Raw genomic sequence first — 72,089 nt, forward strand, 5'->3', positions numbered from 1 at the left:
TTGAATCACATTACCAGGACATACATACTCCACACAATACTCCTCAAAACCACCCTCACCCATAAAACCTCCTTATTTCCTCCGCCATTGGAACCGTTGCTAGCTTGTCGGTATCGTTGTTTTCCTTTTCACTATGTGTTTGTTGAAGCTTTAGATCATTCTCTTTCTTTTTGTGAGTAAATCTTTATATATTATATACTTTTTTATTTTTTATTTTTATTTTTTATATATTACATATATCTCTCTTTTGTTAGTTTATATATAATTTTGGTTAGTTTTATAATATATTTTTGGTTAATTTTCATAATAGACTCTTAGTTTTATATATACTGTCAGATGCTTTTAGTTTCATAATATATACATAATTGTTTTTTTTCAGTTTTGTAAATATATATATTTTTCGATTCTAAGATTAAATATGTATAATGTCTATTTAAAGTTTTATAATGTGTATACTGTTATTGCTTTTATTGTTTTCTCTCAGGGTTGTTTCATATTTTATATATTCATGGAGGCGTTATTCTTACAACTAATTAACTAATCACCCATGGGGGAGTGGTTGAAACATTTTTTTACTTTTCACTAGGCCATGGGTTCAATCCTTGGGGATAATATATTATTTTTATTTTTATACTTGCCATTTTATTTAAATTTTTTATAACTTCTTACTATTTATATTATCATTTTGTACCTTTTTATCTAGTCCTATTTTTTTAATACTTGTTGATTTTATTCTTTTCGATTTAATTTTTAAATGTGTTGTAAATAACTTGTTTATTTATTTATTTCGTTCGGCTTACTTTTGGGGCCTTCTTACAATGAGATTTTAAGCAATATCCATTTAATTTTCATTAATTTCAAACCTTTGTACATTAATCATTTTTAATTTAATTTCAAACCATTTTCTTAATTAAAATCCGAAGAAAAAGACTACCTGGGTGAAAGGTCTAGTCGTAGTCCGGAATGTTAGGCCCAAGTTGTAAGAGCTTGTAAGCCATAAGTGTTCGTCTTCCTTTCAAAAAATTTGTAAACATTCAAACATATTTTCTCAATAAAATATGAAGAAAAAGATTACCCTGGATGGAATATCCATTTGTAATCCCGAATATTAGGCCCAAGTTGTAAGAGCTTGTAAGTCATAAGTGTTCGTCTTCCTTTCAAAAAAATTGTAAGTATTCAAACGTCTTTTCTCAATAAAATTGAAAGAAAAAGATTGCCTGGGTGAAAGGTCCAGACGTAGTCCCGAGTATTAGACCAAAGTTGTAAGAGATTGCAAGTCATAAATATTCGTCTTTCAAGCCTAAAAATACATCCAACCAATCTAACTCTTTTTCGTCGTTGTGCGATTAATCAGAAAACCCTTTTCGTAAATGAAAGACATCTTGTCTTGAGATGATGCAAAGCAATGCTTCGGCCATAATTGTTGAGTTGAGATAAGTGACGTTTTTCCGAATGTTGATTTGTAAATCCATTCGATGTATGGTATACGTCCTCTCCTTATCTGTTTTGGGTAAAACAATGTTTTCGTCGATTAATATAATATAGCTTTCGCTAAAATCGATCAACAAACAAACATTTTCTACCCAGAACTACGTAAGCCTTGAGTTCTCTATTGAGATACGTAGGAGCAGGATTGCGAAATCTTGTCAGGCCCATTAATAAAAAACTTAGGTTTAGTCCCCTTCCTTGCAAAAAAAATCCAAAAACATCTTCTCTTTTCTTTTGATCTTATTATTCTTTCCCTCATAATATCTTGAGAAGCCTAACATTTCAAGCTAACACTAACGCGCACAATTAACCTAATGGTTCCCGTTGAGTACAACGGACGTGAGAGGTGCTAATACCTTCCCCTTGCGTAATCGACTCCCGAACCCTGATTTGGTTGCGACGACCATAATCATTGTCGTTCTTTCTTGGGTTTTATCGATATTTCCCCTTTCCTTTTTAGGGATAAATAAAGTTCGGTGGCGACTCTGTTCAGTCCATCATTGCGAGCGTGCAATTGCGCCTCGCTTAGTCGTGTTCTCATTTTTCGAGGTGCGACAGGCATTTTCAACCTCATTCATCTTTCGAGGGTGCACCTCAAATATAACCCGACCATGTTACTTGCCGCTACATGCTTTTGGGAGTTTACTATCAACACTCTCCACCTCCTTTGTGGGATGTTGAATCCTAATCTTTTTGACCTTGTTGCCATCGCTGGTCTTCGACCAATTGGGAAAGATTACGAACCGTCTCGAACTACATGAACCAATCCAACTTTTGATTTCTCCGACATGGATTTTGATGCTTTTATCATGGCTCACCATGGCTCGACTGAAGATGATGACGCTTACGAGCATATAGTATTCTTAACTTACTAGTTGAACTGCTATAACCTTTTCCCTCATGGGGACCAAATTCTGAAGATGTTTTTGTCTTTGGCTGCTTAATTCCACGAACAACACAAGGTTTGCCTTAGTAAACTATTTATGTGCGGTCTTTACGAGTCGTTGGGGATATCGTCCCAACAAATCCTCAAGCGGCCTTATTTCAACAATCTACCAGTAGGAGGCCCCATTTTGTTGCTGCAATTGTGGCTCAGTGCAACCTTCGTTCTCAACCCGCACTCTGACAATCCTTCTAGCATGGAAGTGGGTGCTAAAGGTGTTGGTCTCGCCAGTATTACTCTTGAGGATGGCAATATCGTGTTACAAGAAACGATCGAGAAGTACGTCTCTATGTTTTACAAAAGTAAAACATTTGTCTCCACCATGGCACCATTCTCCGGTCGACAATGTGGGCCGACATGGTTTCACGAACCTTTTCCCAGTCCTAATATTGAAAAGTAAAAAGATACATTTGGCATCCTAATGGAGTGATTTCGGCCTGGTCCTCTATGGACGATACCCATCATTGGGGTAAGCGGTATATAAGACTGGTTGCATACTAACCCAACCTGATAGCCAGACAGTTTGACCTAAGTCAATTTCTTCCTTAGTCTCTCATCCCCTTAGAAGACTACATGTTTATATCCATGGATGCTGCTTCTGAGGAAAACTTGGCCAAATGCCTCAATATTTTCAAGAGAAAATCGTTATATCTGCCCACTTTTAAGTTTTTGCTCTCCTTCCACTATGCGAAAGAATTAGAGGACTGGTGGTGATCTTACTACCAGTCAGTGGCAGAACCAATGCTTATGGCGTAACGTGTATCATACGTTTTCGCTTTTGACACATGTATATGGTTTATATGTATAGATTGTCGGCCTCCTTCTCCAGTATTAGCAAGTTTCTAAACTCTATTGTTTTTTACCGTAGGTCAGTCTGATCAAGGGGAATTTGATATTTTTGATAAGGATGAAGTCTATAGTTCGCCTCGACTCTTTCCTTCTAAGTCTAAGATACCTAGGGAAATACTTTTGGTGCTGCCTGAAGTGGGGAAATGTTCAGCAGCTCCTGAGGCTGCGCCACCCGAGAACCCTGGTCTTCTAGAGGAGAAGGAGGTAAGGTTTAGGATTGAATATGTGCTTACCTTCGACTTGGACGATGGTGTTAGACGGTGTGGCTAGTGATCGAGAGGGGGGGTGAATAGATCACCTCTTTAAAATAAACGGATTTAAAGATCTTATCAGAGTTATTGAAACTTAGCGGAAAATTACAGTCCCGAATCGACTTCCGTCTATTCTGAACCGCTACTAGAAAACTGGACACGCGAATTTATTGTTGGATTTGAATTAGAACGATAAAGATTATTAACACCAGAATCTAACTAAATCAAATGCACTTATCACTAAATTCTATTTCCAATGAATAAAACTCAGCTAACAGTTTTGTCAAACAATTGGTGTGTATGTGATCAATGATGAACAATAGTGGAGTTTAGTTAAAGAAGTTTTCTTGCCACTATTGTATCACGAAAAGTGCAGTCACAACACGCCAACTGAAATCACAAAACTGTTGAAAACGTAAAGAGAGATAAGGAAAGAATACGATACGCAGAGATTTGGTAAGGAAGTTCCCCACTGTCGTCCTCGCGTGTGGGTACGTCTCCCTCTCAATTTCAAATGAAATTGAGAACTGTAATTATCAATAATGTCGATTCGTTGATACAAGGTTACAATACACAGACAGAATTCTAAATCCCAAGAACTTCTTCTTGTATAAAACCTTCACTTGATCTGAGCTCGATCAAGAATTTCATGCAAGAAATTGCAAACAATTCACCGGTTCCACGACCTGTTTGCGAAATCACCCAATTTCCAAACCCTACGCTACGGCTGAATCTGTTCTGCAAACGTGACTAACAAACCCGCAAGAACACTCCAGTTCTTGAAGGACAAACCGTTTGGTTTTTCCTCGAAACCCCCTTCAACCTTCAACTCAGCTAGACCCTCGATCGTTCCACTGAACACCTCAGCTAGATCCTTGATCGTACCACTGAACGTTATCTCGTTGATCCTTTAATCCAAAGAACAAGAATGATTATGTGTTGATGTTCTTGAAGAAAAGAGATTGAGAAGATGAAGAAGATGAAGTCTCTTTCAGGTTTCTAACTGCTCAAAAACAATTGCTGCTACACACTCCTTTGATCTTGTGTTCAACTATTTTTCTCTTCTGAATTCGTACCTTGCACTGTTGTCACAATACTTCTTATATATGAAAGACAGAAGCTGTTAGTAGACAAAACAGACTTATGTATTGATACAAAAGGTTATGCATCGATACATATTGTAACTTTGATTAATTTTAGAGAATTAATGTAAGCATGTATCGATGCAAAGCTCGTATGTATCGATACATAGAGCATTTTAACTAAGCATGTATTGATACAAGACTCGTATGGATCGATACATAGAGCATTTTAACTGACCATGTATCGATATAAGACTCGTATGGATCGATACATACTGAAGCAAAAACGTTTTGTGATTTACAACAAATTTATGGATCGATGCATATGAACATGTATTGATACATACTGACACAAAATAGTTTTTATGAGTTCTTTTAAGAGATGTATCAATGTGGATCTTTATGTATAGACATGAAACAATAGTATAGGCTAAAAACACAAATGAATCATGTAAAATAATGCACAACCAACAATTAGACAATGATCACACAATTTGCTATCATTCAAAACTTATTCAAAGTAAAGAATTTGCTCACAAACTCCCCCTTTTTGATGATGGCAAATTTTTAGCAAGATGTGTGATTCTCCCCCTGAGTTTGTGCATATCTGTCAACATCTGCATTTCTCCCCCTTTGTCAACATCAAAAAGAAGAAAAAAACAGTTTTATCAAGGCAACATGTTGTAGCAGGACATAGCAAAAATGATAAAGAAGCTAACCATCACAAAGAAGGAAGCTTAAAAAGTAAAGAATCACTCACAAAGAATGACAAATGTGGGCAATAACATCAGAGGTAAACAGAAAGTAATAAGCATTTAAGTAGTAGAAAGTGTTTGAAGATTACATAAGCCAAGACATATATTGTACAACTAATCCAAAAAAAACTTAAGCAATATGCAATGAAATGCAGTGAGATGAAATGATGATGGTTTAATGTGGATTATAGCCACCGCAGGACTCTTCGTCATCTCTATTAGGATCTCTGAAGCTTGGCGGAGGCGGAGGAGGAGGCATTGCATCTGGATTGTGGCCCATGAAGGTGTAGTGCCTGAACCGGTCCTGAACTTCAACACTTCTGAATCTGTTCATAATACCAGGATTGGCACGACAGTCGTCCATAAAACCAGACATTTCATTGTAGAAGACTTGGTGCCACTTAACCAAGTCCGTGTGCCAAGAGTGTTGGTTATGGTACATCCGTGTATGATCGTCATGCCACTCACGATGCTCCTTATGCCACTCACTTTGTTGTACGTGCCAGGACCGTGCCTCTTCATGACGTTCTTGGTTGGCAAACTCCATCTGTTGAAGCATTTGAGTGAGATACGCAGTGGATGTTGAAGATGAAGTACCGCCGGAGAACGGAGGAGCCGTTGGTTCAGGTACATAGTTGGTTGGAGACCACCTTTGTGGCACCCAATCACCCCAACCTGCATTGTCATCAGCTGCAGGCACATCTGCTTCATGCACATCATGCATTTCTTCATCAGGTTGGTCTTCAACTACGTGAATGCGTTCAGAAGGCACATCAAAATTATAGATCCTTGTTTTGGATTTCCTTTCAAAGAAATAGAAGCATTGACGTTCCTTGTCCCACCGATATCCCATATGAGATAAAGTGGAAGAGTCAAACTCTTGAGCAGCAGATGGTGATATGAGAGGAACTAGAGGGATTTCAACATTCCAGAACTTAAGGATTTTCATGATTTGAGACGCATAACCAAGAGCAACATTCTTGGCACTGTTGCGCACGAAAAAGAGGCGCTTCACAAAGTAATTTGCCCAATTCAATGGAACCTTATTTTGAAGAATATGCAAGAGATGAATGCTTGCCCTGTCTAACCTGGAGTGTCCACTGTTTGCTGGACGCAGAATGTGCGAGATAATCCAATGGAGTATACGAGGATTTTTCTTAATCATACCAGACGTAACATGTTCATCCTCACCCAGCGGTCTGTCCAGTTTCAAGATAAATGGAGTAAACTCCTTCAGGTTAAATTCAGTGTCAAACTTCAAGTCATGCCAAGTCTTGAAATTATGCGACGGAAGCGGAATTTGAAACACTGTTTCCCAATCACCAGCTTCAAAATATAGGTTCTGACCCCAATAGAACACTTAAACATATATCCTTTGCCAGATTGTAAGCCAGCATAAAATGCACGGATAAAATCCTCATGGTAATCATCCTTTGTAGACAAAAATGACCCAAGTTTTTGTGCATGAAGGAGTTCAACCACATCATTGAGATGCAGATGAATAACATCATGTTTATCGAAAACATGGGGTTTCATAACTAACCTTGTCTTGAAGGAATCCTCAAACTCAGTAGCAATAGCAGGATGAAGCAAATCTAAGGCATTTGGAGGAATTTCTGGTAACTGCTGGGAAGTGCCAACCGGTTCCTTTCCTTTTCCTTTTCCCTTTGCTCTAGCTGGAATGGTTCTTGGAGGCATGTTGATGAAATATTGAAGAAAAGTGAGATGAATTTAGGGTTTTGGAAAGAATGATGATGAAGGAAATTAGGGTTAGCCGCAGGTTTTGGGAGGTATGGGAACTGCTGATACCAAGTTTGTGAAGAGATGTGATAAGAGTTGCTGATGTGTCGATCCATGAGTGAAAAAAAATGCATTTAATCCAAATATCAATCAGTATGTGTCGATGCAGATGGCCATGGATCGATCCATGTCACGCATTTTTGTTTTTAAAGGGTCTATGTATCGATACAAACGACGGATGGATCGATACATACTGAACCAATTTTGACAGATTTGAAATGAAAAAGACATGGATCGATACATACATGTTTGTATCGATACATACTGATGCCAAACCAAATTTTAATTAATTTTTATGCAGTATGGATATGCATTATGAAGTATGTCATGATAATTATGCCCAAGTATGATTCACAAATCAGATTTTAATGTTCAAACAATATATGCAAAGAAATTCACATAAACGAGAGTGAGTACTTTTGTTCTAACATACACAATCACATAGTTCTAAAAGAGATATAGAAAGGAGTGATATTACCTCTGTTGGTGTAACCTTGTGAGGAATAAGTGAAATCTAAAGCAAATCTCATCAACCAAGGTGAGGCATGATATAAATAAGAACAAACATGCTTAAGACAACAATGGAGAGAGATCTAAGATCCCTAATTCGCGACGAATGTTGAAGAATGGTTCCGTTGCCAAAGGTTTAGTGAAAATATCAGCAAGCTGATTTTTAGAATCAACATGCTCAAATACAACGTCTTCTTTTTCAACATGATCGCGAAGAAAGTGATGTCTAATCTCTATGTGTTTAGTGCGTGAGTGTAAAACAGGATTTTTAGTAAGGTTGATGGCACTAGTGTTGTCACATTTTATTGGAATACGTTTGAGTTGAATGTTAAAGTATTGTAGTTGTTGCTTTAGCCACAAAATCTGAGCGCAACAGCTACCGGCTGCAACGTACTCAGCCTCTACAGTTGACAAAGCCACAGATACCTGCTTTTTGCTATGCCAACTTACCAAGGAGTTTGAAAACAAGTGACATGTACCACTCGTGCTTTTCCTATCTGATTTGCAACCAGCAAAATCAGAATCGGAGTAACCTACTAAGCTACAATCACTTCCTTTGGATTACCAAAGCCCATATTTAGATGTTCCATGAAGATATCTAAATATACGCTTAACAACTTTTAGGTGTGATTCCTTAGGATTTGATTGATATCGTGCACACATACAAACACTAAACATGATGTCAGGTCTAGAAGCAGAAAGATACAGAAGAAACCCGATCATACCTCTAAACTTTTTGACATCTACACTCTTACCATGCTCATCTTTATCTAGATTTTCGTTGGTAGACATAGGGGTGTCAATTGATTTTGAGTCGTTCATTCCAAAGCGCTTGAGTAGTTCTCTGCAGTACTTTGTTTGACATACTGTTGTACCCTCATCAAGTTGCTTTATCTGAAGACCTAGGAAGTAATTCATCTCCCCCATAAGACTCATCTCAAATTCACCCTGCATAACCTTAGAAAATTCTTCGACCAAGTGTATGTTAGTTGAACCAAAAATTATATCGTCTACATAAACTTGAACTAAAAGAATGTGCTTTCCCTTGTGTTTAATAAAGAGAGTATTATCCACTTTACCTCTTGAATATCCATGATCAATTAGAAATTTGCTAAGCCTTTCATACCAAACCCGAGGGGCTTGTTTAAGACCATACAAAGCTCGTTTTAATTTGTAAACATAATCTGGATTTTCAGCATTCTCAAAACCAGGAGGTTGTGAAACGTATACCTCTTCATTTATGACACCATTTAGAAACGCACTCTTTACGTCCATTTGGTAAAACTTAAAATCATTAGAACACGCATAGGCAAGCAAGAGACGTATAGCTTCAAGGCGAGCAACTGGAGCATAAGTTTCCTCATAGTCTATGCCCTCCTCTTGGTTATACCCTTGTGCTACTAAACATGCCTTGTTCCTAGTTATCACTCCGTTTTCATCAAGCTTATTTCTAAAAACCCATTTAGTACCTATGATATGATGATCTCGCGGACGAGGGACAAGTTCCCAAACGTCATTTCTTTTAAATTGATTAAGCTCTTCTTGCATGGCCATTAGCCAACATTCATCAATCAAGGCCTCTTTGGCATTTTTAGGTTCTACTTGGGAAACAAAAGCGAAGTGAGAACAAAAATTACTTATCTTAGAACGAGTCATTACTCCCTTTGAAATATCTCCCAATATGTTGTCAATCGGATGGTCTTTTGAAGATTTCCAAGCTGGTGGAAGGTTATTCACTTCAACTGTCCTTTCTTCCTCATCTTCTTCATGACTAGTATCTTCCTCCTTCTCATGAGCAGCTGTTATGGATTGATCAGTTTCCGTAACAGCTTCCTTGAGTATGTCTTCTGTAGATACACCTGCGTCATCAAAAGAAATACCTTTTCCAACACTTTTCGGATAAGACTCATCAAAAGAAACATGGACAGATTCTTCAACAGTAAGTAAACGCTTATTATATACTCTATATGCTTTACTTGATTGTGAGTATCCAAGAAAGATACCTTCATAGCTTTTGCATCAAACTTCCCAATATTTTCCTTACCATTATTCAAAACAAAACACTTACAACCGAATACGTGAAGATGTGACAAGTTTGGCTTTCTTCCTTTTAAAAGCTCATATGGAGTTTTATTTAAAATAGGACGAATTAAGATCATGTTTAAAACATAACAAGCTGTGCTAACTGCATCATCCCAAAAGTATTTTGGTAATCCACCCTCATTTAGCATTGTTCTTGCCAACTCCTCTAAAACACGATTTTTACGCTCCACAACACCATTTTGTTGTGGAGTTCGAGGAGCTGAAAAGTTATGCTCAATACCATACTTGTCACAGTACTTATCAAAGTGATAGTTTTGAAATTCACCACCATGATCGCTACGAATTGTAACTATTTTGGAATTCATTTTGTTTTGGGACAGATTTGCAAAATTCTTAAAAGCAGAAAAAGTTTCATCTTTGCTATGAAGGAATATAGTCCAAGTAAATCTAGAATAGTCGTCAACAATTACAAAACCATAATAATTTCCACCTAAGCTCTTTGTCCTAGAAGGTCCAAAGAGATCCATATGGAGAAGCTCAAGGGGTCGTGAAGTTGAAATTACACTTTTAGATTTAAAAGAGACCCTCGTTTGCTTTCCCATTTGGCACGCGTCACATAGGTGGTCTTTTGAAAATTTTATTTTTGGAAGACCGACTACTAGATCCTTAGATACAACCTTATTAAGCAAATCAAAATTAACATGCGCTAAACGTCTATGCCAAAGCCAAGAATCATCATTCAAGGTAACTAGACATTTAGTACTTGTTAAAGATACATCAAAAAGGTCAAGCATATAGATATTGTTTACTCTTACTCCCTTAAACACAACATTCTGTTCAGCATGTTCAATTATGCAACAAGTTTTTGTGAAAGAAACTTTATAGCCCTTGTCACACAATTGACTTATGCTTAACAAATTGTGTTTAAGCCCCTCTACTAAATGGACATCAGAAATAGTAGTGGTAGAGGGATTACCTACACTACCTTTGCCGAGTATAGCTCCTTTGTTATTGTCTCCATAAGTAACTGTCATACCCCAAAATTTTCCCGTCGATATTACAAAGCATTCCTCAAGACCCTCCGACTTGTTCTGCAAGGCACTGATATCAAATGGACAAAAGCCCAGCTCACAACAGGCCCAATCCAAAGGCGGCCCAAAATAGCTTGCTCGCTAGGCGAGCAATTCCTTCGCCTAGCGAACATTTCATCATGACACTCGCCCAGCGAAGCATCAGATCCAGAAAAAAGCCCAGAACTAGCTTGCTCGCTAGGCGAGCAATTCCTTCGCCTAGCGAAGCTTGCGAAAATCTGAAGTTTTGGACCTCATTTTAAGCCCATTAGGTCACCACCACTACTACTATAAATACCAGCTCCTCAGCCACGAAAAGGACACACACAGACCCAGAGGGAGAAACACAGAAACACCCAAACAGACGGACGAAGGACGGAAACCCTGGTGCAAAAAACCCTGCTAACCTGAAGGCAGCCCATCCGCGCCGAAGCTACCGCCGCCCAACTCAATCCGGCCTCCAAGCAATCAGTCCCTTTCAATATCGCAATTGCACACAGGCTTCCATATCCTCAATGAAGCGGCCGGCTAGGTACTCCACTTGACGTGTGGGAGGGAGATGGATTCTAAATTACTTCACTTTAATGTGAAGATTCATGTTGATTGCCTAATTAATTTTAACGTATTAATTTTTAATGTATTGATTTTAATGTATTGATTTTAATGTGGAGATTCACCATAATTACCTAATGAACGTTAAAATATGGACTTTAAATAAATAATACCGGACCTCTCTTTGTTACCCCCCGATTACGTAATACGGTCATGTCCCGCGAATGTGGGGATACCTTTAGCAAAGACCCTTCGGTTAAATCATCATGGTCCCTCGGATGTTGCCTTCGGAAATACGATTTTGTCCCTCGATGACCCTTCGGTGTAGCCTACGGTTAAATGATGATAGTCCCTTCGAATGCTAAGGTATCCTCACAACTGTTGCCTTCAATGACCTATCGATGACCCTACGATGACCCTTCTACATCCCAAGGATAAACTACTTACTTCTCAATAGTAAGGACAGTTTTATCCTCACAAGGATAGAAAATGACAGTAAAGACCTCGGACAGGTATAACCCTTAATTGCTCATTCATAACCTAAAATATTTTTCCACCTTACACATTTCAAACATCTTTTGGAAAATCACCACTTAGCATACATCCGTACTAGGATCATTGCTGAGTTATATTTTTCTAAATGACTTTCAAATCTAAATGAGATAACCACTTTGTATACATTCATGCAAGAATCATTACAAAGTTAAATTCTCATTTTCAAAACATTTTTCACCCATTTCTCAACCACCTTTTTCAAACTAGAAAACATAAATGATTGAGCAATTAAGAGCCCATGGATAACCATGGATACAAAGGGTGCTAATACCTTCCCTTTGTATAAAGTACCTCCCGAACCTAAGAATCTAAATCAAGGTCTTTCCTGTTCTTTTCCACCTTTCCTTATGGGATAAAAGAAAAGTCGGTGGCGACTCTTGCTAACCGCGACATTGCGATTAAAAACAAAAAGTCCAGTTCACCGTATGACAGAACTGGCGACTCTGCTGGGGAAATAAAGAGAGGTCATCTTAAAAAAAATCATTTATGTTTTCGGATTGTTCCTTCTGTTAAGGGATTGTTTGAGTGAAAGATCCTACACCCGGATCTAGTGTACCTTAGGTAAGTAGCAATAGATCATCGCGACTATCCGGCGTATACTGGAATGGTTAAAATGATGGCTATGGTTAATGTGACACTTTGGATGTCCTGATGTTCCTCATGTTCATTTGAGGAAAAATTTGGCATTCGCGTGGTGTCATCAAAGCGTTAACCAGACCTTTAGAACCCTAATTGACTCATCCTAGCCATTAGAAAGTAGTGAGATAACTGGCTTCGGTTCCGACTGAGGTTGGTTGATACTCGATACTACACTCTTTGAGATTGGACTTTAGGGAAGCTTCGGTCAACCACTTGGTGTTGCACTGAAGTGGACTTAAAAGAAGGTCAATGATTGGAGATCCTTCTAGAACCCGGTTACTATTCTAGGACAGGTTGAACCAACCAAACTTTAGTGGGGAGGGTACTTACCTATGGAATTCATGCAAGCCTTAAAACCTGGGGATGATTGTTGTGTGACTTGTTTATACTTGTTTAACATCATAACATCATAACATCATAACATTGTACTAACCATTTCAAGGACTTAGGGATTTAACTTTGCTCTGTTTTGTTCAAAAAAAAAAAAAAAGTTTCCCTTTTTGGTAGTTTATGCAAAGTTAAATTCCAAAAGGCCTTGAAAACATTTCATGCATTGCATAGCATAACATAGCATAACAGGTACTCTAAAGGGATCAGTGTTCTCACGGTTTTCCTCCACACAGAAAAATGGATCTCGAACAAACTGTCAAAGATCTCCAGACTCAGAATGCTCAATTCAAGGAGATGATGCTAAGCTTATCCAAGGGGCAGGAGGAACTGAAGGCTCTTTTGGTCGAAAAGAAGAAAGACAAGAAAGCTGTGAGTTTCATTAACCCGGGAAGAAGGCGTAAAGGACAGGCTACGGGAATCAAATTTGGAATCCCGAATGGTCCAGAAGAGGGGGCGGAGAATGATTCAGAGGAAGAGAATGCTGATTTTTCCAACCCTGAGGATGACGATGAAGAGTATGAAAATGAACAGTACTCTCCAAGGGATGATAAGTATAAATTGCTGGAAGAACGCATGCTAGCCATGGAGGGTCAGAAGGCACCTGGTCTGGATTTCGAAAGTTTGGGTCTGGTCTCCGATGTGACCATTCCTCGCAAATTCAAAATCCCCACTTTCACTAAGTACGATGGTGCGTCCTGTCCTCAGATGCATCTAAGGGCTTATGTGAGAAAGATTCAGCCGCATACCACTGATCGGAAGCTGTGGATTCATTTCTTCCAAGAGAGCCTGTCTGGCACACAGTTGGAATGGTATTATCAGCTCGAGAGTTCTGACATCCGCACCTGGACTGATCTAGCAACAGCTTTCTATAAACAGTACCAATATAATTCTGAGCTAGCGCCTACTCGGCTACAGCTGCAGAATATGGCTATGGGATCTAAAGAAAGCTTCAAAGAGTATGCCCAGAAATGGAGAGATTCGGCTGGCAGGGTCAAACCCCCTATGACTGACCGAGAATTAGTAGACCTGTTCATGGGTACCCTGACTGGCCCATTCTACAGCCACCTACTGGGGAGTTCTTCATCAGGTTTCACTGAACTTATACTGACGGGTGAACGGGTGGAGAGCGGCATTCGAAGTGGAAAGTTATAGGCAGCTACTTCTACAAGCAGTAAAAAGTCCTACCATGGGAAGAATGAATCGAATGCTGTGTATGGTCAAAAGAATCATAATAAGAAAAATGGTGACCACGCCGTTGGGGCAGTGACGATCGCAGCCCCGCCAGCTCAAAACTTCCAGCAAAGACAAGACAGACCAAGAAGGCAGTTTACCAAGCTCAATATGACTTTAGCACAAGCACTGCAAAGCATGCTGAAGGTAAATTTAATCACTCTCAGAGGTCCTCCTGCAAATGTCAACACTGCTTCGCCTCGTTATAATCCCAATGCCAGGTGTGCATATCACTCCGATAGCCCCGGGCATGATACAAACGACTGTTGGTTGTTGAAGAACAAAATTCAGGATATAATCGACGCTGGAGAAATTGAATTCGAGCCTCCGGAGATTCCTAATGTCATCACTGCTCCTATGCCTAATCATGACAAGGATGTTAATGCTCTCGATGACGATTCTCTCATTACTACTGTAGCGGACTTAACATCTCCTCTCCCGATCGTAAAGAGGAATTTATTGCAAGCTGGTTTATTTCCAGGTTGTACTGAAGATTGCAATCTCTGCATACTCTGGCCCGAGGACTGTTTGAAATTGAAGAATGGTGTTCAACGGCTGATGGACGATCGTACAATTCTCTTTGAAAGGGTTTCTAAGACGGAAAACCCTATTGAAGAAGTATCTATGATTGCAAGGTCCAAGGTTCCAGTGAAGATTACTGCTCCCAGAATACCTGTGAAGATTATGGCTGAGCCCAGGGTAGCCCCCCTAATCATTACTGCGCCTGGCCCAGTACCGTATGCTTCAAGCAAAGCCATTCTGTGGAATTATGGAGGTGATGTTTATATCCATGGCGTAAAGCAAGTTGGTGATTCTGCTAATCCTAATGACATTGTTGGGACTAGTAAAGTTACTCGAAGCGGAAGGATCTTCTCTCCAGAGATCTCACCTCCAGTTCCCGAAAACCGAGGAAAGGAACCAGTCAACCCTTCTCAGTCAGAGGCACCGATCGAAGCTACTACTGAAGACGTTGCCAAACGAGAAATGGCAGAGGTGCTGAAAATCATCCGCAAGAGTGATTTTGATGTGGTAGAGCAGTTGGGGCATACCCCGTCTAAGATCTCGATGTTGTCCTTGTTGTTATCTTCTGAATCTCATGCCAATGCCTTGATAAAATTCCTGAAGACTACCCATGTACCTCAGGAGACCTCCGTCGATCAGTTTGAAAACTATGTTGCTAACCTGACTATTGACGATGGCCTAGGTTTTTCCAATGCTGGCCTGACACCAGCAGGGAAGAATCACAATAAGGCCCTGCATATTTCTATTGAGTGTAAGGGAATCACCCTGTCTCATGTGTTGATCGATAATGGCTCTTCTTTGAATGTGCTACCGAAAGCCGTGCTCGACAAACTTGACTGTAAAGGCATTGAATTGACGCCTAGTGACATTGTGGTACGTGCTTACGATGGTGCGAAGAGTGTTGTCTATGGCGAAGTGGTTCTCCCTATCAAGATAGGGCCTCAAGTCTTCAATACTACCTTTCATGTAATGAACATTCGCCCCGCCTATTCCTGCTTGCTGGGACGCCCTTGGATTCACAAGGCAGGTGTTGTAGCTTCGTCTCTCCATCAAAAGCTGAGATATCCAATAGAGGGAAAGATTATCACTGTGTGTGGGGAAGAAGAATACATTGTCAGTAGTGTGCATACCTTCAGATACATCGAGATGGATGGTGAAATCTTCGAGACTCCGTCTCAGTCATTTGAAGTGGTCCCTCCGCCCCGTCCTGTCCTTAAGCCAACTCCCCTTGTGCCCGAGGTTATTCGAGCTCCTCCTGCCATGGTTTCCCTGAAGGACGCTCAAGCTGTGGTTGAAGATGGTGGCTGTACTGGCTGGGGTCAACTGATCAACATACCCTACAAGTCTGATAAATCTGGTCTAGGATTTAGCTCTGAAAAGATGGTCAAAGATCAAATCAATGCTGTAGAAGATGCTGACAGTGATTGCGACCTGGATAGTTGGATTTTCCCAACAATTGGTGACGGACTCAATAATTGGAAGGCTGAAGACACTATCCCGATCTCCTTTAGTCAGGAGTAATTGTTATTGTCCATTTAGTATTGCAAATTTTTAATTTTTCAGTTGAACTTCTCCAAGCATTGTGTCTATGCCCGGGGCACAATAGCTAATTTGTTAAGGGTTTTGTCATTTCATAAGCATATTCATATTCAATAAATCAATGGACCTTGTTGCATTCAAATATTGCGCTCTTTATCTTTCCTGTCGTCTTTCAAACAAGCTATGCTTTCTTACACACACTCACGTAACGAATTGCAGATCCGTATCCACTCTGGATCCTATTGATAATAATTCCGCTACTGTTCATTATGACTTTGAAAATCCAATCTACCAAGCCGAAGATGGAAGTGAGGAAGATTGTGAAGTACCTGGAGAGCTTTCCAGACTATTACTGCAAGAGGAAAGGACTATACAGCCGCATGAAGAGTCACTCGAAGTCGTAAATCTAGGTACTGAAGTGGACAGAAAAGAAGTCAGAATAGGAGCAGGATTGGAAAACAGTGTCAAAGAAAGATTGATTCGGATGTTACATGACTATGTAGAGGTTTTCGCTTGGTCTTACGAAGACATGCCAGGATTGGATACTGACATAGTAGTGCATCGTCTGCCAATGAAGGAGGACTGTCGGCCTGTCAAGCAAAAGGTTCGCCGCATGCGTCCTGAAATGTCTGAGAAAATCAAAGCCGAGGTTATGAAACAATTCAATGCCGGTTTTCTATCCGTTACTTCTTATCCTCAATGGGTTGCTAATGTGGTGTCAGTGCCAAAGAAGGATGGTAAGGTGCGAATGTGCGTAGATTACCGAGACCTGAATAAAGCAAGTCCCAAAGACGACTTTCCACTCCCGCACATTGATGTTCTGGTGGATAACACCGCTCAACACAAAATATTCTCCTTCATGGATGGGTTCTCGGGTTATAATCAGATTAAGATGGCACCTGAGGACATGGAGAAAACTACGTTCGTGACACAATGGAGCACTTTCTGTTACAAAGTAATGCCCTTTGGTTTAAAGAACGCCGGGGCAACGTACCAGCGTGCTATGGTGGTTTTGTTCCATGATATGATTCATCATGAAATAGAAGTATACGTGGATGACATGATAGCCAGATCTCATACTGAAAAAGAACATCTCGATCATTTATACAAACTGTTCGAGAGGTTGAAGAAGTACAAGTTGAGATTGAATCCGAACAAATGCACCTTTGGAGTAAGATCCGGTAAACTCTTGGGCTTTATTGTCAGTGGTAAAGGAATTGAGGTTGACCCGGCTAAAGCGAGAGCTATTCAAGAAATGCCAGTTCCCCGTACGGAGAAAGAAGTCAGAGGTTTCTTGGGACGCTTGAACTACATTGCCCGATTTATCTCCCACTTGACCGCTACCTGCAAACCCATCTTCAAATTACTGGGGAAGAATCAAGAGATGATATGGAATGACGAATGCCAAGAAGCTTTTGACAAAATCAAGAAATATCTCCAGGAACCTCCAATTCTGATACCACCAGTTGAAGGAAGACCTCTAATCATGTATTTGACCGTGTTAGAAAGTTCAATGGGGTGCGTGTTGGGGCAACATGACGAGTCTGGTCGAAAAGAGCATGCCATATACTACCTGAGCAAAAAGTTTACCGACTGTGAAACAAGATACTCACTGCTCGAGAGAACTTGCTGTGCTTTGGCCTGGGCTGCTCGCCGACTAAGACAGTATATGTTGAATCATACCACTTTGTTGATTTCTAGGATGGATCCCATCAAATACATGTTCGAGAAGCCTGCCCTCTCCGGAAGAATAGCGAGATGGCAGATGATCTTAACGGAGTACGATATCCAGTATACTACCCAGAAAGCCATCAAAGGAAGCGTGCTCGCTGATCATTTGGCTTATCAAGCGGTGGACGATTATCAATCTATGAATTTTGAGTTCCCAGATGAGGATGTCATGCTTGTTACTGATGAGGAAAAACCTAAACCGGATGAAGGACCCGAATGGGGATCCCGATGGACTATGGTCTTTGATGGATCTTCCAATGCATTGGGCCATGGTGTTGGTGTTGTAATCATTTCTCCCGAGGGTTACCATACGCCTTTCACTGCTAGACTATGTTTTCATTGTACCAATAATATGGCTGAGTATGAAGCATGTATTTTGGGACTCAAGGCTGCTATAGATTGGCGAATCAAGTTTTTGAGTGTGTACGGAGATTCAGCATTGGTAATCAGTCAGATCAAAGGAGAATGGGACACCAAACATCCGAATCTCATCCCTTATCGAGAGCGGGTAATGACCTTAATCCCATACTTTGAAGAGATTACATTTGAACATATTCCACGAGAAGAGAATCAGTTGGCAGACGCATTAGCCACCATGTCATCTATGTTCAGAGTCAGATGGGACGGCAAAGCTCCCAGGATTACCATTGAATGATTGGATGAACCAGCACATTGTTATGAACTTCGCACTGAGAGGGTACAGGGGAAACCTTGGTTCCACGACGTGAAAAGATATTTAGGAGCTCAGGAATACCCTGAAGGGGCATCCATCAATGACAGAAAATTCCTGAGGAAGTTCTCCGCTAAATTCTTTCTGAGTAATGGAGTATTATACAAACGTAATCATGATTCGACTCTGCTTCGCTGTGTGGATAGAAGGGAAGCATAAAGGATTATGGAAGACATGCATGACAGTATTTTTGGGACTCATTCTAATGGACATACAATGGCTAAGAAGATTCTGAGATCAGGGTATTATTGGTCTACCATGGAAGCTGATTGCCATCATCACTCCAGAACCTGTCACAAGTGTCAGATCTACGCGGACAAAGTACATGTGCCTCCTGCTCCATTGAACGTGTTGACAGCCCCTTGGCCCTTTGCAATGTGGGGCATCGATATGATTGGAGAGGTTAAACCCACGGCTTCTAATGGACATCGCTTCATTCTCGTCGCTATTGATTACTTTACGAAGTGGGTAGAGGCAGCCTCATTCGCTTTTGTCACCAAGAATGTGGTGGCACGGTTCATCAAGAATAGCCTTATTTGTCGATACGGCATCCCTGAAAGAATTATCACTGACAATGGTACTAATTTGAACAACAAGATGATTACTGAACTCTGCACGCAGTTCAAAGTTAAACACCATAACTCTGCCCCGTACCGGCCAAAGATGAATGGCGCCGTAGAGGCTGCTAATAAGAACATCAAGAAGATCATACAAAAGATGACAGTAACGTACAAAGACTGGCATGAGATGTTACCATTTGCTCTCCATGGTTATCGCACTTCAGTACGCACTTCGACAGGGGCAACTCCTTTCTCTTTAGTCTACGGAACGGAAGCTGTTTTACCAGTGGAAGTCCAGATTCCCTCTCTAAGAATCATGAAAGAGGCGGGCTTAGATGAAGATGAATGGATTCAGACTCGACTCGATCAGATAAATTTGATTGATGAGAAGAGACTTGCGGCTGTTTGTCACGGGCAGATATATCAGAAGCGCATGACCCAAGCATTTAACAAAAGAGTCAAGAGACAGGTGTATCAAGTTGGCGACTTGGTGATCAAGCGTATCATTCTACCACAAGGGGATCCCAGAGGCAAGTGGACTCCCACATACGAAGGGCCATTTGTGGTTAAGAAGGTATTCTCCGGTGGAGCCATGATACTCGCTACAATGGATGGCGAAGACTTCCCGCATCCTGTGAACGCGGACATAGTTAAAAAATACTACGCATAACAGAGACCCGCTAGGTCGACGTACCTAGGCAAAAGTAAGGGCATCCCGGCGAACCAAAAGGGTTCGGGCAAAGATTAGGGATAAACATATAAAAATGTACACCCGGCAAGTCGAAAACCTGAAAAGGCGGCTTGGGCAAAAATGGGTATCCTGGTGGACTGAAAACCTGAAAAGGCGGTCCAGGCAAAAATTAGGGATTAAAGCGTATGACTATGTCCCGTTCTCTGTCAGCTTCAACCAAGTTCAAGGGACTGAACAAGCCAATCACCTCTATCCGACAGCAGGAGATGAGATGCTTGAAGACATGATGACAGTAGTGGAATTAAAATCAATAGGACTTTTTCTGCATAGCTTTCTCTTTGTTTTCTTGACAATTTCCTCTTACTAGGATTTCTGTCTCCTTGTACACAAATTGCCTATTTATAGGCCCTCTTTCAGAATCAATGCAATTTCATTTTGAAAAAATGTTGTTGTTTTATTTCCTCTGTTTTGTTTGCGTAAACGTCCATTGATTTAATTTGAACTGATATATGCATTTGAACATGATCAATGTTTATCAAAAATACATGCCTAAAATGGAAATTGCAATTACTACGAGACTTCAGGACCAAGGAGAAGGTCTAACCATGCTTTCCAATGAATCCGTTGCTAATTCGATTCCCCGGCAACGCCAATTATTCTCCAGAAGAGGTCGGCACCACCATACCGACAGGTCATCTCTTCCATCCCCAGCCAGGCTCTGTTGAGTGTTTTCATCGTCAGACAGAAATCAAGTATCCCCCAGCTAAGAAAGGATCATCAATACAAATATCTCCGACCAGAAGACTGGGATTTATTTCCCCAGTAGAGTCCCTGGAAGAACGTTTCAGACGCATAGTGCATTCATTACATCATTTCACATCACATACCGCATCATATACATTACATCATTTCGTAACATATACATGCATACAATGCTCGCATTTATTCCAGACGCATAATTCACTCATCACATCATTTCACAGCACACGCATGCATACAACATTTGCATCTCATGCATCATGACATTGCATGAAACTAACTTTATTTTTCAGGCTGATTATCCTCCTGATCGCATTCAAGATTCGAATACAGCTCTCAGATATAATCCATTTGACGAACGTTCTGTCATCTTCCCAATGGTGGCATCTCTAAGCCCACCCCAGATATTCATTGCAAATACAACAAAGATTATCAGATACAGCCTAACGTATGGTTCATTCTGATTCAGCCCAACATATGACTCTTTCAGCTCAGATACGGTCTAACGTACGATCCATTCTGACTTTCAACTGACTCCAATACGGTCTAACGTACGACCCATTTGGATGCTCATCTCCTCAGATGCTACCTTCGTACAGGTACATTTCTGAATGGTAGTCTAGTATACGACTACTCCCTTTTCAGCAGATTCAGCCTAACGGACGGCTCATTCTGCTCAGATATGGTTTAATGTATGACCAAGTTAGACCTTCATCTCCTCAGATGCTACCTTCGGACAGGTACATTTCTGAATGGTAGTCTAGTATACGACTACTCCCTTTAAAGCAGATTCAGCCTAACGGACGGCTCATTCTGTTACTCAGATGCTACCTTCGGACAGGTACATTTCTGAATGGTAGTCTAGTATACGACTACTCCCTTTTCAGCAGATTCAGCCTAACGGACGGCTCATTCTGCTCAGATATGGTTTAATGTACGACCAAGTTAGACCTTCATCTCCTCAGATGCTACCTTCGGACAGGTACATTTCTGAATGGTAGTCTAGTATACGACTACTCCCTTTTCAGCAGATTCAGCCTAACGGACGGCTCATTCTGCTCAGATATGGTTTAATGTACGACCAAGTTAGACCTTCATCCCCTCAGATGCTACCTTCGGACAGGTACATTTCTGAATGGTAGTCTAGTATACGACTACTCCCTTTAAAGCAGATTCAGCCTAACGGACGGCTCATTCTGTTACTCAGATGCTACCTTCGGACAGGTACATTTCTGAATTGTAGTCTAGCGTACGACTACCCCCTTTCATCATCAGACACAGCCTAACGGACGACTCCTCCTGCAACTCCAATACAGTCTATCATAAGACCCATTTGGATCTTCAACTCAGAGACGATCTAGCGTATGATCTGTTCTGATTTTTCATCCTCGGCAAAGTCATCCGCTTAACGAACAGCTCACTCTGATATTCAGATACGGTCCAGTGTATGATCCATTCTGATCCCTTATCCTCAGCAGTATATAGCATACTCTGACTCCCCAGCGAAGTCAACAGCATGATGGATGACTCACTACACGGTCTAGCGTATGACCCGGTATGACACCCATGTCTCCAGGTATCGTCTAACGTACGACGCAATCCGGGGCCCTCATCATTCAACTACCTGGATGGCATCTTTAAGCCCATCCCCATCAAGACTAATGGACAAGCGCAAATTTTCGGGGCATTCTAGTGTTCAATAATCTTTCACCTCCAGACCACGAACGGCACATACCATTCTACTCTCTCGGTTCAAGAATATTGAACAGGGGCAGCTGTCATACCCCAAAATTTGCCCGTCGATATTACAAAGCATTCCTCAAGACCCTCCGACTTGTTCTGCAAGGCACTGATATCAAATGGACAAAAGCCCAGCTCACAACAGGCCCAATCCAAAGGCGGCCCAAAATAGCTTGCTCGCTAGGCGAGCAATTCCTTCGCCTAGCGAACATTTCATCATGACACTCGCCCAGCGAAGCATCAGATCCAGAAAAAAGCCCAGAACTAGCTTGCTCGCTAGGCGAGCAATTCCTTCGCCTAGCGAAGCTTGCGAAAATCTGAAGTTTTGGACCTCATTTTAAGCCCATTAGGTCACCACCACTACTACTATAAATACCAGCTCCTCAGCCACGAAAAGGACACACACAGACCCAGAGGGAGAAACACAGAAACACCCAAACAGACGGACGAAGGACGGAAACCCTGGTGCAAAAAACCCTGCTAACCTGAAGGCAGCCCATCCGCGCCGAAGCTACCGCCGCCCAACTCAATCCGGCCTCCAAGCAATCAGTCCCTTTCAATATCGCAATTGCACACAGGCTTCCATATCCTCAATGAAGCGGCCGGCTAGGTACTCCACTTGACGTGTGGGAGGGAGATGGATTCTAAATTACTTCACTTTAATGTGAAGATTCATGTTGATTGCCTAATTAATTTTAACGTATTAATTTTTAATGTATTGATTTTAATGTATTGATTTTAATGTGGAGATTCACCATAATTACCTAATGAACGTTAAAATATGGACTTTAAATAAATAATACCGGACCTCTCTTTGTTACCCCCCGATTACGTAATACGGTCATGTCCCGCGAATGTGGGGATACCTTTAGCAAAGACCCTTCGGTTAAATCATCATGGTCCCTCGGATGTTGCCTTCGGAAATACGATTTTGTCCCTCGATGACCCTTCGGTGTAGCCTACGGTTAAATGATGATAGTCCCTTCGAATGCTAAGGTATCCTCACAACTGTTGCCTTCAATGACCTATCGATGACCCTACGATGACCCTTCTACATCCCAAGGATAAACTACTTACTTCTCAATAGTAAGGACAGTTTTATCCTCACAAGGATAGAAAATGACAGTAAAGACCTCGGACAGGTATAACCCTTAATTGCTCATTCATAACCTAAAATATTTTTCCACCTTACACATTTCAAACATCCTTTTGGAAAATCACCACTTAGCATACATCCGTACTAGGATCATTGCTGAGTTATATTTTTCTAAATGACTTTCAAATCTAAATGAGATAACCACTTTGTATACATTCATGCAAGAATCATTACAAAGTTAAATTCTCATTTTCAAAACATTTTTCACCCATTTCTCAACCACCTTTTTCAAACTAGAAAACATAAATGATTGAGCAATTAAGAGCCCATGGATAACCATGGATACAAAGGGTGCTAATACCTTCCCTTTGTATAAAGTACCTCCCGAACCTAAGAATCTAAATCAAGGTCTTTCCTGTTCTTTTCCACCTTTCCTTATGGGATAAAAGAAAAGTCGGTGGCGACTCTTGCTAACCGCGACATTGCGATTAAAAACTAAAAGTCCAGTTCACCGTATGACAGTAACATATCCCTTCTTTTTAGCTTTGAAGTCTATAAAAAGCGATATGTCACCGGTCATGTGCCTTGAGCAACCGCTGTCAAGAAACCATCTCCTATCTACGGAAGCAAGGCACTCATCCTACAATATCAAAAGAGAGAAGTTGGTACCCAATTTTCATTGGGTCCAAGTGGGTAAGTGCTAACATGGTTGCCTTTTGGCTTCCATTGATAAATACCTTTAGGAACAAGAAATCTCCTAAACTTGCATTTCTCGATGGTATGGCCAGCATGACAACAATAATGACATAAACCATGATGATGTGTTTGTTTATTCTTGTTCATTAAATCCTTTGGAATAAAAGAGTATTTTGCATATGGTGGATTTAATGACTTCTTAAACAACCTAGAGTCAACGGCATAAGTAACCTTAGGTTGTAAAGCTTTTTCCAATTTGACCTTGAGAGTGTTTACCTCTTTTTGCCAAATATGACAAGCTTCACAATACCTAACTTTACTACATCCATCAATGTCAATATTTTTTGAATTTTCTGCAATACTAGCTTTTAACCATTCTAAATCTTTTTCAGCTTTGTATACTTTACCTTCCAAAAATGAAAAAAATTGTTTATCGGAAGATAATCTTTTAAAAGCATCTAGCTTCGTTATGCAGTTTTTCAAAAGCTATTTTCAGTTCAGAAAAAGACATAGAAGAGAAATTATTATAATAGGATTGTTTTACCTTTTTATCACTGATTTTCTTCTTGTGGTAGGACATATTTTTGGTGTGAGCCATAAGGCACAGATTTGCGGTTTCATCACTATCACTTGAACTTTGTGTGCTTGATGAATCACTATCACTTTCCAATGCAATATAAGCTCTTCTTTGTTTGCTGTACCCTTTTGTTGGAGCTTTTCCTTGATCCTTATACTTCATAGGACAATCTGTTTTATAATGTCCAGATTTACCACAATTAAAACAAGATCCTCTTCCTCTACTCTTCTTATTCTCTTCCTGTTTTGAATCTGTAGATTGTCTTCGAAACTTCATGAGGTTTTTGTCGGAATGCTTGACTCCATTCTTTCGAATGAATCTATTATATCTCCTTACAAACAGTCCCATTTCCTCATCATCCGAATCTTTGTCACTACTAGAATCATTGTCACTTTGCTCTTTTCGTGAGGACTTAGAGCTAGAGGCCACAAGAGCTATTGGCTTCTTCTCTCCCTCTTTGTCTCTCTTCTTCTCCTTTTCCTTCTTACTTTTGTTCTCAAATTTTTCAAGACTTTCTAATGCTTGCTGATGTTCTTCCAGCTTTCCAAACAGAGTTGTAATCGTAAGTGTCGTTAGATCGTTGGCTTCCTTAATAGCTGTTACTTTAGGTTGCCATTCCCTGCTAAGACACCTCAGAATTTTATTAGTAGCTATTTCATTGGAAACAGGTTTTCCAAGTGCATTCAACCTATTAGTGAGATGAGTGAATCTCTTTTGCATGTCGGAGATAGATTCTCCTTGTTTCATGCGAAAGAGCTCAAACTCTTGATTGAGTGTGTTAATACGGGACTGTTTTACTTTAGTAGTACTCTCATGGGCAACTTCTAAAGCATCCCACATTTCTTTAGCTGTCGTGCAATGGGATACCCGATAATACTCATCAACACCAAGTGTTGAAATTAGCATATTTCGAGCTCTCCAATCACACGACCACTTTTTCTCATCTTTCTCATTCCAATCAGCTTCTGGTTTAGGAACTATGGCGCTAGCCGCATTTGTCATAGTAATTTGAAAAGGACCATTTTCAATGGCAGCCCATACTAGCCTATCAACAGAATTTATATGAACTCGCATGCAGTCTTTCCAGTAGCCGTAATTTTCACCGTTGAAAATCGGTGCTCTATTGTACGCCCCCTTTGGTTCAGAATCCATATCGTTACAGGCAGCCACAGAGCACCAGCGAACCGACGCTCTGATACCACTTGTTAGACAGTGTGGCTAGTGATTGAGAGGGGGGGTGAATAGATCACCTCTTTAAAATAAACGGATTTAAATATCTTATCAGAGTTATTGAAACTTAGCGGAAAATTACAGTCCCGAATCGACTTCCGTCTATTCTGAACCGCTACTAGAAAACCGGACACGCGAATTTATTGCTGGATTTGAATTAGAACGATAAAGATTATTAACACTAGAATCTAGCTAAATCAAATGCACTTATCACTAAATTCTATTTCCAATGAATAAAACTCAGCTAACAGTTTTGTCAAACAATTGGTGTGTATGTGATCAATGATGAACAATGGTGGAGTTTAGTTAAAGAAGTTTTCTTGCCACTATTGTATCACGAAAAGTGCAGTCACAACACGCCAATTGAAATCACAAAACTGTTGAAAACGTAAAGAGAGATAAGGAAAGAATACGATACGCAGAGATTTGGTAAGGAAGTTCCCCATTGTCGTCCTCGCGTGTGGGTACGTCTCCCTCTCAATTTCAAATGAAATTGAGAACTGTAATTATCAATAATGCCGAATTCGTTGATACAAGGTTACAATACACAGACAAAATTCTAAATCCCAAAAACTTCTTCTTGTATAAAACCTTCACTTGATTTGAGCTCGATCAAGAATTTCCTGCAAGAAATTGCAAACAATTCACCGGTTCCACGACCTGTTTGCGAAATCACCCAATTTCCAAACCCTACGCTACGGCTGAATCTGTTCTGCAAACGTGACTAACAAACCCGCAAGAACACTCCAGTTCTTGAAGGACAAACCGTTTGGTTTTTCCTCGAAACCCCCTTCAACCTTCAACTCATCTAGACCCTCGATCGTTCCACTGAACACCTCAGCTAGATCCTTGATCGTACCACTGAACGTTATCTCGTTGATCCTTTAATCCAAATAACAAGAATGATTATGTGTTGATGTTCTTGAAGAAAAGAGATTGAGAAGATGAAGAAGATGAAGTCTCTTTCAGGTTTCTAACTGCTCAAAAACAATTGCTGCTACACACTCCTTTGATCTCGTGTTCAACTATTTTTCTCTTCTGAATTCGTACCTTGCACTGCTGTCACAATACTTCTTATATATGAAAGACAGAAGCTATTAGTAGACAAAACAGACTTATGTATTGATACAAAAGGTTATGCATCGATACATACTGTAACTTTGATTAATTTTAGAGAATTAATGTAAGCATGTATCGATGCAAAGCTCGTATGTATCGATACATAGAGCATTTTAACTAAGCATGTATCGATACAAGACTCGTATGGATCGATACATAAAGCATTTTAACTGACCATGTATCGATACAAGACTCGTATGGATCGATACATACTGAAGCAAAAACGTTTTGTGATTTACAACAAATTTATGGATCGATGCATATGAACATGTATTGATACATACTGACACAAAATAGTTTTTATGAGTTCTTTTAAGAGATGTATCAATGTGGATCTTTATGTATAGACATGAAACAATAGTATAGGCTAAAAACACAAATGAATCATGTAAAATAATGCACAACCAACAATTAGACAATGATCACACAATTTGTTATCATTCAAAACTTATTCAAAGTAAAGAATTCGCTCACAGATGGGATGGAGGCTGAAGCATTCTGGCATAACTATTTCATTCTTTAAACACTTAAATCAACTTCAAAAAATAAGGGTCGTTGGGATCAAGCATTATGGCGTAACTCTTTGAACAATTGATTCTTATCAAACGTTCATTGCCCATCAAACATTTTATTAAAAGTAATCTTGAATGAAAAATGACATTGGAATCTAGCATTCATGTGGAACTCTGGTTGATTGATCCCGAGACTTAGGTCTCGTTCTCATCAAACGTTCTTCAAAATATTTTCATAAATGAAAGACATCTTCTCTTATAATGATGCAAAACAATGCTTCATCCATAGTTGTTAAGTTGAGATAAGTGGCGTTTTTTCGAATATTGATTTGTAAATTCATTCGATATGATGCAAACGTCCGCTCCTCACCTGTTTTGGGTAAATCAATGTTTCCTGTCGATTAATACAATATAGCTTTTGTTAAAATCGACCAACAAATAAACACTTTCTACCCATAACTACGTAAGTCTTGAATTCTCTATTGCACCCGGAGATACGCAGGAGCAGGATTGCGAAATCTTGTTAGGCCCATTAATAAAAAAGTTAGGTTTAGTTCCTTTCTGCCCCTAATAATAAAAACTTCTTTTAGGTCCTTTCTCATTAATAAAAATTCAAAAACCTTTCTCTTATCTCTTTTTCTATCCCAAATAAGTAGAGGATTAGAAACTAACATAAGCTAACATTAAAATTGTCGACATACTATATGATCCTCAAATGGGCACCATATGACATCAATAAGTGTCAGATCGTCTGTTAGTTCTATGTTTTTATGATTGATAGAAATTTTATTAAAACTTGTATCACAACAAGATGTTGAGCAAGATGTCGTGACATGTTGATAAGACATTTTTGTATGTTTTGTTTTACTTCTTGGAAGACTTATTTTATTATGAGATATCTGAAGATTCTCTGAATATTTAGCTATCATATTTGACTGTCCAAGAAGGTTTATTTTAGGAACTCTTATTTCGTTTCCAACTGTGCACTTGTTTCATAAAAAGGGATGTTAGGACATTTTAAGGAAACATTAGATCGGATTTGATTTGATTCTGCAGAAGATTATGCATAATAGATGTCGAGGCATTTAAGGAAACATTTGATTTGATTCTGCAGATAAATGTCAAAACATTTAAGGAGACGTCAGATTTGATTTGATTTGTTTTGTTTTGGATCTACTGATTTTTATGCCTAAACCCATGCTTACCAAAGGCTATTGAAAGAGAACGTTACTAAACCTAATGTACAGAAGAGAGAGATGCGCTGGAATTTGTTATTGTTAGGGTTTAGTTGTCGTTGTTATTTGTGAGACATTCTAGTATCTCTCTTGATACTTGAATTGGATTGAGTTTATTGAGTTGTAATTGTGAATCACTCATGAGCTTTTAAGCAAGAGTGCATTCTGTTTCATTTGAAGTGTGTCTTTTGTTCTTTGATTGTTTTTCAGTTGTTATCACTATTGTGTGATTAAAGGGAAGTGAGAAGGGTCTCATATCTAAGAGAGTCTTAGATAAAAATTCCACAGGTAGTGGTTATGTGAGAAGTTTGTAAAACCATAGATTGTTTAGAACTTCAAACTAATATTTCATAGTGGATTTCCTTCCTAGCTTGGATGCCCCCAGATGTAGGTGATGTTGCACCGAACTGGGTTAACAATTGACCTGTGTTATTTTCTTCCTGTTTTTTACACTTTTATTGTTTCTGGTGTGACATGTCCTGAACCTGGTGTTTATTGTGTGAAGTCCTGATATTAGTGTCGTGATATTGCATACAACATATGATATTTGTGTACCAGAACTTTCATCGTCCAAAATAGGTCTCAACTCATCCATCTTTAGGACTTATTACCTATACGACCATCTCATAGTTCAAGGAAGTCCGAAATTATCATATGATTTTCAATTCTCTCCTCTTTTTTCAAGAGTTGAAAAATACGCATGATTCTGACACTATTACATAACTAAACTATTAATGAAATAAAAATAAATACTATTAATAATATATACTATTAATAAAACTAATACTATTAAAAATTAATACTATAATAAATAAATATTGTTAAAAATAAATGATTAATAAAATAAAAATAAATACTATTAAAATCAATACATGTAGCAGAATAGGATATCCACCAAACTACTTGTAACTGAACATGAAAGCATCTCTGAGATATCTGTAGAGGGTGATCAACGCAGTTGCTCCCCAATTGTATGTCCTACATCCCTCCAAGTCCGCAAATGATAACAAATATTGTGCCTCGAAAAGTGTAAAAGTCTTGTCGACAAAAATAGTGAAATCCATCAACATCAAAAAATATGCGTTGGTCGCACAATCCCATCTACCAGCAGATCGATGATGTTTGAATAAGTCATGCAACCAGCCCAACCTATAATAAGCATTGTTGCATGAACGGACATGAGGTGTTGCCTCACTACGTGACACTCTTAAGTAATCAACAACAAGAGCAACAACCACCTCTTCAATGTCATCTCGAGGGGTCCAGAAGACAATCCTTATGGGCAGGTGAAGCAGACAAGATACTTCATCCAGTGTTATGCTCATCTCACTGAATGACATGTAAAATGAAGATGTCTTTGGATGTCACCTCTCTACAAATGTTGATACCATGTCTGTGTCTATCTTCGTCAAACTGATTCTTTGAAGTGAAGATAGACCAGACAGAGTCATCTTGGTGATAGACAGTGATGAACCCTTCTTGTAAATTTGAGACCATGACTAGCAACCTTCAACTCTTTCTTCAAACCTGTTTCCCGAAAACAATTAAAAGTATACATATTATAAAACATAAAATTAAATATTAAATATTATTCAAAATAAAATAAATGTCATTTACTTACCTCACTGAACCATAAATGGCGAACAACATGATATTCATACTTTACCAGCAGATACGTATTGTATGACCCTCCTGAAAAGCCATCGGTTATGAAGTGGATGTAGATGCACCAATATGCTCATCCTCACATACCAACGTCGATGGAGTGCCCCGTCCTAAACCACATTCGAGAACCCAACCATCATTGTCTCGTGTTCGCGTCACTACCATAATAACAAAAAACACATTAGAAAAAAATCGGAACACTTGTTACAAGAATTCCGATGCATTAACTTTTCACAATACCAAACCACTTTGCAAAGGAGTTCCGACGATGATTTTAACAAACTGGAAGACATTACAAATGAGTTCCGGTGTTTAGTACAAGAATAATAAATAATATCCTAAGAGTTGTTATGACATTATAAGATCGGAAGACTTACGATTAATTGAGTTCTTGTTTGTAATTTGTGTATTAGAAAAGTTCCGGGAAAAAAATTCAGCTTGATTGGACCATTTGAGATAGAGAGTGAGAAAAAGTGAATTTTTTTAAAATTAAATTGTTTATGCGAAAATATTTTGGTTAAATAAAAGTATAAAGTTGGGGTAAGAGGATAAATAATGAAAATATAGAATATAATTTTCCTGGTGTTAAAGTGGTAACGTATGAAGCCAGTAATTCTCTTTCTATTACTCCATAGTAACATCGATGATTACGATTTCTCCACACACACAAAATTATCATTGTAATCTTTTTCAAATCTAATGGTTTCATTAATGAATTAGATTAGAGTAAATAATTTAATTATTATTCATTCAAACTACTATAGGGTAAAAAAATCCCCAAATTGGAGGCAACGCAAATTTCGCAGAAAACACCACACAGCAGCAACAACATCAGTGGCCCAGTAGCTTTTTCGGAACCCACACACACAACACTCACTACTTTGCATCGTAAAAGCTCGTATCGAATCTTGTCCCACACACTTTCTCTGCTCTCTTCAGTAACCAGGTTTGTGTCTCTAACCCTTTTTTTCTTCCCTTTTTTATGCCTGCTTCAGTTTAGATTAGATCTCATCATTGTTCTTGATTTGTGTTTTTTATTTATTTTATATTTTAGATCCGTGATTTTAAACCTATTGATGGGTTAATGGATGGTTATGTTTCTATATTTGGGTAAAAGTTTAGTTGAAAATATTTGTGTCAGGACTTTTTTTGAGTGAATACTAAGTGGGGCTATAGATATGATTTAGACAGTGTAAAGAAAAAGATCAAAAGAATTAGTAATAAAGATTAATTGATATAATTGATTACTTCATTTTGCTAACTTTTTTAGTTTTGAAGTAATTGATTTTTGGTTTACTGTGTTTGTTATTGAATTCTAATCTGTTTTTGTTTGAGAATGATTAGCCTTTTTCCACTTTTCTTTCAACCTTCTTTTATTGTTCAAACCGATTTGATTTGAATGTAACCTATACGTGTATCTGCGAGGGATGTTGTTGCACATTCAAGTTTCAGTTGTTTGTGATTGAAGTTCTCTAAAAGGCTCATTTTTTAATAGCGGAAACAAAATTTATTCTTTAGTGATATATGTAGAAAGGCTAGGAAGAGGAAAATTATAGGAAAGTTTGTGGTTCTTTCTAGTTGTCCTACAAAAACTGTCATGCAAAAACAGCATGCTGTTATATGAATCAATGATTGATTATAACGAGTTTTGATAGAGTTGCTATGCTCTTCAATGTAGATCTTGTTTAGGGTATAAGTATTTGGTTAATAATAGAGAAGTTAGATGTAGGGTTTCTGCAAAAGTAATTGGGAGCATATCTAAACTGATTTCAACTTTTAAGAAAAAATGTTAGTTAAACCACTTATAAGTTATAACCATTGTAGGATTGTTTCATTTTTTCTTTTCCTATACCTATTGTTCCTCCCATGTAACACATTAATGATAACCTGGGCTGGTGATGCATCTCCTCTTCTCGTATACTCCTTGATCTTTCTCCAGTGTGACGGGGTGGGGTAGTACCTGACTCTTCAATGCCAAAATAAGGCAGATTAGAAAGCATGGTTTAGCAAAGTGTAGAATAGGTGAGTATACGTAAGAGTGCATCCCCTATTTATAGTAGTTTTAGCCTCCGAGCTGTGTTACGCCCCTCACTTTATTGATCAGTCGTTAGATTCTTATCTTAACTTTAGAGTTGTTATGGCTTAATCTGGATAAGGACTAAACCCTATGAAGCACAGACACCTCTAGAAGTAGGCGTGTCGCAGTGTCCGACACTTGTATGACACTCGTACGACCCATGTCGTAAAAGTCAAACAAGTGTCGGAAAAGTCAGACAAGTGTCCCTAAAAAATTGGTTTTTTCTTTGCATCCACGCATTTTGAATCGGTGTCCAATACCCATATGACACTCATACAACACGTGTTCGATAATTCAGACAAGTTTTCTTTAAAAAAATTGTGTTTTCCTTTTCCTCAACACACTTTATACATTTTCTAGACAAATCTCATGCACGATTAGAAGGGTTAAACATGTAGTGAAGCAATGTTATCAATGAAAAACTAAATGACATTAATTTTGATTAGAATATTTTTAACTCTTTTGATATCAGATGAATATATGAAACTCAAATACTATGACATATATATATATATATATATATATATATATATATATATATATATATATATATATATATATATATATATATATATATATATATATATCGGTGTCGGTGTCCTAGATTAATGACCCGTGTCCGTGTCGTGTCGCGGTGTCCTTGTTGGAGTCCGTGCTTCATAGACTAAACCTTTGCCCCATGATATTAGTAAATGCAGTTAAATGCCCAGCATATCAGTTACGACTTTGAATGATGAGTTCTTATCGCATCATTTGACCTCATGTGGTTGATCTCATTTACAAGGTTAGCTATTTGGGCCTGATCTCCCGGCTACTGCTATTGGATCTTTAGTACCAATATCTGATACGCCTTTAGGTCGGGCTTCATAAATCCATATCGTTATACATTTGAAACATGTGGCTGGCTTAAAACGAATAATAGATAAGTAGCGGTTACAAGGTTCCAATTTTTTAGTAATGTGGAATTTGCAATGATCACGCCAGTATGCTTATAAAAGATGCAATGTTTGGGGTCATATGCTAAGGTAATTTTGTCTATAGATCAGATGTCTAATATCCAATTTATAGAATGACCACAAGAACTAGATGAGTTGTGCTATAAGAAAGCTGCACATTGTTGTGTCCTTTTGATTTCTTATATTCAATTTAGCTTAGCAAAATTACCGTTCAGCAAGATGGTTGAATGTTGTCTTGATTTGTATTATCCTTCCCATACTTTATATGCTACCTCCCACAGTTTGTGTCAGATTCAACAGCAAATGATGGGAAAATCAAGGCTAATTTTTTGTAAAATAATTCATCAAAACTTTTTTGAAGAAATCTAATTTGTTACAAAAATTGCAGGAGAAGAAGACTGAGAACCACAATGAGTCTAGCATGTCTTGTGTGCCATAGTGTGGAAAATCCATCACCATCTCACTCTTTCAGAAGATCGGTTTCAAATTCAGAAAGCGAAGGAAGATGTTACGCTATTACAAACTGCTTAACAAGGAAATTACATGTTCACCCCCCTACAATACACTCTTTCGCAGCACCATCATCTTCCAAAGTCACCCCTCAACCTACTATCTCAAGTAACGGGGAGATAACCGGTCCTCCACGGCTTGTAAGAAGTCGTGCTGTGAGAAGAGACATAGTACAAGATTGGAATTTTGATGAACTTGTATCTGCTTAGTCAACAACATGCTAGAGAAAGGCCAATGACTCCTCTTATGCAATAGTTTCTCTCTTTTAAAATTTGGGGGAAGTTTCTTGTGACATAGTTTAGACTTTAGGCATGACATGACATTTACTATCTTGCTGCCTTAAATTTTGTTATGAGTTCAACTGAACTCTCTAGTTTTCCTGTATACAAACAAACTTAATGCATGACAGTGTTTATGTTTTCTTTGGTATTGTTCTTTTGGTTCACAGCCTCCCATTTTAAAATCTCGATTTTTCGTCTAGAAGGTAATATCTAGTTATCTACCAAAGGTTAATCATGTATAGAAGAATTGAATCTGAGACATTATTGATGCTATTATTTCCAACTGTACTCCATAGTTCTCTTTCATGTTATCATCATGTTAGAGAAGTTATATTTCTACTGTACTTCATAGTACTATTCCATGTTAACAACATAAAGGAAAGTAGCAACTGACAATTTCAGTTATACTATAATAACCATCCATGTTGCCTTGGTTTTATTTTATTGTATTTCATGTTGAGCTTTAACTTATTATGCAAGCAATTATACCATGTTTGTGTTTTGATTCTTCCACTTTACTTTGAACATTACTTGCACAAACATAAAATAATGCAAATTGGGTTTACTCAAGCTCTAATAATGCAAGTTTTAGACTTCAATGATCCAATCTTTGATGAGTTTCCAAGTAGCATCACACCATTATAAATACCTGTGTGCAATCTCATTTTGATTGCTTGATTTCTTCGAATATTTGAACGTTGGATATATTTATTAAACTTCATTCTATCTTTTTGTTTTAGCTGTAATCCAATTTTCGTATATTTTTTTAATGGTAAAATAATATATTAATAAAAAAAGGTGAAAATTACAAAAATAGAATAATTTTAAAGTAGAACAAGTGTATATAGAACTATAAAAAATACAAATAAAAAAATCAACAAGAAAAAAACACAACAACCAACATAACAAACTAAACTAAACATAAGCAAAAGTGTCAAAGTAGCTAAAGACCAACCCTTTAGAATTCAAGTTAAAACTCATACCGCCAAAACCACCATGAATAGATCATAATCCAACAAGAAAAAAACAAAACCACATACTATAGCCTACCTCAGAAATAAGGAAAACACTCTATCCATTATTGATTAAGGTAGATGATAGGGTTTTAAAGCCAATCAGAGTATGTGCATGAGTTCACCCATGGTCTCCCTAGAAACTATTTTCATATCAAAAAAAAATATTCTCCTCTTCCACCTCTTTCACGGTTGTTTTAACACCATTTAAGATAACATAACCAAACCAGATCATAACTAAAACCAAACCACCCTTATACTTGACCCTGTCATTTAAAGAAAAGAAAGCCTAAAAAAGAAACATATGGTCACTAGGAAGAACTACCATCCAACCTAACAATCAGAAGATCCTATATCACAAACAAAATTAACTAACAAATGACAAAAAGATGAGAAACTGACTCAACCTAATTAAAAAAGGACAAGAGATCCTACTAGGATCAGTAATCACCCCCTTTTAAATAGGTTCTCTCTAAAAGTGAACCTATCTTACAAACATTCACAAGAGAAGACCAACATTTTAGGAGGAACCCATCTATTCAAGATAAAGAGAAAGGTTAAATTCTTAGCCATAAGAGACGAAAAAGAACTAACAAATTGAACATGATAAGTAGAGGCAACAAGGAAAAAAATACTTATCTCTCTCTTGAGAGAGAATAACATTTTATAACATAGAGAAGATTTTAAACACATGGAATTCTCTAAGAAAGAAGAGTCTCATTCAATTGAGATTTCAAACCAGGTCCTTGTTATCCACCCCACCAATCCCTTCCACCAACCCATTTGATTGGATGAAATTAGAAAATAGATTAGGGAACTTGAACTTTAGGGGAACGTGTCCTAACCAAGTGTCTTTTTAGAAGGAAGTTTAGAGGTCAGACTCTACTTTCCTAAGGATACCATCAACAAACCAATCAGAAGGACTTATCTATTTTAACTCAAGAAAAGACACATCTTTCCACCGATATGAAGTAGATCGGAATCCAAATGTTCTTCTCCCTCGAAAAGAGGAAAAAGAGTGAAACATCATTATCTAACTATAAAAATATTAAACCCCATGCCTGAAACACCTCTATAACAACTTTCATCTCCACTTAGTCAAAATGGCTAGATTAACTAGTTGAAGGTTCCTAACTAGTAACCCCCAATTTACTCCCGGCTTACAAACATTCTTCCATTTAATTCCGGAAATCTTAAATTCCCTTTCACGCTTTTCCATTGAAACATTCTATGTAACTTAATGAGTTTATTTCACGCCTATACTGGAATCATCAGAAAGGACAAAAGGATAACATTAAACATACAATTAAGAAGAACCACTCCACTTTGGGTGCTAAACTATTGAGTTGGACACCCATTAACCAACACCACATGGTTACCATTGAACATACTAACTCTTTTACATGCAATCCACTTCTCATTAAAACCAAATTTGATAAACATATAATCTAGAAAACTCGAACTAACTGAATCATACATTTTTTCAAAATCCACCTTAAAAATAAGACAAACTTTCTCAAAATTCACCTTAAAATTTTTTTTTCTTTATATTTTAAATTTAAATTATTTAAAAATAAGATAAAAATTAATTTAACATTTGAAAATAAAAAAAGAATTAATGTGGTCGTCTATGTAATTTAATTTTTTTTTACTAAAAATACACGTGCTATAAATAATACACATAGCAGCTTAATTAGAATTAAAAAAAAACTTAATAAAATATTATTAAAAAGGCTAATATATTCCAGTTAAATTTTGTAACAAATTAAATAATTTTTTTTCTTCTAAAAGATTAAATTAGCTGTGAGGGCATTATTGATCTTCACTCATTTTGGTCTCCTCTATTAAAAAAAAATTAAAGCGATGTTTAGAAGAAAATAACATTTATCTGAAACTGCCCATCCATCCATTGTTCCAGAATTTGAATTACTGAAAAACAATCGCAACATACACAATCCAATTCCGTTTCTAAATAACAATGCCTCCAATTCCCAAGAACAACAACAACAACGCCCCTTTCTCCATTTCCACACTTTTCCTTTTCTTCGCCGTCATCTCCATTTTCTCTCTCGCATTCTTCTTCTCTTCCTCCACCACCACCACAACCATCTCACACCGTTCTCTCACTCTTCAACCCCTCACCTCTTCCGCCATCAACGTCTACGTCGCCGATCTTCCCAAATCCCTCAACTACGCCCTCCTTAACCGCTACTGGTCCTTCGATGCCGATTCCCGGCTCGGCAGTGAGGCAGACGGTGAAATTCGATCCACCAATCTGGGCAAAACCCTAGAAATTCCACCGTATCCGGAGAACCCAATTATTAAACAGTATAGTGCGGAGTACTGGATCATGGGGGATCTTATGACACCTCCTCAGTTACGATCTGGGTCATTCGCTAAACGGGTTCTCGACGCACGTGAAGCTGATGTGGTCTTTGTTCCCTTTTTTGCCACTCTCAGCGCTGAATTGCAACTCGGTACGGCTAAAGGAGTCTTCAGGAAGAAGGTTGGGAACGAGGATTACCAGAGGCAGAGGGAGGTTATTGATTTTGTGAAGAATACTCAAGCTTGGAACCGTTCTGGCGGTCGAGATCATGTGTTTGTTCTCACTGGTATGTTTTCTCTTCTTGAAATTTGCAACCTTGTTTGTTGTTGTTAAAGTTATGAATTTTAGGCCCTATTTGGTAACACAAGCTCTCATCGTGTACTAGTAAGTGCTTATGCAGTAGATACTTAAAATAATTTCAAATTGTCTTCATATAAGTTATCTTATATAAATTGATATCATTAGATAAACTGTTTTCATAAGCTATTAGGTTAATGCATGTATAGAAATAAATCTAAAAGAGAAAATTAAGTGGAGTGCTGTTACCTGCTTATGAGTTAGTCTTTGGAATTGTCAGGTTATGTTAAAACTGAAGCATTGTTTGGCAGACCCAGTTGCAATGTGGCATGTTAAAGATGAGATTGCCCCGGCTGTTCTCCTTGTTGTGGATTTTGGTGGGTGGTATAGACTTGACTCAAAGTCATCCAACTGTAGCTCATCTGAAATGATCCAACACACTCAAGTTTCTGTAATTAAAGACGTGATTGTTCCGTACACACATCTGCTTCCGACTTTGCACTTGTCAGAAAACCAGAAGCGCCACAACCTTCTTTATTTTAAAGGAGCCAAACATAGGCACCGGGTTAGTATTGTCTCTTTTTGGAGTTGGACTAGCCTTGCATGCTTTTTCTTTTGGAACTTTACTCTAGCATCTTTCATGATTTATTTTGGGACTCTTTAACTACTCTTTGGTTTTAAGTCATCAAATTTGTTGGGTGTTGTGCTTTCTGTCTCATGATACTTATTTTATGTGGATTTTTCATGTCATGCACTTCTGTTGTGAAATTTGTTGTGTGTTGTTGTCTGTCTCATGATACTTGTTTTATGTGAATTTTTCATGTCATGCACTTCTGTTGTGAAATTTGCTGGGTCTTGTTCTTTCTGTCTCATGATACTTGTTTTATGTGGACTTTTCATGACTTGCACTTCGATATCAGATATTCTTAGCTGTGAGATGTAGTTGCAGCAATAGCAATAGCAATTTATTAATTATATGCTGTTTTATGTTAAGTGTTATGACTTAAATTTGTATTGAAATTGCCCTTAGTGTTGGCATCCCCAAAACAAAAGCGTTATTATTCAATTATTCTTGTGCCTCTTACTTGAAAAATGGATAGTACCTGTGAAATCACTCTTTACCTGTCTTCTCAAAAGAAGTTGGATATGCCTCTAGATGAAGACCATCACTTGCTAGTTTTTCAATGTAGTGTTTTTCTTTTAAAGCTTCATAGCAATATGAGCTGTTGTGATTGTATTTTTGTGTGTCAAATATGATCACACATGCTGTATATTTATATGCAAATATGATTATACACAATAGGTAATAATATAATTTACACTTATGATTAATTTAATGTTAATCAATACTAATTAATTGATAACGGATTCTCGCCGGATCGTATATATTGTATGATCCGAGCTTGTTAAAAATATAATTCATTCGAGAACCCTTGAGAGACTTGGTAAACATATTAGTCAATTGATCTTCAGATTTGACAAATTATGTGGTTATTTCTCCTGACAGGACTTTGTCTCTTACATAGTGACAGTCTATTTCTATGTGCTTGATCCGTTCATGAAACCGGATTGGATGCAATATGGAGTGTCGTTTGATTGTCGCATATGGGTTTTGTGGCATGAAGGTCTCCCAACCTAAGTTCTTTGAGCAAATTCTTAAGCCATGCAAATTCCTTTGAGGCTGCTGCCATAACACGATATTCAACTTCAGCACTAGATAGTGCAATTGTGTTTTGTTTCTTGCTCCTCCATGAGATCATATTTCCTTCAATAAAAACACAATATCCAGAAGTGGATTTCCTATCAGACGGTGATCCTGTCCCGTCTACATCTGAATAACAAGTGATTCTAGCATCACCCTTGTCTTCATATAATAGGCCTCTTCCTGGTGCATTCTTTATATATCTGAGAATCTGAATAATTGCACTCCAATGAGTATCATATGGAGCGTTCGGGAATTGACTCACAATGCTCATTGCAAAAGTAATATCTAGATTGGTGGCGGTAAGATAATTGAGTTTACCAACTAGACGTCGATATCTTTCCAGGTCTTTCAACAGATCCCCTTGACCCGAAAGAAGCTTGACGTTGGGATCCATAGGAGTATCAATCGGACGACAGTCAAGCAAACCAGTTTCAGTTAGGATGTCTAATGCATACTTACATTGGTTAATTAATTGCAATGCATGATGAGGACTTCACAACTTCAATAACTAAGAAGTATCTAAGTGAATCCAAAATCTTTTGTCTGAAAGTTTTTGAAAAGACGAGTTTTGAGTCGCTGGATACCCTCTGTATCGTCTCCAGTGATAACAATGTCATGAACATAGACCACAAGAAATACACGTTGACCAGTGGAGGAATGAAGGAAGAAAACAGTGATTTGCTTCACATCTAGTCATACCAAACTGTATTAAGACAGAGCTGAAGTGACCAAACCAAACACGTGGACACTGTTTCAGTCCATAAAGAGGCGATGAAGCTGACAAACAAGTCTTGAATTACCGGGAACAATAAAACTTGGAGGTTGATCCATATATACTTCCTCCTCCAATTCTCCGTATAAAAAAGTATTTTTAATGTCCAACTGATCAAGTGACCAATGATTAATAACAACCATTGCAAGGAAGAGACGGACTGAACTAATCTTGGCCACTGGAGAACAAATGTCACCATAATCAAGGTCAAATATTTGTGTATCCCTTGGCTATCAAACGAGCTTTGAAATGATCAATCTGACCATCTGGTCCAACTTTCACTGTATAAATCCAATGACATCCCACTGTAGTTTTGTCTGAAGGTAAAGTAACAATGTCCCAGGTGTTATTCGAATGCAATGCAGCCATTTCTTCCACCATCGCCTGATGCCAATTGGGATCAGTCAGAATTTCACCTGTAGACTTAGAAATAGACACAAAATCTAAAGTAGACACAAAAGAAACATATGAAGTAGAGGGACACTCATAACTTAAAACACAAATATATTTAGGATTTGGATTATGAGATCGAATACCTTTTCATAATGCTATTGGAAGGTCAAGTTCAGGTGATGTAGCTGGAGGAACAGTTGGAGCAGGAGATGGTGCTGGTGGATCAATATCATCTCTAACTTTCGATGGACGGGATCCCCTTCGCTGGTAGACCTGCAATGAAGGTTTAATGAGTGTGGGGATGATAGAAGGGATATCTCGACCATCTAAATTACAAATCTCATCAAGTGACACAAAGGTAGAGAAAAAAAGAGAACCTTCAAAGAATGTAACATCGGAGGAAACAATGTATCGTTGAAGTTGAGAACAAAAACAACGATATCTCTTTTGTATACGTGAGTAGCCTAGAAAAATACATTTGAGAGATTTGACGGAAAGTTTGTCATTATCTGAAATAAGATAATGAACAAAGCATGTGCAACCAAAAACGCAAAGAAGAATGAGGTAGAGATCATATTGCAGATTCAAAATAGAGTATGAAATTTGATCTTGAAGGACCGATGAAGGCATTCGGTTGATAAGGTGACATGCTGTGAGGAGAGCATCACCCCAAAAACGAGAAGGTACATTGTGGTGAAGTAAAAGAGTCTGTGCGGTTTCAACTAAATGATGATTCTTCCGTTTAGCAACACCGTTCTGTTGTGGTGTATGAGCACATGATGGTTGGTGAGTAATTTCTTGTGATGTTAAAAAAGATTGAAACTGGGATGACATATATTCACGAGCATTATCAGTGTGTACAATTTTAATAGAAATGTTAAACTGATTTTTAATCTCAACATAAAACTCTTGGAATATATGAAAAACATCTGAACGATTTTTCATTATAAATAACCAAGTGCATTGTGAGAAATCATCCATGTAATAATATCCTAAAGTAGACTTCACACGACTAGGACCCAAATATCAGAGTGAATTAAAGCAAAAGGTGATGCAACACTCTTATGTACTCGTTGACAATAAATACTACGAGTATGTTTGCCTAATTGACAGGACTGACACTTAAAAGATGAAAGCTTAGAAAAACTAGGAACTAAAAGACACATTTTATTAAGACTAGGCTGACCTAAACATTGATGTGTAAGGTCTTGAGAAGCAATAGAAGCACATGCCACCGATGGAGATAGATGATATAATCCTCCAGATTCATTCCCTGCTCCAATCGTCCGTCCTATACGTCGATCTTGAACATAAACAAAATTATCATTAAAAAGGACTGAACAATCAAGAGTACGATTAAGCTTGTGAACATATATTAGATTAAAAAGACAACCAGGAATTTAAATGACAGACTCTAAAGACAAGTTTGGAAGTGGATGTGCCTGACCAAGGCCTTGAACTTTGATTTTAGAGCCATCCGCCACAGGGATAGTAGACAAAGAATCAAAATAAGACAAGTGAGATAAAAGTGATTTATTACCAGTCATCTGATCAGAGGCACCAGAGTCAAGGACCAAGAGAAGATGTAGAGACAAAAGTTACAGGATTACCCGACTGAACAACAACGACAGATGATGATGGTTGATGGGCTGCTTTGAATTGAAGGAAATCATTGTAATCAGTGGCGGGAATAGTAACGTCTTTAGTGATATCCGGTTGAGCAACGACAACGACTCGTGGTTGTTGTTGTTGTTCTCTTGCCTTTGTACGACAATCAGCTTCAATGTGACTGTAACGATTGCAATAGTTACAACCAATACCATGACCATGTTCACCCGGTCCTCCAGTTCGTCCACCACGACCATGATAGCGGGAAGCAATAGCAAATGATTCAGTGGGAGATGGAGTAGAAACCAGTCAAAAAGCATGAGGTGTAACCAAGCGCAACAGTTGTTCACTAACTGCTTCATAGTTAGGAACATTGGATCATGATAAAATCTGGTTCCGAACGGAATCAAGTTCTGATTGTAGTCCGACAAGTGTCCCAATCATGAAATATTTACTTTGTTGTTGAACATAAGTTGTTGCATCTTTTGTAAAAGGCATTAGGGTTGTGAAATTAGTCTTTCACGCATCAAGTTTACTCAGATAGGCTTGCATATCCATATTCTCCAATTTCAACGAGTTAAGTTTGGTGATGACACCATAAAGATTATGGACATCATTAGAGAAGACTTTCTTAGTCTTTTCCCAAACCTCATAGCAAGTGGTAAATGTTTGATACTGTGCTTGGAGATTAGTTGCTATGGAAAACCATAACACAGTGCATAGAGAAGCAATCGGTTTGTTTCCACTTATCGTGTTTGGCGGAGGGAATACTGTCGGATTTTGTAGTTAAGTGATGCTCACATCCTTGACCGGGAAACCACATTTTGAAAGCACCAACCCATATGTTGTAGTTGGCTGTTCCGATTAGTTTCTCACACGGGATAAGTGAAACCTTAGTGAATATGACGAAATTGGTATTTCCCATGATATTTGATGGGTTGAAACAAAAAACCGAGAGCAGATCTGGAAAGAGTGGAAAGAGTGCAGGGAGGCGTTGTTGGCGACGAAAACGGCGATGGGAGGGGCGGCGGGATGGGCTGCCACGCACGGCTGGTAGGGAGGCGCGTGAGATTCATGCGTAGGCAGAGTGAGGGCGCGTAGACCAGCGGGAGGCGTCGCGGTTTTTGGATTCCGGCCGATCGGAAGGAGATGAATCCGACAGTATGATTATCTTGCCGGAAGGTCTTTAGGAGCGGCGGCGGCGTTCGTGGTAGTGCCGTGGCTGATAGGAAATTTGTGGAGAAGGAAAAAGAAATTGTGAAGACAATAGGTCAACCAGCTCTAAATACCATGATCACACATGTTGTATATTGATATGCAATTATGGTTATATACAATAGGTAATAATATAATTTACACTTCTGACTAATTGAATATCAATCAATACTAATTGATTGATAATGGATTCTCAACCTGAGCATTATGATTTCACTTTTTGTAGATATTTATCCAATAGATTTTTTATTACGCTAGTCTTTCTAATCCTGAAAAGCCTATGCTTTATCTGTTCTGTGCTAATCTCATTGACAAATTGTTCAAATTACAGGGAGGCCTGGTTAGAGAGAAGTTGTGGGATCTATTGATCAATGAGCCTGGTGTTATAATGGAGGAAGGCTTCCCTAATGCGACCGGGCGAGAGCAATCAATACAAGGGATGAGAACATCGGAGTTTTGCCTGCATCCAGCTGGGGATACACCCACTTCATGCCGACTTTTTGATGCCATACAAAGTCTTTGCATACCTGTTATTGTCAGCGACAACATTGAGCTCCCATTTGAAGGTATGGTGGACTATACAGAATTTTCAGTTTTTGTAGCAGTTGGTGATGCACTTAAACCAAGCTGGCTAGTCAATCATATTCAAAGCTTTTCAAAACAACAGAAAGACATGTTCCGCCAAAACATGGCTCGGGCACAGCCCATGTTTGTCTATGATAATGGTCATCCAGGTGGTATTGGCCCTGTACCTTTGGATGGTGCAGTGAATAATATATGGAAGAAAGTTCATCAAAAGCTGCCAATTATAAAAGAAGCCATAATTCGAGAGAAAAGAAAACCACCTGGTGTATTGGTTCCACGACGATGTCAATGTACTTAGGTAGTTCTTTATGTTTCCTTTCTATCAATGCGAATATGTGTCAATATCTAGTTCGAGTTTGCATCAAAATGTTTTTTTTTTGGTTTGACGTGGAATAGGAGAAATTAGTAACCATTGACATTGAGTAGTGTTACTTTGTATTTCATTTTCGTTACATTCTCGTTGCACCTGAATTGATCTATTTTTATCATTTGTATTGTAAGAATCAAATTTATTAAATGAAAAAATATTTTACAAGATTGCTACTGTTTTCTGTTTTTTTTCTCATCAATCTGTCTCCACAAAGACTTTTTCCCAATTCATAGCGATGTTTTGTTCAATCTGTATGATTAGCTTATAATACAAGTTGTCACAAATCTCAGAGCAGAGGTGAAATTCAGGTCTCTGATTCTGCTTGGTCTATGCAGAAACAAAAATATGTTTCAATGTCTAGAGTACATAGGATCTGATTGCAGCAAAAATGGATAGCCAATCCCTCTCCTCTTAGAAGGAAACACTACAAAAAGGATGCTCACTACAAAACCAACCACAAGGGGAAGAGTGTTGGTCACCTTCCTAGGCATTCCAGGATAATAACATTTCACAACATCATAGTGCAAACCTGCAAAAACAAGAAAAGAGAGCAAGGACAGTAATGCATGGAAAAAATCAGACCAAGTAAGCCTGTAATCTGATGGCACGCAGGGTTTCTTCCTGCCACTGCAAAAAGTCCATATCCCTCTAAATGTTGCCACTCCCTGCCAGTGGCCGTTTTGAAGCTGTCGGTGAAGGTGAAGAAGACACAGGACACTGCCAACATAAATAGGAAGATGCCCGTCAACCAGCGATTCAAAATGCTGCATTCGCCATCGTTGGTTAAGATAGGTGCAAAAATGCTGAAGGCAAGAGTTGTCACTGTTGGTAAGAGAATATTGAGCCTAGCTGTCCCACTCAATATTGCATTTATAACATAGAAGTAGTGAGATTCATCCATGTCATAATCTTCAAGATCATAATAATCATCCTCACTATGCTCAGAGTGAACATCCATATCTTGGTTGGTTGAGTTCATTTCCACAAAACAGCTATGAGCTAGCAGAATTCCAAAAAAGTGAGACTTCAGGATGTTTGTGATAGTCCTTAGGTTCAAGTGTTTTCTAGACCTTGTTTTTTCTTTATGTTTCTTTCTACCTTTGGAATGGAAATTCTTGTTCTCAGTTGTAGGAATATACTTTTCCTTCTACATAAACAACTTCTCACCATACTTTGCTTTCAACTTGGGCAATTTTAATGCTTTAAGGTGTTTAAAAAGGAATTTTCAACTTAAGTAGTTAAGCATCAATAAATGCGTTTGGTGCAAGACAGTGGTTTTATGTACAATTATGGGCCATTTATTTGAAGTGTGTGAAGAGCATTTCCTTTATAATTTTATGGATTAAGTCAGCAAAATGTCTCTTCATTATGAGTCGCATTGATTTTAGTCTATAGAAAAATATCTTTCAATTTAAAGCACTTTTAATTTAGTGGACATAAAATGAAGACGTGTGATGTGTGATTAGGTTTAATTTGTGTGATTTAATTTAGGTTGATTAAAGAATATTATTAATTACTCATTTTTTTTCTATTAGATGTTTTATTTGAGATTTTCGTACTTTTATAATAATGATTAATTAAATTGAGACCAGCGTAATGTGCGGTTGTTGATTAATTTATATTTTTATGTTGAATTTTAATTATTTAATTTTTTTTATAGATATAGTTAATATTTATATATTATAATAATATATTGTGAATTTTTTTGTTGACAAATATCATCAATATATATTTTTTGAACATTTGAATTAATGACAAATAAAAAGGAAAATATAAGTTGGTAAGTTGAGAATGACATATTATTTTCTTTTTACAAATTTGAATAATTAAAAAAAGATATAATCGATGATTTTATTTTCACTCATTTATTTGTTATACATGTATCTTATTTAAATATTTATTTTAAATTGTTTACATATATATCATATAATGTACACTATTTTATATTCTAGTCGTTAAGTATTGAAATTGTTAAAGTAAAACTTTGATTTTTTATATAAAACTACAATAAAAAAATTGAGTTTTATTTTTACATTGAGTTTTAAATTTTTTATCAATAAAGTTAATACATTTATAATATAATAATGTATTATAAATTTCGTTTGACAAATATAATCAATTATTTTTTGAACAACAATATAAACTAATGAAAAATGAAAAGGAAAACATATGCCAATAAATTGAGAGTAAAATATATTTTTACAAATTTAAATAACTATAAAAGATATATTTGGTGGTTTATTTTTTATTTTCATTCTCATTTATTTTTTATACATGTATCTTATTTAGATATTTATTTTAAATTGTTTACGTCATGTGATGCATAGTATTTTTATATTTTAGTTGTTATAAAAGATATAATCGGTGATTTATTTTTTATTTTCATTCTAATTTATTTTTTAAAATACATGTATTTTATTTAAATATTTATTTTAAGTTGTTTATATATGTTTCATGTGATGCATTATATTTTATATTTTAGTTGTTAAATTTTGAAATTGTTAAAGGAAAACTTTAATTTTTTTTTATATATAACTATAATAAAAAAAATTGAGTTTTATTTTTACATTGAGTTTTAATTATATTAATTTTTTTTACAGATATAGTTAATACATTTAAATTAGAATTCGAATCAATGGCCTTTCATATAGAATAAGTAGATTTTTTTTTTCAAAATAACCATTTTTTTCAAAAAAATTACCAAAATAACCGGGTTTTGAAGAGGATGCGTCAGATGAATTGGTGCATCCCCAATGCATGAAGAGGAGGCGCCAATAGCATTGACGCATGCATTGGGCTCCTCATGAGAAGGCGCCAATGCTAGTGGCGTCTGTGTGTTGTGTGGACGCCAATTATCTGGCGCCTATGTATGCTTGGTTGTGTGGACGCCGATCCCTCAGACGCCCACGTGTTTTGTACCATTGATGTTCCGTCTCTATAAATACCACGCATTGGATATAATATTTTTCACTCAAACTCATCTCCTAATACCATAATTTGTCTAGTTCAACCACCATCAATTTCAATTTTCTCTATTTCAACAATGTCTGCATACATTCAGAAACGAAATGTTGATGTAATATTTTCCGCCGTTGCGGCTCCAATACAGATTCAACTTTGGAAAACAGATACGTTTGAACGTCTTAAACTGACGTTGTATAGTTGGTTAGAGGGAGAAATTGGAGAGGGTGAATGGATTAGAAGAATACAATGGCTTGTGTCCACGTTCAACCAAAACGGAGAAGTGCGCGAATGGGTGGATATTAAGACCGACCAAGACGCTCGTAGAATGATGCATTACATGTTCAAAATTGTTTTGATGGTTGTAATTGCATAGTTCTTGTATTGTATTTGTTATAATTATTTGTTTTACTGTTTATGTAATGGTACTTTCGTCACAGACGTCTAATATGAAATAAATTTAGTTTTTCATATATTGCAATAGAGGTACATGTAAATTTATCTGGTTGTGCTCGTTCCAACACTAGGACAGTTATTACGATTTTGATCTGGCTGACGGCATGAACTACATAGTCTAACCATTTTGTTCGCCGTATCCATTTCGGTTCAAATCCTGGTGCTGTTTGGGCGACCCTTTTTCTTCCTTCGCATGACTTTGTTGTGACAGACGATGTCCCCTTGATATTCTGGCCAATAATCCTCTTTTGCCACTACGGAAAAACTAATTTTATAAACATTTGAAAGGCTGGCGACTTTGTAAACTTCAGATAGCAAGTAGGATGGATCTCTTCGAACCTTTGAGCATGCCGCAATTACATGGGAGCAGGGGGTACGAAAGGCTTGGAACTTTCCACAGTCGCACCAACCTCTATCTAGTTCGACTCTGTACTGTCCCATCGGCATGCCTTCATTGTGATCCATGGACTCGGCAACACTAAACCAACCTTTAGTTCGGTCAAAGACCGTAACCACGTGTGTGTTTGCTTTGGCAGCTTCATGTTTGATGAATTTCATTGAAGCATCACTAAACAACTGTCCATATTGCAACACTGAACTCCATTTTGAGCGTCTGGTTTCAAACAACGCCCCTAGCCTGAAATATATAGCCTGCACCAAAGCGGTTATTGGTAGGTTACAAATGCCTTTGAAGACAAAGTTCATTGATTCCACAAGATTTATTGTCATGTGGCCCCAACTTTGATCGTTGTCGCATGCCCTAGTCCACTTCTCTAATGGAATACTATCGATCCACCGTACCGCATATTCGTTTGACAATCTTATTTCCTCGCGGTACTGTTTGAAAGAAGGTTCTGATAATGCGTAACCTGCATTGACAACCTTCTTCCGCAACTTCTTATCTTTGATTTCCCGCATGAAATTCTGAGAAATATGTCTAATATAAAACACATGCATTGAAGGAGGATTTTGCGAGCCATTATCAATGTTATTATATGCACTGATGATTGAAGGGTGTCTGTCGGAGATCAAACATAAGTTAGGTTGAGGTGCAACATGCAATCAGAGATTTCTTAGGAAAAAACTCCATCCCTCAGCAGTCTCCCCTTCAACTAGGGCAAAGGCGATTGGAAAAATATTGATGTTCCCATCTTGTGCCACTGCCATCAGTAACATTCCTTTGTATTTTCCGTACAACCATGTACCATCAATTTGTACAATTGGTTTACAGAAAGAAAAACCTATGATACATGGTTGATACGCCCAAAATAGACGGTGAAATATTCTATTTCCAACAACACACATACCATCTGGTGTATAGGCAGGCAATGTTTCCATCTTGACAATTGTCCCAGAAGCATATTCTTTTAGAGCCAACATGTATTTTGGAAGTTGTTTGTAAGATTCCTCCCAATTGCCAAACACTTTTTCAACAGCTTTTGTCCTAGCTATCCATGTCTTCCTATATGATGGAGTGTACTCGTACTTTGCCCTAATATGCGAGATTATTGTACTCACCTTTAACGATGGATTGTCGCCAATGACAGACAATATTTCTTCGCATATTAGCTGAGATCTTAATTTACGATGATCCTGCATTGGATTTGTCAGCATGCATGTGTGATTTGGACCCATTGATCCAATCTCCCAAGACTCACTCCTCTTCCGGTACGAAGCTGACAACCTAAAAAGGCAGTGCTCATTCAGACAATAAACTTTATACCTTGATGCGTCAGTTCTGTCAACTCTGAAATCAGCTGATAGTTCCATGTGGAATTTCTTAATGGATTTTACACATTCCTCTTTTGTGCAAAATGTGTCTCCTTGTTTCAAAGATCCTTGCATCTGCACGTAAGGATTGTACCATACATCTGCTGAAGGTTCATCTGACCCAAATTCAACCTTGTCATGTGTTGGGGTGGGCAGTATACATGACTTGCTGGTATTGGCTCCTCTTCCTCTTCAGCATTCACCATCGAATCAACCATGATCTCAGCTTCTTTTTCTTCGTCATCTGGAACATTCACCTCAGCTTGTTCGTCATGAGTCTCACAAAACACTTGTGACTGATCAATGAACTGAGACACCTGTTGTTGATGTGATAATATATACAACTCTATATCGTTGTAACCGGATTGTTCGTGACTGACAAATATATGCTGAACATCGTCATCATCTCGAATATTCTTCTGATAAAATTTTACCTGGTTTTCTGAAAACCAAACCGAATTTTTATAGATGATTTGGCCCACATTATTGCACTACAATTTCTTTTCTATTCTTTGTTTTAAATGTGAAAATTTTGATCGTCGATTTATTATAAACCGAGTTACCTTTGTGTTTCGAAAACAAAAATCGAACAACTGATGATCAAATATTTCACCTTCGACATGGGCACTGATCATGTAATATTGTGTGGAAGATATTTTGTTCAAATATTAAATATGTATATAGATTTAATGGAATTGAATGCATTGCTAAGTTGTTCATCTGCACAACATAAATAGCGTTGCATTGCTAACTTGGTCGTTGCATTGATAACTTGGTGATTGTGTGTACAGACTGAAGGAGAAGTGTGATCCAAAACGCAGCGGAATTTAAAATTTCTCCTTTAATGATCCTTACGAATGGGCATGATCAGTGATAGAATCGTTACCTCTTGTGGTGATTGTAACCTTTGATGTAGATCTACGGAGCGATCACGAACATTGAACAATGACAACGCCTCTACTCAGTCCACACGAACGGATTCCTTCAATCTCAGTGCTAGCTGCTACAAATGAAGGCTTTGAGAGAGAGAGAGAGAGAGAGAGAGAGAGAGAGAGAGAGAGAGAGAGAGAGAGAGAGAGAGAGAGAGAGAGAGAGAGAGAGAGAGAGAGAGAGAGAGAGAGAGAAAAGAGAGAGAGAGAGAGAGAGAGAGAGAGAGAGAGAGAGACTGAGAGAGAGAAATGAAATTGCAACTGCACTAATACTTCTGCACAAGGGTTCTATTTATAGAACCACTTGTGTGGGCTATAAGCTAAAAAGCCCACTTAAGTGTATGTGGCCCATATCTTATAATATGCCAAAATCACTTAAGCGCGTGGTACCTTACCATATTTTGTGTTCTACTTAAGTACACCGTACCTTACGATGTTCTACAATTCACTTAAGTGTACTGTACCTTACGATGTTCCTTAGATACTCTATCTCTCATCAATCCGTCCTTTGTGTGTGACCCTGTAGGTTTTCGTGGCATTGGCAATTATATTAAATCACGCATTTAACATAATAAACAGTGAGCGGTATCTAGCAACACATCACTGCTACCCAAGACACGAAAATGTCATGTGATCTGACAAATCCTTCTGTGATAATACTTATGTGTATAATTACCCTTTTTCCCTTATGTCTATATTGAACACAAGGCATAGACCGTGTCATCCTTGTCCTGTTCAATATTGGGCCCATAGACATTTATCCTGTTACACAGGATGGGCAAATTCCATCTAGGTCACTCATGTCCCTTAGCATGCTTCGTGGAGTACCCATCAACTATCTTTATGGTCATCCAGTTACGGATAACGTTTGATCAGCAATAAGGCACTCGACTCTACATCTAGGGTCCATAGTGGTTTCAGGTCGAAGGGTGGTATACACCATTATCACCATGAGAATAACTTATGACATTTTGCATAACATTCTATATAGTATTCTCATAGCGGGTCAATCCAGTATAAATATTACTCTTAATATTCATACCTATGTTTAAGACTTGATAACTCCTTATCCATGATCCATGAGATGTGATCATCAGTCTATAAAAATAATAGTCTTCATGCTTTAATGTTATCCCACTTCACAATAAAGCTCGACTACAGATAATTTAAGAATAGTGTCCTTATGTTTAATGTGATCTCATGATTAAGTCACACATGATACATTAAACGGACTATCTATTCTAGGGACTTTATTAAACAAACATAATAAAGAAAAAGCCTTTTATTATTAATAAATAATTCGATACAAGTACCAAAAGTATTGGCCTCTAGGGCTTACACCAACACAGACTTGACCATGCATGCAGTAGAAAGAATCAAACATGCAGAGAAAAGAGTGACAAGAACACACATGCGCCAGGGAATCAAGGAATCTCTGAACCCTGAGCCATAATATTCCCTCCTAGGCGCCCATTCCCTAGGCACCATAAAGTAACTGAGGCGCCAAAAGGAAGGGCGCCCCTTCATAAAATTTGGACTTAGGCGCCACTAGGAAGGGCGCCCCTTCCCATTGCCCTACACTAATGCGCCAAGAGGAAGGGCGCCTCTTCCTTGCATGTGAAGAATCACATGCAGACGCCAAGAGGAAGGACGCATCTTCCCTTGCATGTGGATTCTTCACATGCGCCTAGAAGAGAGATTCCTCACATGTTTTCTGAAGTTTGTCATTCCCTTGTCTTTTCTTGCCAATGCATGCAACCAATCCTGTAACACCCCGATAATAATATGGTAATTATTTAAATTAAGTTAATAATATATTTATTAATTTAATTAGATAATTGGATTATTATTATTATTATTTTGGATTTATTGAATTATTATTTTATTGGGATAATAAAATAAATTGGAAAATATATAACTGTGAAATAAAGAAAAAGAGCCCATATGGTAAAGAAAAGGTTTTCACGTGAAACAGAGAAGCGATTGAGAAAGAGGAGAAAGGGCAAAGAGGCAGAGCAAGAGGAAGAAGATTGGAGAAGAGAAGAGCTTGGAGCTTAGAGATTTCCGGATTAACTCAGGTAAGGGGGTTTATCGTCGTTTAATGGGTATTATGGGTTAGCATGTAATGGGTAGTGATAAACCTTGAATTGACCCTAATTGGGATTGTGAATGCTGAAAATGATGTTGGATAAACTGTGTTAAAAACTGTAATTGAATCGATAATGGTGTGTGTCGTAATCTACTGGACGTATAGCTTTTTACGGAATTGGAATCGGAGGTCCGGAAGTCCTCTAACGGCGGAAAATGCGGAGAATTCTGCATTCTGCTTTGTGTTAGCGCAGGAACTGCTGTTTTGTCTGCGTTAACCGGTTAACCCAGGGTGTTAACCGGTTAACACTGTTACGAATTGAGAATTAGTGGTGTTTTGCCTGCGTTAACCGGTTAACCCAGGGCGTTAACCGGTTAACACTGTTAAGTTTTGGGCAGTAAGCGTGTTTTGCCTGCGTTAACCGGTTAACCCAGGGCGTTAACCGATTAACGCTGTTGCAGAGTGGAAAATTTTTTAGTTTAAATGTTGTGTGCCTAATTGGTGGTTGCCTATATCAGTGTGTGATATGGTAGGGATTATTTCCCGCTGTTTTGAGCAGTATAGGTATTAGTAGAGTGTGCTAATACTGTGTTTAATTATTTGACATGATATGATGTGTTGATACATGTGTTGATGATGTATGATGATATGCATAATGCTGTGAATGTATATATTATGCATGTATTTGTGAATGGACTGTTGTATGGCTTAGAGTGTGAGCATATGTCCATTGTGGATTGTTGTTGATGTTGCATTGCTAGATGATTAGCGTGCATAGCATAGCCTTCGGGGCTGTAGCTAATTCCCATGGTGAGGAATTAGTGAGTGAATTATTGTAGATTTGTTGTTGATGTCTGCATGCTAGATGATTAGTGTGCATAGCATAGCCTTTGGGGCTGTAGCTAATTCCCATGGTGAGGAATTAGTGAGTGAGTCACTAGGTCTCAAATGAGTGGGACTAGTGAGCTTAGTAGCCGTATCTGGATTTGATCGGTGAGCTTGAACTATATGTTCAAGAATAGTCGGTACCGCATGTGTGGAGTCTCATTGCATAATGTATGTATGGCGTATAATATGAATGGATGTATTCCAATATTATACGTGTCGTTGTGTTGGCATTGAGTATGAGTACGATTGAGTTGATATTGCCGTTGCTGAATGTGTAATCTGATTTGGGTGATGAAATGTGTTATTTACTTAACATGACATGATAATTTATAATATTTATTATATCGATTGAGGAACTCACCCTTACAACTATTTTTCAGGTAACGAGCAATGAGTTGAGTAGAAGCTAATACTTGGAGTCTAGTGTGGTCTCCTTAGTGGGTCATGCTCTGATAGATGTAACATCGGGATGGGATGTTTTGAATATTTTATTGATTGGTTGTAAACCATTTTACATGTAATATGTTACATGTTTTGAATGATAATTTGATTTCTATCCGCTGCGTATTATGCAACTGTTTTATTTGATAAATAAATGAGCATGACAGGCTACTTTGATGAGTAGTGTGAAATGTTGTGTGACACCCTTGGATGCATAATTACTCTGATTTATATATGTTGTTATTTTAATTAAATATTTGGGGTATTTTAGAAGGGTGTTACATTAGTGGTATCAGAGCATAGTCGGTCGAGTCGAGTCGTAATTATTCTGTTTCCCTGTACGGGATAGGTGTTGTGTAACCCTATCAGTACTTATTGTTTGGCTTGTTGGGTTTTCAGAATAGAGATGGCTGGAAGAGGTAGAGACGATGCTGCGATTGCTGAGGCTCTGGGTATGCTAGCTGGAGTACTTGGAGGGAATCCGAATGTTGTGGGAATGGGAGTTGCTCGTCAATTGAGTGAGTTCCAGAAGAACAATCCTCCAATGTTCAAGGGAGCATACGATCCAGATGGCGCTCAGAAGTGGTTGAAGGAGATCGAGAGGATCTTCCGAGTAACTGAGTGTGCCGATAACCAGAAGGTCAGGTTCGGTACGCATATGCTGTCAGAAGAAGCTGATGATTGGTGGGTTGCTACCCGCACTGAGTTGGAATCTGCTGGAAATGCTGAGATCACTTGGGCTGTGTTCAGAGAGAGATTCCTGAGGAAGTACTTTCCAGAAGATGTCAGAGGAAAGAAAGAGATAGAGTTCTTAGAGTTGAAGCAGGGTAACAAGTCTGTTACGGAGTATGCTGCTAAGTTCACAGAGCTGTCGAAGTATTACACTCCCTATAATGAGGCTGCTGGAGAATTTTCGAAATGTGTGAAGTTTGAGAACGGGTTACGTCCCGAGATCAAGCAGGCTATTGGATATCAACGGATCAGAGTGTTTTCTGACTTGGTGGACTGTTGCAGGATTTTTGAACAGGATTCCAAAGCCAGAGCTGAGAGCTATCAGCAAAGGGTTGATAGGAAAGGCAAGAATCAGAATGATCGTGGAAAACCGTATGCAGCTGGAAAAGGTTTTCAGAAGCAGAGTGGGATGAAGAGGCCTAGTGGGGGAGACTCCAGTGCCCCTGCTAAATGTTATAGATGTGGTCGGGCTGGACATCGTGTCCATGAGTGTACCAGTGCTGAGATGAAGTGTTTCAAGTGTGGCAAAGGTGGTCATTTGGCTGCAGAGTGCCGGTTGAAGACTGTAACTTGTTTCAACTGTGGAGAGGTGGGTCATATCAGTCCACAGTGTCCTAAGCCGAAGAAAGAGAATCAGTCAGGAGGCAAGGTCTTTGCCTTATCGGGTTCTGAGACTTCTGCAGATGATCGCTTGATCAGAGGTACGTGTTATATTAATGGCTTTCCTCTTGTAGCTATTATCGACACAGGTGCTACTCATTCCTTTATATCTTTGGATTGTGCTGTGAAACTTAAGTTAGAGATATCTGAGATGCATGGTAGTATGGTGATTGATACTCCTGCAAAGGGTTCAGTGACTACTACTTCAGTTTGTTTGAGTTGTCCTTTGAGTATTTTTGGTAGAGACTTTGGAATGGACCTTGTGTGTCTTCCACTAGTACAGGTTGAGGTTATCCTGGGTATGAACTGGTTGGTGTTTAACCGAGTTTCTATCAATTGTTTTGATAAGACTGTGATATTTCCTGAGGTTGAGGAAGGAAAGGATTTGTTTCTATCAGCGAGACAAGTGGATGAGGCAGTAGCAGACGGGGCAGAGTTGTTTATGCTGTTAGCGACTTTGGAGGCTAAAGATAAACTGGTGATTTGTGATCTAGCCGTGGTGTGTGATTTTCCTGATGTGTTTCCTGAAGAAGTGAATGAATTGCCGCCAGAGCGTGAAGTTGAGTTCTCGATTGATTTGGTACCTGGTACTAGACCGATATCGATGGCTCTGTACCGTATGTCTGCTGTTGAGTTAACTGAATTGAAGAGTCAGTTGGAAGATCTGTTGGATAAGAAATTTATTCGTCCGAGTGTGTCACCGTGGGGTGCACCAGTGTTATTGGTTAAGAAGAAAGAAGGTACTATGAGGTTGTGTGTGGACTACAGGCAACTGAATAAAGTGACGATCAAGAATCGGTATCCTTTGCCGAGGATTGATGATTTGATGGATCAGTTGGTTGGTGCGAGTGTGTTCAGCAAAATAGATTTGAGATCGGGATATCATCAGATACGTGTGAAAGTTGAGGATATTCAGAAGACTGCTTTCAGAACGAGGTATGGACATTATGAGTATTCTGTAATGCCTTTTGGTGTGACTAATGCGCCTGGAGTATTTATGGAGTACATGAATAGGATTTTCCATCCGTACCTAGATAAGTTTGTTGTGGTGTTTATTGATGACATTTTGGTGTATTCGAAATCTGAAGAAGAGCATGCTGAGCAATTGAGAGTGGTTTTAGAAGTTCTCCGAGAAAAGAAGTTATTTGCTAAACTGTCTAAGTGTGAATTTTGGTTAGAGGAGGTTAGTTTTCTTGGTCATGTGATTTCAAGAGGTGGTGTTGCTGTTGATCCTTCTAAGATAGAAGCGGTGTCTAAGTGGGGAGCTCCGAAGTCTGTTGCTGAGATTCGAAGTTTTCTTGGCTTGGCTGGTTATTATAGGAAGTTCATTGAGGGATTTTCTAAGTTGGCGTTACCGTTGACGATGTTGACTAGAAAGGGGCAAGCGTTTGTTTGGGATTTAAATGTGAAGAAGGTTTCCAAGAGTTAAAGAGAAGGTTGACTACTGCTCCTATTCTGATATTACCGAGTTCGTCGGAATCATTTGAGGTTTACTGTGATGCTTCATTGTTGGGTTTGGGTGGTGTGTTGATGCAGAATAAGCAGGTTATAGCTTATGCTTCGAGACAACTGAGAGTTCATGAGAGGAACTATCCGACGCACGATTTAGAGTTGGCAGCTGTGGTATTTGTTCTGAAGTTGTGGAGACACTATTTGTACGGGTCAAGATTTGAAGTTTTCAGTGACCATAAAAGTTTGAAGTATTTGTTTGATCAGAAAGAGCTGAATATGAGACAGAGGAGATGGTTAGAATTTCTGAAGGATTATGACTTTGGTTTGAATTACCATCCGGGTAAAGCAAACGTAGTAGCTGATGCATTGAGTCGGAAATCATTGCATATGTCTATGTTAATGGTTAAAGAATTGGATTTAATTGAGCAGTTTAGAGATTTGAGTTTGGTGTGTGAGAGTACTCACAATAGTGTTAAATTGGGAATGTTGAAGTTAACGAGTGGTATTCTGGATGAGATTAGAGAGGGTCAGAAATCCGATGTGCTTTTGGTTGATAAGTTGACTTTAGTGAATCAAGGTCAAGGTGGTGAATTCAGAGTTGATGAGAATGGTGTTTTGAAATTTGGTAATCGGGTGTGTATTCCAGACGTTACCGAACTTAAGAAGAGTATTCTAGAGGAAGGACATCGTAGTGGCCTGAGTATTCATCCGGGAGCTACGAAGATGTATCATGATTTGAAAAAGTTATTTTGGTGGCCGGGAATGAAAAGAGACATTGCGAGTTTTGTTTATTCCTGTTTGACTTGTCAGAAGTCAAAGATTGAGCATCAGAAGCCGTCTGGGCTAATGCAACCGTTGGCTATTCCAGAGTGGAAGTGGGATAGTATCAGTATGGATTTTGTTTCTGGTTTACCGAGAACAATTAAGAATTTTGAAGCTATTTGGGTGATTGTTGACAGATTGACGAAATCGGCTCATTTCATTCCGATCAGAATGGATTATCCGTTAGAGAGATTAGCCAAGTTGTATATTGAGAAGATTGTAAGTTTGCATGGTATTCCGTCTAGTATTGTTTCGGACAGAGATCCTAGATTTACATCGAAGTTCTGGGAAGGTTTGCAGAGGGCTTTGGGAACTAAGCTGAGATTGAGTTCTGCATATCATCCGCAGACTGATGGTCAGACTGAGAGGACGATTCAGTCACTAGAGGATCTTTTGAGGGCTTGTGTTTTGGAAAAAGGAGGTGCTTGGGATTGTTATTTACCTTTGATTGAGTTTACCTACAACAATAGTTTTCATTCGAGTATTGGTATGGCACCGTTTGAAGCTTTGTATGGTAGGAGATGTCGGACACCTTTATGTTGGTATGAGTCCGGTGAGAGTGCTGTGGTTGGACCGGAGATTGTTCAACAGACTACGGAAAAGATTAAGATGATTCAGGAGAAGATGAGAATTGCTCAGAGTCGTCAGAAGAGTTATCATGACAAGAGGAGGAAGTCACTTGAATTTCAAGAGGGAGATCATGTGTTTCTTCGTGTTACTCTGATAACTGGGGTTGGTCGAGCTTTGAAGTCGAAAAAGTTGACACCTCGATTTATTGGTCCTTATCAGATTTTGGAGAGGATAGGAGAGGTAGCCTATCGTATCGCTTTACCGCCGTCGCTTGCGAATTTGCATGAGGTTTTTCATGTGTCTCAGCTGAGGAGGTACATTCATGATCCGTCGCATGTAGTCCAAATAGATGATGTACAGGTGAGAGATAACCTGACTGTTGAAACATCACCTATGAGGATTGAGGATCGAGAGTTGAAGTAGTTGCGGGGTAAAGAGATTGCCTTGGTGAAGGTAGCTTGGGGAGGACCAGCAGGTGGCAATGTGACTTGGGAACTGGAGAGTAAGATGAAGGAGTCTTACCCAGAGTTGTTCGCTTGAGGTATGTTTTCGAGGACGAAAACTCTTTTAGTGGGGGAGAGTTGTAACACCCCGATAATAATATGGTAATTATTTAAATTAAGTTAATAATATATTTATTAATTTAATTAGATAATTGAATTATTATTATTATTATTTTGGAATTATTGAATTATTATTTTATTGGGATAATAAAATAAATTGGAAAATATATAAGTGTGAAATAAAGAAAAAGAGCCCATATGGTAAAGAAAAGGTTTTCACGTGAAACAGAGAAGCGATTGAGAAAGAGGAGAAAGGGCAAAGAGGCAGAGCAAGAGGAAGAAGATTGGAGAAGAGAAGAGCTTGGAGCTTAGAGATTTCCGGATTAACTCAGGTAAGGGGGGTTTATCGTCGTTTAATGGGTATTATGGGTTAGCATGTAATGGGTAGTGATAAACCTTGAATTGACCCTAATTGGGATTGTGAATGCTGAAAATGATGTTGGATAAACTGTGTTAAAAACTGTAATTGAATCGATAATGGTGTGTGTCGTAATCTACTGGACGTATAGCTTTTTACGGAATTGGAATCGGAGGTCCGGAAGTCCTCTAACGGCGGAAAATGCGGAGAATTCTGCATTCTGCTTTGTGTTAGCGCAGGAACTGCTGTTTTGTCTGCGTTAACCGGTTAACCCAGGGTGTTAACCGGTTAACACTGTTACGAATTGAGAATTAGTGGTGTTTTGCCTGCATTAACCGGTTAACCCAGGGCGTTAACCGGTTAACACTGTTAAGTTTTGGGCAGTAAGCGTGTTTTGCCTGCGTTAACCGGTTAACCCAGGGCGTTAACCGGTTAACGCTGTTGCAGAGTGGAAAAAATTTTAGTTTAAATGTTGTGTGCCTAATTGGTGGTTGCCTATATCAGTGTGTGATATGGTAGGGATTATTTCCCGCTGTTTTGAGCAGTATAGGTATTAGTAGAGTGTGCTAATACTGTGTTTAATTATTTGACATGATATGATGTGTTGATACATGTGTTGATGATGTATGATGATATGCATAATGCTGTGAATGTATATATTATGCATGTATTTGTGAATGGACTGTTGTATGGCTTAGAGTGTGAGCATATGTCCATTGTGGATTGTTGTTGATGTTGCATTGCTAGATGATTAGCGTGCATAGCATAGCCTTCGGGGCTGTAGCTAATTCCCATGGTGAGGAATTAGTGAGTGAATTATTGTAGATTTGTTGTTGATGTCTGCATGCTAGATGATTAGTGTGCATAGCATAGCCTTGGGGCTGTAGCTAATTCCCATGGTGAGGAATTAGTGAGTGAGTCACTAGGTCTCAAATGAGTGGGACTAGTGAGCTTAGTAGCCGTATCTGGATTTGATCGGTGAGCTTGAACTATATGTTCAAGAATAGTCGGTACCGCATGTGTGGAGTCTCATTGCATAATGTATGTATGGCGTATAATATGAATGGATGTATTCCAATATTATACGTGTGGTTGTGTTGGCATTGAGTATGAGTACGATTGAGTTGATATTGCCGTTGCTGAATGTGTAATCTGATTTGGGTGATGAAATGTGTTATTTACTTAACATGACATGATAATTTATAATATTTATTATATCGATTGAGGAACTCACCCTTACAACTATTTTTTAGGTAACGAGCAATGAGTTGAGTAGAAGCTAATACTTGGAGTCTAGTGTGGTCTCCTTAGTGGGTCATGCTCTGATAGATGTAACATCGGGATGGGATGTTTTGAATATTTTATTGATTGGTTGTAAACCATTTTACATGTAATATGTTACATGTTTTGAATGATAATTTGATTTCTATCCGCTGCGTATTATGCAACTGTTTTATTTGATAAATAAATGAGCATGACAGGCTACTTTGATGAATAGTGTGAAATGTTGTGTGACACCCTTGGATGCATAATTACTCTGATTTATATATGTTGTTATTTTAATTAAATATTTGGGGTATTTTAGAAGGGTGTTACAAATCCCATTCATGTTAGGTTGCAAACCTACTCACTCATTCATCTATAGCCTATCATATCAACAATATCAAATCATCTTCATCAATACTCAATTATATTCTTCTACCACACTTGTTTCCTCTACCACACTCAAGATTTGCAAAATCAAATCATGTATTTGTTGACTATGGGCGATGAACACAGAGGCACATTCGAGAATATCTCGGCATTTGTATGTTATCTCTCTCTTTTTACTTTTTCTGTTTTTAGTCTTATACCTTTTTTATCTATGTTTTTCTTACTTCTTATAGAGTTGTGTTTGTTGATTATGTATTTCTTCTTCTAATTGTATTTTCTTACTTTTTTGTTATTAGGATCCGAAGCGGTTTAGATGTTGTGTACATGAATATGTACCCCACGATCCTTTAATAGAACCATATATTTGAGGATGTGGATTTGGAAATCTACTCAACATTGTTTCGTACTCGGTGGACTACAAGTTCATTATGGCTTTGTTGGAGAGGTAGAGACCCGAGACCCACACATTTCACCTTCCGATTGGTGAGTGTACCGTCACACTTGAGGACGTGTACATGTTGTTGGGTCTCCGTATAGATGGAAAGGCAGTGAATGGTAGAGTTAACCAAGAGAACAATATCTGCAATGAATTATTCGGTGCCCCTTTGTTAGACGACGAAACTGAGGGAGACACATCCGGTCAAGCAAGGGGGCAATGTATAAATTTAAAATACCTTAAACAATATTATGCCAGTATAGTATTGTCCGACGATTCAACCGAGTATGAGAAAATAATAAAAGCTCGGTGTTATATTATGATTTTATTTGGTAATTTTTTGTTTCCAGAAAGTACAGGTAATTCTGTAAATATAATGTATTTACCTTTATTACACAATATTAATAAGGTAAACACTTATAGTTGGGGTTCAGCTGTGTTGGCCCATCTATATAGTGCAATGTGTAGAACTACTTAAAAGAATACTTGTACTTTTTTTCATGTGCGTACTTGCTTCAAGCTCGGGGTTGGTCAAGAATGCCGTCGCTCGCCCCGATAAATGAGCGCCCATTCGTGTTCCCGTTTGCAACCAAGTAAGTCTAACACTTTACCATTTACGATTTAGTTAATTATATTTTATATTATAATTAACAGTAAATAATATTTTCACTTCTTTTTTATCTTAGGTGGTCAGTAAGGGGAATGAACTACAACAGGTGTCTGAAACACGCTATTGTAGTCTATCGCAATCTATTGGACCACATTGGACATGACAATGTAATAATCCTACCCAACTATATTTTAATTTAAAAATACTTCTAAAATTATTTTCCATCTAATCGTTTCGTATTGTTTTACAGTTTGTCTGGAGGCCATATTTGAGTCTGGATCATGATGTGAACCATGACGATGCTGCAGTTTGGACAGCGAAGACACCGATTATTCGATTCACTACGGTGGAAGTGCACCAGAGTGGCCGGGTCAAACTGCAGTTCAGAATGCTACAACAAATTCCAGAATCTCCCACGTGTTTGGGGAATTGGCATCAAAAAGGGTTGATGCACAATGGAATTATTCTGACTGGAGAGACTTTGCAAAAGAGATGTGTCGTCAATGGAGGAATCGACGACAACACATCTTGAACGAACCAGACATCCATGGTGCAAGACCGTCTCAACAATATATGGCATGGCTTAGGCCGGTAATAATTCATCAATTTGTATCTGAGCCGCGGTATTTGATGGATCCACGCCAACTTGCTTCGTCATCATACGTCCCATAACAATTCACCACCCAACACCAATTTGAACCCACCCAAACCCAACAACCAACCACACAACATCAACCAACCATATACATACAACAATCAAACACCCAACATCGCAACCCGTTCAGGCCAACCACCCAACAATCAACCATCCAACGTCGCAATCCATTCATACCACCCACCCAAACACAAAACCAAGAATCAAACCCCGCAACCACAACCGTCTATAGCCCAGATGATTCATACGGGTCACTTCATCGTAGCCCCCCACCAATGACCACCCAAACATCTCATCAACATAACACCCAACCATTGTTTAAGTATAGTACGCCCCAGGAACCATTGCTTCATTTTCAAAACGACTCAATGGCCTAATTTGGGCAACTATACCATCCCTAATTCACCCAACCCCAACGACCTTACTACGATGACATGAGCATCGAACTCCATTACGGAAACGCCGTTGGTCAGAGCCCCTCCAGATATTGGGAGGAAATGATGACACATCTGTCAAATACCGCTGGAATTTTCGCCGGACCTTTCAACTAGCCATTGCTCGATCAGGTCACCAAACAAAGACCCCAAACACCTCAAAAAAATCGTGGGAGACCTCGGAGACAAACTAACGCACGGGGATGTGGAACAGGGGGACGTTATAATCGGGTCAGTCATTAGTTTATTGTCAGTCTAATGTAACTAATTATTACATCATCAATTAATTTATTTTTTTCCATTACTATTTCTTATTTATTAAATAATGATAATTAATAATTAATAATTAAAAAAATAAAAAAAATAAAAAATAAAAAAAAATAAATAACAAGGGGTGTATGCGTCAGATGAATTGGCGCATACACCAACCAAACACACACAGACGCCACTAGCAATGGCGCCTCCTCACGAGGGCCCAATGTAGGCGCCACTAGCATCAGCGCCTCCTCATGAGGAGTCCAATGCATGCGCCAATGCTATTGGCGCCTCCTCTTCATGCATTGGGCATGCGCCAATTCATCTAGCGCATTCTCTTCAAAATAGGATTATTTTTGTAATTTTTTTGAATAATTGGTTATTTTTGATTATTTTTTTTAAAAATGGTTATTTTGAAAAAAAAATTGAATAAGTATGTGTATTTTCTTTTTGAAAAGTGAAAAAGAGTTTTGGAGTGTGCCACATAGAAATTTAGATGATGTGGCACAAAAATTGTTGAAGTGTCAGTGAAATAATACCTGATTCTGATTTAATATATTATATAGATAGATTATATTAACTCTAATAATAAAATGAATGTCATTTATTAAAATATTCTTATTAATAATAGGTAGTAGAGTAATTACATGAATTAAAATAAAATAAAAAAAGGATAACTTAAAGGAAAAACTAATAAATATTATAAAGGGATAAATAATTTGTGATAAATAAAAATGGGAGTGAAGACACCTATGGTGAAATCGAAGGAGTGTATAATTAGCTTTATTAGTTTTTTTTTTACTAATTTCCATAAAAAAGAAAGAAAAAAATAAAGTAGAAATAAGGTTAAATAAATAGGAAAATTATAGATTGCATGTCGAAGACGAAATGGGTTAACAAAACGAAGACAAGATATGTTGAATGTGAGGTTGAAGGTTGAAGACGAAGTGGGTGGAATGTGTTAGGTTTTGTCACGATAATACTTTATTGAATCTTCACCTTTCACGACAACACATCTTAAAAATGTTCTGTCGGTAATAGTTAAATTTAATAGATTTTGATGTTTTTGCTGCACTTTAAATATTTGTTGATTTGTCGTTTTATCGTTTTATTGTAGTATATCTACTTCTCTGGTATTCTTAAATCACTCGTAAGTTGAAACCTTTTACAATATTTTTTTAAGCAATTGAACAATGTATGACTTGAAACAATATTTTTTTAAAACTTGATTTGAATCATGGTTATGACTAGAGGTGGAAAAATAGGTTTGGTCAGTCGAGCATTTCCGTTTTGCCCACATTTTTTCACGAGACGGACCAAGATATTAGGTCTGCATCCTCTAATATGCTTGTCCCTCTCCGCCCCGTTTTTTGCGGGCACAAACATTAACATATTTTTTTTGCAATTTTTAGGGTTCATAGGTGCAGTGCACGTGAGCCTGCCCCGCCCTCATTTTTCTGCAGGGCTGACCAAAGTTTTAAATTCGCACCCCCAACTATGTCGGTCTCGCCCCACCCGTTTTTTCGAGCTTTTTTATGGGGCGGACCTGCCCGTTTGTTATGGATGATTCGAATCATGGTTAAAAAATAAATTTGGAATTTGGCGCAAAATGACTTCATTTGAATCTAGGTTGTGTTTGATTTGAATCATAGACACCTTGATGCAAATCATAGTTAGGGTTGATTCGAATCATGATTGAACACAAAAATTGGAAATCAATTATGTAAGTGCGATTCAAATAATGTATTTGCTTTATTCAATCATGACTCAAATCATACATGCTAATTGTGATTTTATCATTGTGATTCAAGTCACTCTTTCATCTAATTCAAATCATATGATTGGGTCCTAGGTCAAATCATATTACTTGGTTTTCACCTATTTTGTGATCTATAGAAAAGTTTGGTTTGTCCTTAGATCATCAGAATATGAATGGTGTTACAAAGGTCCTCGCTTAGCCACATGAATTCTCGCTTAGCCAGCAATATACAGCAAAGTGCGCTAAGCGCACAACAGGGTTCACTTATCGGGCCTTCTGCAAAATTTCACTTATCGGGCCTTTCAGCAACATGTAGTATTTTTCTAGTCATCATCCTCACTAGTCGGCTTGTCACTTCTTTCTTCCTCTTCTTCATTGGCTTCTTCTTCTAATTTATCTTCTTCCTTACTGTCTTCCTCTTCACTTTCTTCTTCCTCATTTTCTTAGTCATTTTCTACTCCACTAACACTAGTATCACCACCTCTAAAATCCGAGTAGAATGTCATCTTTGTAGGCCACTGAAGATAACTTAAATACTCATCCCGAGAAGGCACTGGCTCATGTGGAGCCTATAGATCCTGCATCCTCAGCTTCAACTTGTTCATTGATTTATTAATAGAAAGCATACATCGGTGATATATGTCAATGAAGTCCTAACTATAAGTGAAGCAGGCTCTCAAGTTTGGATCTATGTTACCAAAGTTTGTCATTCCAAATTCTTGCTCAACTTTTGCAGTAGGAGGTTTTGATTATGGTTGTGGTGCTCTACTTCTACAGCCAGAGTAGTTACAAGAGGAAAATCTACTGTCTATTTTGACATAAAGAGAAAATAATAGTGGTTTGGAATGTCCACATTGGATTGTTTGCATAATCCTATGATTAAGCCTTGAAATCCAAGGGTATTTTTTTTTTATAACCGATGATTTCCCATATCTTATTGGATACTACTCTGGATATGTCTACTTGTTTTCCTTTCAGGATGTACCATATGAGTTGCACAATGTACAAAGTGAAAGAGGAAGTTGTTTCAATCTTCCTATTAACATGCATGTTGTTTCAACACATATGATGAAATCCAAGGTCTAGCATGTTCTTGACTATGTTTTTCATGGCATGCAATCATTTCAACTTATGGTCAAACTTAAATGGATTTTATCTAAAGCAACCTTGAATTTCACAGCACATAAAAACCTCATTGCTCATCCTAATGTATTTGTTCAAATATATGGGAATGTATCACTTCTCAATATAAAATTAATACAATGAAGCAATTATATCATCTCTAATTTAGTTCTAAACTAGGGAAGTATTGAGTTTGTTCAACCAAGTTCAAGGTGTATACACATTGAAGCATAATGCAAAGAGTAAAATGACATACCTTAGCAATTTATTTTGAACTGAATAAAAAAGATTGAATTCAATGTATTTCTTATTTAAAGCACCTGTCTTGGGTTCTTTAGGATTTTTAGTGTGTGAGTGTAATGAAGAGAATGTAAGAAAGCGTTTGAATGGGATGAATTAAATTCTGACTCAGTTTCCAAATGTTCTGAAATCAGTGTCTTGCTAAGCGAGCTCAACTTGGCTAAGTGAGAAGTCGCAATCTTTAAAAAATTTGAAATATGGTCATTTGCTAGCCGAGCAGAGTTTGGATAAGAGAGAGGTGGCTTAGTGATTTTGCACTGAGCGGACTAAGCAAGCGTTGGCACATGTCAATGTGCGCTTAGCGAGAAACAATGCATTATTTATTACATCTTGGTTCCATAACTATGATTTTTTATAGATTTAAAAACAATAACTAGAAAAACTGTAAAATGAGTTGGGTTTCCTCCCAACAAACGTTGCAGCTTGATAGTTATCAGTGTTACGTGATACCAATTACCTTAAAACTTACCTCATGGTCTTTGATTCTGAGCTTTACTTGACCCGTGTCAATGCCACCGCCATTCTTGCAATTTTTATGGATGGTCTTCCTAGAATGAGACCTATCTTTAGGCATACCTCGATATTTAGCACCATGAAATATATAAGTAATTAGAATTTATCAATTTTAATCATATATTATTTGATTGTTCCCACCGGTTTCCTACATGTTTTGTCTACCATTTGTAGTGTTGTTATAGTTGCCTCAATTTGGAGGTCACTCATTTTATTTACCACTGACAATTATATTACATTTACACTTGAAACCAATTTATGAGTGCATTTCCAACTTCCATAGTACCTATGGATATAGGTAACATGACTGCACCAGGATCTGCTTCCTTATAGGATAGAGTTTGTTGGATGATCTTGCAGTTTTCCTCCAGCAAATCCTACGGTGTTTCAATTTCTTTCTCCTTGGCTTGAACAATAATGATTTTGTCAGTAACAAAAATATTACAATACTCTTTTGTATTAGTTTGGTGTCTATATTGAATGTGTCTTTTTGTTTGTCATCCAAATGTTTTGCTAATTAGCCAACTTGTGTCTCAAGGTTCCTTATGGAGGATTAAATGTTCTTTTGGATGGCAATAGACACCTGCATAAGCTGATTGAGTGTATCCTCCAACTTTTTTGCTTTATCTTATTGTGAAGGTGTTGCACTTCTGCTCCATGTCCCCATATTTCCCCCCTCCAAGTATCCCTTTCCTTGAAAGGATTACGCATGATGGCCATGACGTCTCCCCCACTAATAGGAGTCAAGGAAAATAGAGAATCTTCTTGGTAAGTGTGGTAGGTGGCCTTAGAGAAAAGCTCCATCTTGTCTGCCTCATGGGGATTTTTGGATAAATGACAGATCTTCCACAGACATAGCATCCACAACAGATTCATCGGGAGTATGAGGAATTCGTACAAGAAGAACAGTGGGCAGTCTGAGGAAAGGAGTAGTTGATCCTAAAGTAGCTCCCTCAGAAAGATGGTCCCATTTAAGGGAATCCTCGTCCAAATAGAACTATGGCCCTCGACCTATCTTTGTCTAAGTAATAGAATTTGTGGTTGACCCTCCACAAGCAGAGTGGCAACAACAATAGTAAGTTTATCGACCCCCAGGGCAGCTGTAGTAGCTCGACAATAGACGATGCGACAAGAGTTGTAGGAGGAAGGGTAATGGTCTGGCCTATGGGACCAGGCTTGACACCTTGAGTGGAGGAAATAGTGAAGATCATTTGCAACTTATCCATTTTATCTGCAAAATACAAACATGCATGTCAAAAAATCCCAAAGACTCCGTCCTCAACAAAGATTCATTTCCTCTCTGCGCGATCGGCTACACTCACAATAGCGTGAGTATCGATAGACTTCTTCCTCTACAAGGAATAAAACACTTCACTAGGGATGAACCCTTCTTCATAACCAAGTCCCTAGTATAGAGACTTCAGATCCCCCCTCATCATAACTTTTTCAGCAAAAAGAGAATCAAGTTTGATGTTGTAAGAATGGGCCTTAAAGGAGAAATTGGGTCAACACTAGTATTTTATAAACATGTTCTTGCAATAACGAGAATACTCAATCAGGCTTGAGAAGAATGCAAGATGAGCCTCCAAAGTACGAAGTCTCACAAGTACAAAGTGCCTCAGAAAGTCACCCCAGTCATCGGTGAAGGGGTCAAACTAGGGAAGGTCCTAACGAATCTCAACAAGCCCCTGATCCCGGATATCATTATGGGAAGTATGTAAACATGTAAAAAATTGAAAAAATATGAAGAAAAAGTTTCCAAGACTTATACATGGCCCAAAACTGGAACATCTTCATGTAGGCCCAAGAGTCTGGTTGAAACTAAGAGGTGGAAACCTTCAAGCACTTCAACACGACTGCCTCAAATTCAGATAGAGGTTGCCGCATATTCATCCAGACAAATATACACTCATAAAAGGGTTCTGAACAACCGTCAAAGGGGCTACAAATTCGTTTTTCCGAGTCCATAGAAAGGACCGACCAATCAGAAGAGGAGTCAACCATGATACTGGTCGCGTCTATGGCCGCCTCAATACTGAGGACAGAAGGGGGTCCTTACTATTTCTGCCGCCACTCAAATATATTTGTTTGAATTATTCGACTCCACCAGCACAACCCTTTTTAGAGATAGTTCATCAATCTTAAAAAGGCACATAAGGTTTAAGCCAGTAAACTCCATTTGGTCGTCCCTTGCACTTTAGATGGTCCTTGATGTCGGCATCGCTAGGGTCTCGCTTGTAGGCTTTTGATATGCTTGAACAAAATCTTTAGCCCGCTCCCTTCTCAAGTTAGCAACCTTCATTTTTTGAGTCTATAAATCACGAAAAGTCAAAGTTCTGATAGCATGAGAAGAAAGGGGCACATAAGCAGTCGCGTGATCACCCTCAACGTTATAATTAAAGAAGAGAGCGTTGAAGGAAGAATTCCTAGAGGAAGCTTCGTCATCCTAAGAGCCCACATAGAGTCTTTTTGCATCAAAATCATTGGTTATAGATATGACCCCAGGGCCTAAGCGGTCGTGGATGAAGTGGGAAGGGTTTAAACCATAATATATTCTTGTTCTCGTTATAGGAGAGGCAGCACTTTGAGAATCACTCTCCAAGCTAATAAGACTACCACTCATTATGACTGAGATAAAGAAAATACTGGAGATATTAAATATGAAGGTAAAGAGGATACATAATAAAGCAAAAGATGACAAGGAAGCAAAGTGTAATGAGAAAAAATAGAAGCTTTGAGCAGGGAGCCAACTACTCTCTCTCTATATATATATATATATTATATATATATATATATATATATATATATGTATGAAAGCAAGCAATAGTCTAGATCATCGGAAGTAAGAAGTTATAAATCTATGGCTGGATTTCTCCATGGAAGCGTAAGGAAAATCAAGTGCACCAGAGTGCACTATAAGAAGTGGAATTCCCTAACTAGTCACCTCAAACCAATGGTCAGGAAAGGGTAGTGAAATATTTCAATGATGGAAAAGCATTTAATGCACATGTTCTTCATTATTCTTACAATTGATCCAAGGCGTTCCACTACTAACCAAAATGAACGACATCCTTAGAGGGAGGTCATGACTACTAAGACTTTCCCGTCTAATAATCGTCCCACAAGCCTTGCGGGAAATTGTTCTTAGCCGACCAAATAACTCACTCTAAATGACTCAACTTATAAAATCTTTCATTTCAGGCACTCAAGGTACATTCTTCTGATCTTCGCTTTTATTACACTCATCTAGAATTTTGAGCTGACTTAAGCGTTGGAGTGTTAACTCATAGAATTCAGTATTCCTATAAATAACCAACTGCACACATCTTGAAGTTCAGTTATACTTTCATAACAGAAAATAATAGAACTCTCTCGAACCTTCAAAATCGGCATAATGATATGTAGCAAGTATATGCTTCACAATGAAGAGTTCTTCATCCTCTTTCAATTCTTAATATGGTACATATCTTCTGATATTGTAAACACGCTTCTCAGTGAAACTGCACTAGATGGACTACTTGATGAAAGTCGTTATCATTCAATATAGTGATGAAAGTCGTTATCATTCTTTAGTCGCTCTCACCACGACCTCATGTTCTTCTTACTCCCTATGTTGCACGCCAATCTCAAGCTTACATCACTGATACTGAACAATGCAACTCAGTCATCAAGCTCGCAATGGTATCCTGATTCAGGTGCTACTCACCATGTAACCTCCAATCTTTAGCATTTTCTGGATAGCATCTCTACATCTGGTTCTGATCAAGTTATGCTAGGAAACAAACAAGGTTTTTCTATCACCTCTCTTGGAAATACATATTTTCACTAACCACACAAACCACACACAACACTAGCTTTACACAACCTATTGTTAGTTCCCAAACTTACCAAAAAATCTTATCTATGTTAGTCAGTATGCTAAAGATAATCAAGTGTATTTTGAATTCCACCCTGATTTGTTCCTTGTTAAAACTCAGACTACATCTGACGTACTAATGCAAGGCTCATTAGGAAAATATGACCTCTAACCTTCATATTCAGTTTGCTCTCAAACAATTGGGAAAACTTGATTATTTCATGGAAATGGAAACTTATTTTTATTTCAAATCAAGTACATTAGATATCTACTTTGCAAAACCAATATGCATGAGGCAAAGGGTTTACCTACACTTATGATTTCTAATCTAAATCTGTCCAAACTTTGCTCAAATTATCTAAATGGTCCAACACACTATAGATCAATTGTCGAAGCTCTTCAGTATACCACAATAATAAGGCCAAATATCAACTACTCTGTTAATAAAGCATGCCAATTTCTCTCCAGTCCCTTGAAAGCCTTTGGACAACAATAAAAAGAATTTTGAAGTATCTCAGAAGCACTATTGACCATGGTATCCTCTTAAATCCCGCACCAATGACCAAACCATTAGTTATCACTGTCTTCTATGATGTTGATTGGGGTGTTAACCTTAATGCCAAAAAGTCAACTTTAGAGTCTTGCATTTATCTTGGTCCTAATCTAGTCTTTTGGTGGTCCAAGAAACAAATACTTGTGGCAAGATTTAGCACTGAAGTTGACTATATGAGTTTGGCCAACACAATTGCAGAAGTGTTGTTGCTAAAATCTTTTCTCCAAGAACTCAAAGTTCCATCCACTGCTCCTATCTCTACTTTGTCACGTTGTTTGTGCATTACCTCACTAGTCGTACTGGCATTACTAAAAATGGATTTAAAACTCACTTGTCATGTGCATCCAATCAAATTTTCAAATTCATTTCATCAACCGTTATGTAACTTAAACAGAAAGTATGTTCAAGAATCAATTATAAATCAATGCTTAATAAATCCCTTAATGAGTTTATGTTAATATTATAAAGATCGAAATAAACCTCTTTTCTCATCTAGTTTTGCACCCAAATTTACTATCTCTATCACAATAAGATTCATTGCACAATAATACACAACAACAACTAAGTTTTATCCCATAAAGTAGA

The 72,089-nt window shown here is 38.1% G+C and overlaps 3 protein-coding genes across 3 annotated transcripts; 2 read left to right on the forward strand and 1 right to left on the reverse strand.

Annotated features, from left to right (window-relative positions):
* Positions 1 to 31,166: 31,166 nt before the first annotated feature.
* On the forward strand, positions 31,167 to 34,524 carry LOC127094070 (uncharacterized). Its single transcript, XM_051032940.1, has 2 exons — positions 31,167 to 31,505; positions 33,981 to 34,524. Exon 2 carries the CDS (start codon positions 34,003 to 34,005, stop codon positions 34,309 to 34,311), a length of 309 nt encoding a protein of 102 aa, XP_050888897.1. The 5' UTR covers positions 31,167 to 31,505; positions 33,981 to 34,002; the 3' UTR covers positions 34,312 to 34,524.
* Positions 34,525 to 37,258: 2,734 nt separating this feature from the next.
* Positions 37,259 to 44,832, forward strand: LOC127094072 (probable arabinosyltransferase ARAD2). The gene is made up of 3 exons (XM_051032941.1): positions 37,259 to 38,008; positions 38,331 to 38,584; positions 44,044 to 44,832. The coding sequence occupies exons 1-3, from the start codon at positions 37,375 to 37,377 to the stop codon at positions 44,593 to 44,595; spliced, it is 1,440 nt and encodes a 479-aa protein (XP_050888898.1). The 5' UTR covers positions 37,259 to 37,374; the 3' UTR covers positions 44,596 to 44,832.
* A 185-nt stretch (positions 44,833 to 45,017) lies between these two features.
* LOC127095972 (protein DMP2) lies at positions 45,018 to 45,625 on the reverse strand. The gene is made up of 2 exons (XM_051034611.1): positions 45,250 to 45,625; positions 45,018 to 45,196 (listed from the first exon to the last, which is right to left on the reverse strand). Exons 1-2 carry the CDS (start codon positions 45,623 to 45,625, stop codon positions 45,018 to 45,020), a joined length of 555 nt encoding a protein of 184 aa, XP_050890568.1.
* Between the last annotated feature and the right edge of the window lie 26,464 nt (positions 45,626 to 72,089).

The sequence above is a fragment of the Lathyrus oleraceus genome, chromosome 6 (assembly GCF_024323335.1).
Source record: "Lathyrus oleraceus cultivar Zhongwan6 chromosome 6, CAAS_Psat_ZW6_1.0, whole genome shotgun sequence".
Classification (NCBI taxonomy): domain Eukaryota; kingdom Viridiplantae; phylum Streptophyta; class Magnoliopsida; order Fabales; family Fabaceae; genus Lathyrus; species Lathyrus oleraceus.

Excerpts from the sequence above, each read along its gene's own strand:
- LOC127094070 (XM_051032940.1), top strand. The coding sequence starts at position 34,003 with ATGAGTCTAGCATGTCTTGTGTGCCATAGTGTGGAAAATCCATCACCA.
- LOC127094072 (XM_051032941.1), top strand. The coding sequence starts at position 37,375 with ATGCCTCCAATTCCCAAGAACAACAACAACAACGCCCCTTTCTCCATT. Across the intron at positions 38,009-38,330 it reads TCATGTGTTTGTTCTCACTG|ACCCAGTTGCAATGTGGCAT; the intron begins GTATGTTTTCTC and ends ATTGTTTGGCAG. Across the intron at positions 38,585-44,043 it reads GAGCCAAACATAGGCACCGG|GGAGGCCTGGTTAGAGAGAA; the intron begins GTTAGTATTGTC and ends TTCAAATTACAG.
- LOC127095972 (XM_051034611.1), bottom strand. The coding sequence starts at position 45,625 with ATGGATGTTCACTCTGAGCATAGTGAGGATGATTATTATGATCTTGAA. Across the intron at positions 45,197-45,249 it reads TCAGATTACAGGCTTACTTG|GTTTGCACTATGATGTTGTG; the intron begins GTCTGATTTTTT and ends TTGTTTTTGCAG.